At 36.4% G+C, this 71,280-nt stretch overlaps 7 protein-coding genes and 2 long non-coding RNA genes across 19 annotated transcripts in view; 4 read left to right on the forward strand and 5 right to left on the reverse strand.

Annotated features, from left to right (window-relative positions):
• Positions 1 to 4,402: 4,402 nt before the first annotated feature.
• Positions 4,403 to 24,220, reverse strand: LOC120777728. Of its 10 annotated transcripts, XR_005705537.1 has the most exons (7): positions 24,087 to 24,220; positions 23,852 to 23,999; positions 12,608 to 12,627; positions 9,975 to 10,111; positions 5,203 to 5,328; positions 4,825 to 5,134; positions 4,403 to 4,766 (listed from the first exon to the last, which is right to left on the reverse strand). It is a non-coding gene; the product is annotated as an uncharacterized LOC120777728 (long non-coding RNA). The 10 variants fall into 10 exon arrangements; XR_005705539.1 differs by lacking the exon at positions 23,852 to 23,999; XR_005705532.1 differs by lacking the exon at positions 23,852 to 23,999 and having other exon boundaries at positions 9,975 to 11,108.
• A 311-nt stretch (positions 24,221 to 24,531) lies between these two features.
• LOC120778298 (charged multivesicular body protein 1b) lies at positions 24,532 to 25,634 on the forward strand. Its single transcript, XM_040110085.1, has 3 exons — positions 24,532 to 24,749; positions 24,826 to 25,291; positions 25,354 to 25,634. The coding sequence occupies exons 1-3, from the start codon at positions 24,728 to 24,730 to the stop codon at positions 25,475 to 25,477; spliced, it is 612 nt and encodes a 203-aa protein (XP_039966019.1). The 5' UTR covers positions 24,532 to 24,727; the 3' UTR covers positions 25,478 to 25,634.
• LOC120778299 lies at positions 25,568 to 26,342 on the reverse strand. Its single transcript, XM_040110086.1, has 2 exons — positions 26,134 to 26,342; positions 25,568 to 26,068 (listed from the first exon to the last, which is right to left on the reverse strand). The coding sequence occupies exons 1-2, from the start codon at positions 26,232 to 26,234 to the stop codon at positions 25,720 to 25,722; spliced, it is 450 nt and encodes a 149-aa protein (XP_039966020.1). The 5' UTR covers positions 26,235 to 26,342; the 3' UTR covers positions 25,568 to 25,719.
• A 774-nt stretch (positions 26,343 to 27,116) lies between these two features.
• LOC120778225 (SAGA-associated factor 11 homolog) lies at positions 27,117 to 28,153 on the forward strand. The gene has a single exon (XM_040109982.1). The coding sequence runs from the start codon at positions 27,199 to 27,201 to the stop codon at positions 27,853 to 27,855; it is 657 nt and encodes a 218-aa protein (XP_039965916.1). The 5' UTR covers positions 27,117 to 27,198; the 3' UTR covers positions 27,856 to 28,153.
• Positions 28,154 to 28,155: 2 nt separating this feature from the next.
• LOC120778223 (cilia- and flagella-associated protein 45) lies at positions 28,156 to 30,312 on the reverse strand. The gene has a single exon (XM_040109981.1). The coding sequence runs from the start codon at positions 30,164 to 30,166 to the stop codon at positions 28,505 to 28,507; it is 1,662 nt and encodes a 553-aa protein (XP_039965915.1). The 5' UTR covers positions 30,167 to 30,312; the 3' UTR covers positions 28,156 to 28,504.
• Positions 30,313 to 39,240: 8,928 nt separating this feature from the next.
• Positions 39,241 to 51,990, forward strand: LOC120776475 (gram-negative bacteria-binding protein 1). Of its 2 annotated transcripts, none has more exons than XM_040107151.1 (5): positions 39,241 to 39,657; positions 48,372 to 48,948; positions 50,985 to 51,172; positions 51,240 to 51,538; positions 51,656 to 51,990. In XM_040107151.1, exons 1-5 carry the CDS (start codon positions 39,528 to 39,530, stop codon positions 51,896 to 51,898), a joined length of 1,437 nt encoding a protein of 478 aa, XP_039963085.1. In that variant the 5' UTR covers positions 39,241 to 39,527; the 3' UTR covers positions 51,899 to 51,990. The 2 variants fall into 2 exon arrangements, with proteins under 2 accessions (XP_039963085.1, XP_039963084.1); XM_040107150.1 differs by lacking the exons at positions 48,372 to 48,948; positions 50,985 to 51,172; positions 51,240 to 51,538; positions 51,656 to 51,990 and adding exons at positions 43,794 to 44,388; positions 44,451 to 44,620; positions 44,690 to 45,066; positions 46,840 to 47,064 and having other exon boundaries at positions 39,246 to 39,657.
• Positions 39,892 to 41,277, reverse strand: LOC120776477. Its single transcript, XR_005705428.1, has 3 exons — positions 40,733 to 41,277; positions 40,517 to 40,602; positions 39,892 to 40,341 (listed from the first exon to the last, which is right to left on the reverse strand). It is a non-coding gene; the product is annotated as an uncharacterized LOC120776477 (long non-coding RNA).
• A 12,515-nt stretch (positions 51,991 to 64,505) lies between the features above and the next one.
• LOC120776476 (zinc finger protein 706-like) lies at positions 64,506 to 66,760 on the reverse strand. The gene is made up of 3 exons (XM_040107152.1): positions 66,568 to 66,760; positions 65,325 to 65,506; positions 64,506 to 65,262 (listed from the first exon to the last, which is right to left on the reverse strand). Exons 2-3 carry the CDS (start codon positions 65,466 to 65,468, stop codon positions 65,173 to 65,175), a joined length of 234 nt encoding a protein of 77 aa, XP_039963086.1. The 5' UTR covers positions 65,469 to 65,506; positions 66,568 to 66,760; the 3' UTR covers positions 64,506 to 65,172.
• Positions 66,761 to 67,756: 996 nt separating this feature from the next.
• The window catches only part of LOC120776722, an 8,274-nt gene continuing 4,750 nt past the window's right edge, over positions 67,757 to 71,280 (forward strand). Inside the window, exons 1-5 of the mRNA XM_040107636.1 lie at positions 67,757 to 67,903; positions 68,101 to 68,350; positions 68,431 to 68,528; positions 69,103 to 69,173; positions 70,288 to 71,280. The exon at positions 70,288 to 71,280 is cut by the window's right edge and continues 1,749 nt beyond it. Of these exons, the coding sequence (XP_039963570.1) occupies positions 68,304 to 68,350; positions 68,431 to 68,528; positions 69,103 to 69,173; positions 70,288 to 71,280 (1,209 nt within the window). The 5' untranslated portion in view covers positions 67,757 to 67,903; positions 68,101 to 68,303. The remainder of the gene's footprint in view (positions 67,904 to 68,100; positions 68,351 to 68,430; positions 68,529 to 69,102; positions 69,174 to 70,287) is intronic.

Below are 71,280 nucleotides of genomic sequence, written 5' to 3' on the forward strand. Positions count from 1 at the left end.
TATGAACAAATTCGTACTCTGAACACTTGAAAACAACAACTGTTGTTGTAAAAATCTGAAATGCTTTAACTCTCAAATTAATAACCTCTATTAAGACTATTTAAGTGATTAAATCTAGCCAAAAAAATCATAACTGCACTAGTATTACATTAGAATATTGCTAAGAATAATAGTACATCACAAAAAAGCCCACTTACGCAAGCCAAGTGCTTGAATGAGCCAAAAGCACCACCGCCGGCAGATGACAGCTGCAATGATGAGCAAATGAAGCAGCGCTTTCTTATGCTTTTGATATGAAGATGCTGCCCACAGCCAAAATGTTTGCGGCTCTGATTTTGGATACCTGCCAACTGCCAACATATAAGCAAAAACAAAAGCAAAGGGAAGCAAAAACAATGAAAATGCAAAAACGAAAAGAAAAGACGCAAAACCAAAGTGAAGCTAAAAACAGACCAAGCACAACTGCTTTGGAAGGACACAGCGGCATGTCCAGCAGGGCAACGCAAAAAGCCCGCAAAATGCGTGAGCAGTTACTAAGCTGCATTCACACCGAGTCTAAGCCGATCAGCGGTGTGTGTAAGAATGAATTCCACACTAAAAAGAAGCACACTCGCATCTGCAGCGCAAGTCGAAACTGCCTTCTGTGCTATTCAAGCGAGGTGTGGACAATCGTTCAACACTTCTGCTAAATTCTGGCAACAGGCAACTGCAAAACAACGGCGTATAGAAGAACGAACGAAAAAAAATGAAATGCATATTGGGTTTCCAAGAAGTGAATACTTAGTATACCGTAAACAAGCAGCAAGTGTAAGTGGAAGCTAAAAAAATTTGGTAAAGGCGGCGGTGGAATTGCAAGGCACTGTGAATGAACAGTTTGCTCTTACTTTTGCTATTTACAGCACTTTTTTCGCTGACTTTGATGTGGCGCGTGTTTGGCTGCCAACTGCGGTTGCTCGCACACACACACATACAGGCAAATGCTGTGAAAACTACATGCACACATGTCTATGGTTGCCGCATGGCACAGCTATGTGCACGTTGCGCTTTAAATGCACACTATCTAAGGGCGCAACGTTGCGAATGATTGCTTTGATGGCGTTGAAAATAGTGTGCTAAATGAAAATGGTGTCGCTGCTGTTAGCGATGGCGACAATCTTACTGCTTCTGGCATTCCAGCATATTTGGTGTGCTGCTGACGGTGACACTGATTGTGTGAAACAATGTATAGAAAAGTAACTATGTGCATGGAAAACGTTTAACTTGTTGTATTTGCATATTTCGGTTAAGGTTTTTCCGCTGCTTTATCTTTTTTTGTTTGTGATTTTGGGGGTTTGATTGTTTTGTTTTATAATTTTTATGGGATAAAATTGGAGTTTCCAAATAATATAGTTTTCCATACAAGTACTTAATTTTGATCTTATATTGGTTCGATCTGAGCAATATGTTTCAAAATTTTATCACCACCTTTCGAGAAGATATCTAATAAAAGAGATTTGCGTACATGAGCTTAATTTATATAATGGGTTGTCAAAAAAGTCTTGCGGTATTTTTATTGAATTTTTTTTTTTTTTATTGAAATTGAAATGAATTTTTGATGACTCATGCCCAGCTCTTGACCGATGCTACGGCTGCTACTATGCCGGTCTCTTTCGACCAATTCAGCGATTTTATCGCAATTTTCGACGACAGGTCTTCCGGGGCGTGGCGCATCTTCGACCACCTCTACACCAGCACGAAAACGTTGAAACAATCGTTGTGCGGTGGAAATGGAAACTGTATCGGGTCCATAAACTGCACAAATTTTATTGGCGGCTTGAGATGCATTTTTGCCTTTATCGTAGTAGTACTGTAAAATATGCCGTATTTTCTCATTATTTTGCTCCATGTTTGCAACGCTATAACTAACACGTGTTAGCGCGTGAAATGAGCTTTCCCAAAAGATATAGCGACGATGCGATGCGACGAATAAAACTAGAACTACTCGCTTTCAGCGCCAACTAGCGGAAATACCACAAGACTTTTTTGATAACCATTATTTGTACCGGTCAATTTGTATGGCAGCTATACGTTTTACTATTTCAATATCGCCCATTCCGACCAATTAGCAACTTCTTGGGGAAAAAACCAGGTGTTCAAAATTAAAGATCTACATATATCTCAAATCTCGTTTATACACACAAATGGGCAGTCGCCTATGACTAAATCGTTCCAACTCAGTACTTAACAGGCTCTCCGACGTGTCTTTCTCGGTTTTACAAACTTCGTAGCAAACTTAATGCGCCTTGTTCAGGGTATAACTACTAAAGCAAGGAAATACTACATGAACAACTTTGTACTGTGTGACATTGAAAAAACTTTAACCATCGTTGTGATCTGACCGCGTGTAAGGACTGGCATGTTTGCGATCGACAAACGTTTGCGTGGTAGCTGAGACAGTAGGTTAGTATTAAAACCAGCATGACCACCTGCAAAAAATATTTGGCATAACAAACATGTCAGCAACATGGGGGCCGTATTTGTTCCCTCCATATACCAAGTGCAACAGTAAGACCACTTCACAGCAGTGTTTGAAACTGAATCCATACCAAAACAAAGCAATCGTCGTCCTAGATATACAAAGACTGTCCTATCAACGTCTTCTAGGATTCACAAGATTTAATCGGCATCGGCTACCATGAGGAAGTCAAAACCGTTACATGACTTTAGAATGCCGAATCCGCCAGATCAGATGCCGATATGAAAGAGCAACAGCTCGTTTTGCAGGGAAAAAAGTACGCTTCCACCAGGACAACGCAACGTCTCACACCTTCTAAAATCAACAATTGGCATCTATGACTTCTTTTTGTTTCCTAACTTAAAAATAATAATCATCAAGTAAAACAAGTAAGGAAGGGTAAGTTCGGGTGTCACCGAACATTTTATACTCTCGCATGATAAAGTGATAATCGAGATTTCATTATCAGTTATTTACATATTTTTTAAATACCATATTTGTGTAAAGTTTTATTCCGCTATCATCATTGGTTCCTAATGTATATATTATACAGAGAAGGCATCAGATGGAATTCAAAATAGCGTTATATTGGAAGAAGTCGTGGTTGTGAACCGATTTCACCCATATTTCGTACATGTTATCAGGGTGTTAAGAAAATATTATATACCGAATTTCATTGGAATCGGTCTAGTAGTTCCCGAGATATGGTTTTTGGTCCATAAGTGGGCGAGGCCACGCAAATTTTCAATTTTTAAAAAAAGCCTGGGTGCAGCTTCTTTTTGCAATTTCTTCCGTAAAATTTAGTGTTTCTGACGTTTTTTGTTAGTCGATTAACGCACTTTTAGTGATTTTCAACATAACCTTTGTATGGGAGGTGGGCGTGGTTATTATCCGATTTCTTCCATTTTTAAACCGTATATGGAAGTGCCTGAAGGAAACGACTCTGTAGAGTTTGGTTGACATAGCTATAGTAGTTTACAAAAAAGTATGTACAAAAAACTTAGTAGGGGGCGGGGCCACGCCCACTTTTCCAAAAAAATTGCGTCCAAATATGCCCCTCCCTAATGCGATCCTTTGTGCCAAAATTTCACTTTAATATCTTTGTTTATGGCTTAGTTATAACACTTTATAGGTTTTCTGTTTCCGCCATTTGTGGGCGTGGCAGTGGGCCGATTTTGCCCATCTTCGAACTTAACCTTCTTATGGAGCCAAGAAATAGGTGTACCAATTTTCATCATGATATCTCAATTTTTACTCAAGTTACAGCTTGCACGGGCGGACAGACGGACAGACAGACATCCGGATTTCAACATTCCTCGTCACCCTGATCACTTTGGTATATGTATATAACCCTATATCTGACTCTTTTAGTTTTAGGACTTACAAACAACCGTTATGTGAACAAAACTATAATACTCTCCTTAGCAACTTTGTTGCGAGAGTATAAAAACTTGAGTCGAATAAGAAGGTTGTCGCACCCCACTTTAGGACATCCTGATAACATATTTTTCAGACTCTGGGTCGCTATACTGAGAAATATATAGTAAATGCTATATTTCACCATTTTTATAGCTATCAAGAAACCATGCAGCACAGACAAGTCGTGTCTATTTAGGAACTAACGAATAGAGAAAAGAATTGAATGCAAATTACGAAAATATCTAACGTTCTGGCAAGAGTTATCTCAAACTGGTCAAGGAATGTCTCTAGATGATTTTATAATTTATACCTGTGACAAGACGTTACTTAACTTCTGCTAAGTATCCAGTAGATAAAGGCTGAGAGTACAAAGATTCCTCAAAGGTATAGTTTAACATTTGTAAATTCTGATTTTTGCCCGATTATCTATAATTTTATAAACTTGTTAAAAATGTTTCACTACAAAAGAGTTTTTTACAATTAGGCTTCATAACTCGTTTTATTCTTGTGAGAAAATCTTAAAAATAATATGCCAGATACAAAAGGAAGTAACAACATTAATAAGTAACTTTGGTTATAATGATTTTACATTGGTATACCATCACTTTTTCAACACGTGTATCGTGTGCCATCACAGATCTTCACCCTCCACCCATCTATATTTCATAATCCATCTTCCGGCATGGCTGCCAAAAATTATATCACGTACCGGAAGGCTGAGCTACGAAGATGATGGCTTGCAAGTAAATGCGTAGGCTTGTTTGTGTATTATAATATGTGGAAGTGTAAGTACTTGCATGTGTGAAGCACACATAATTGCCTGTCGTCTTGCGAGAGACGCCAATAAATTTACCTGCAAATGACAGTTGATTTTCAAATTGTTTACATACTTAACCATATGGTGCACACACACTAAGCTAAGTACGAACATAAGCCATCACTTGATCTTGACAGCAACCCATCTGTTTAACGGTACCTGTTACGATTACGCACATTAAATGTCGGACAGATGTCAATGCCACAGCTTGTAGCTGGCGCCGAAAGTAGCTAACGGAGCGCTGCCAGGAGTTGACTGCAGGCAGAAGTTGCTGCAATACGCTCAACAGTCCACTTGCTGTGGCTTTTATTGCGCTGCCATCTTATACCTAGGGATGTGTTGTTGTTGTATTTAAGTCAAAGGTGACCATCGATGCCTCCGTCAGTAAGTTGACGTTTAATTTTCTGGTTAAATAAGATTTACGAAAGTTCAAACACGTACATATGTATATAATACACGCATATATACGTACATATAGATGGAATTGTGTTATATTAAATCAGAAGTGCTTGTGTTGGTTATCAGCGTTCCGTGCAGCGGTGCTTACGCTAAAGTGGTCAATAACATTGTTCATCATTCTCATGTGTAGTAGCTGATACTTAAAACAAATTATGGTAAAATATATGCATTAGCGTGTATATAAGTATGTATGGAAAATTATTAGCTTCGAGAGTTGTTAGTTTTAATGAAAAATACAGCTAAACGGCGAGTGATACCAGCATAATTTAAAGATGATATAGATAATTACATAGTTTCAGCGACTACGAGGGAGTAGTTGTTTTGTAAAAAAGGAAGGTAGATTTTGGTTTCCTAAGATGACTTTTATGAACTTATTTCTAGGAAATATACCTTTATTATTGTCTTTAAAATAGGCTTACAAGAAAAACAAAACATGCCAAAGCTTAATACAATAATCCACGAGTAGACTCTTCAAAACACTCTCGAAAAGTTTTCAATGCCATCATAGAAGTGATTCCATTGGAAATACAAATTTTAAGCAAAATCGTTGTTAGTTTGTTCTTAGATATGTATATACAAGTACTTTACTTAAAACGAATGATATTCGGAAGAAACTTGTGGACTTGAAAGAATATTAATCAAAACCCTCGATGAAACTTCAGTGCTGTGGAACCACTAATTAATATTACATCACTGGCCATCAACGGCATGTGCTGTAACTGAATAAGCAATTTTGACGGATTTTGCTGACAAATTTTGACGAATAAGAATGGAAAGACTAACATGGTATAAAGGGAAAATATACCATAAAAATTATGTTAGATTGAACAACCGTTAAAAAAAAAAATTAAAATTACTGTGACCAAATTTTGAGCCCATAGCCCACAAGTCACTAATTCAAAACATTACTAAAAGCACTTGAAATGTCTGTAATTTTTCCACTTATCATAAATCAATAAACGACTTTTTAGAAATTTTGTTTTTAGCTTTTCCGATGCTCTTCTCCTCATTGAAATTCAAATAACGTTTTAAAAACTTTTGACAGGTTCATTTACATTGTATGTAGAAGTTTTCTGCAAGCGAAATATACCGTTATTTACGTTTTTTGTTATCATTCGATCAGCCTTTGTACAACAACAGCATACTCATTTGTTGAATTATGTGAGTCTATTGTTTTGAAGGGTAATTAGTATCGGAGACTTTTGGCGAATACTCATACCTTACCACTTGGAAGTAATGAAAACAATTTTACAGAATGAAAAAATCATTAAATTTGCATAGGTTCATTATTTGTACAAGGCAAAAGGCAAAAGTTAAATGCAGCAAATGACTGACGAAAAGTAGCGAATACAAACAAAGTTTTAATGGTAAATTTGTAGCAAATAAATTAAAAATAATTTGTGAACAAAAAAGTTTCGCGTATTTTTTGAAGTATGATTGCAAATTGAATTTATAGCCGGAAAAAGTGAGTTTGGTGAAAATGCAAAGCAGGATGAGTTTGTTCACCCACCGTTTGCTGGTGACGGTATGAAATAAATCGAGAAGAGTATGGGGAATAATAAAGCAAAAAGAGTTTGTGTTGTCTACTCGCCAGATCACACGAATATACCAGAGAAACTTCGGTAATTGTAAATATTAAGGATTGTTAAAAAAAAGAAAATAATTATATATAGCATATGGTCGAATCGACCCGATTTTATCTAGTAACTATTATCATGCCACATACTAAAAAATTTTTCCCAGGGTTTCAATAAGGTTCCTCACATACGATCGTCAATACTATGGAGTAAAGTCAGTCGGATGTTCGAAAATCCTGATATTAGTTATGTGGGGGCTGGACCAATTTTTTTCATTTTATGCACAAGGATAAATTTATGAGCAGAACACGCTCTGTCATTTTCATTGAGATAACTAAAATATTGGCTGATGTATGCGGTACAAAGTCACGTGGAAGTTCGAAAATCTTTAAGTTAGGCATATGGGGGCTAAGGGAAGTATTGACCTTATTCAACCCATTTCTGGCACACAGATAAGCTGTCATCAGGAAAGGATTATCTTTGCATTTCAATTATGTACATACATATCTCACACATTGGACGATATTTTCTATCATAGTCAACTATAAGTAGTGGGGTTCGCATATTCGGTACATAGGGTTCGATTAGGACAGTTTTTGGTCATAAAATCATACTTCAAAGAAAATTTTCGTGCAAAATTTTATCTCGTTATATTAATTGCGTCTTAACTTATATACTGGAAAGAGAAGGAATCAAATGACATTTCAGTCATATTGCCTATCCTCAATTGATAGGATTGAACGCGTTCAAAAGATTTTTCTTAAATGTGTACTCCACTCACTAAAGTTTGATGTATGCATTCCCGTTTATTGCTATTACACCTTATTCTTCTGTACTGGCGTAGACACCGTTAAAGCGATTATAGCCGAGTTAACAGCAGCGCGCCAGTCGTTTCTTCTTTTCGCTACGTGGCGCCAATTGGACATTCCAAGCGAAGCCAGGTCCTTCTCCACCTGGTCCTTCCAACGGAGTGGAGGTCTTCCTCTTCCTCTGCTTCCCCCGGCGGCTACTGCGTCGAATACTTTCACAGCTGGAGTGTTTTCGTCCATTTGGACAACAATACCTAGCCAGCGTAGCCGCTGTCTTTTAAATCGCTGAACTATGTCAATGTCGTCCTATATTTCATACAGCTCAGATCGAATGCGATATTCGCAGTGGCCAATGCGCAAAGGACCATAAATTTTTCGAAGAACTTTTCTCTCGAAAACTCGCAACGTCGACTCATTAGTTGTTGTCATCGTCCAAGCCTCTGCACCATATAACAGGACGGGAATAATTAATCACTTATGGAGTTTGGTTTTGTTCGACGAGAGAGGATTTTACTTCCCAATTGCCTACTTAGTCCAAAGTAGCACCTGTTGGTAAGCGTTATCCCGCGTTGGATTTCCAGGCTGACATTGTTGGTGGTGTTTATACTGGTTCCTAAATAGACGAAATTATCTCCAACTTCAAAATTATGACTGTCAACAGTGACGTGAGAGCCAAGTTGCGAGTGCGACGACTGCTTGTTTGATGGCAGGAGATATTTCGTCTTGCCCTCGTTGACTGGCAATATCAATATCATCGGCATACGCCAGCAGCTATACACTCTTATAAAAGATTGTACCTGCTCGATTAAGTTCTGCAAGTCGAATTATTTTTTCCAGCAGCAGATTGAAGAAGTCGCACGATAGGGAATCGCCTTGTCTGAAACCTCGTTTGGTATCGAACGGCTCGGAGAGGTCCTTCTCGATTCTGACGGAGCTTTTGGTGTTGCTCAAGGTCAGTTTACACAGCCATATTAGCTTTGCGGGTATACCAAATTCAGACATCGCGGCATAAAGGCAGCACCTTTTCGTGCTTTCGAAAGCAGCTTTGAAATCGACGAAGAGGTAGTGTGTGTCGATTCTCCTTTCCCGGGTGTTTTCCAAGATTTGATCCATGGTCGATTTGCCAGGTCTAAAGCCACACTGCTAAGGTCCAAATAGTTTGTTGACGGTGGGCTTTAATCTTTCACACAATACGCTGATAGAACCTTATACGCGATGTTGAGGATGCTTATCCCTCGGTAGTTGGCGCAGATTATGGGGTCTCCCTTTTTGTGGATTGGGCAGAGCACACTTAAATTCCAATCGTTGGGCATGCTTTCGTCCGACCATATTTTACAAAGAAGCTGAAGCATGCTCCTTATCAGTTCTTCGCCGTCGTGTTTGAATAGCTCGGCCGGCAATCCATCGGGCCCCTCTGCTTTGTTGTTCTCAGGCGGGTAATTGCTATTACACCTTAAATCACTTGAAAATCGACGGTCCGTTCTCTGCCCTTCATTTGTTTTCAATGTAATTAATGGAGGTATTGACTGTCCCTATTTGTTAGGCAAAATTAATTTCAATATTCCTCAGCGTTGCCTCAGATCTATTTCCCCATTTTATTGCAAGAAAACTGAATTTACGGATTATGCCCCTCTCAAGCGTGTTGTTCGTGAGTTTAACTCGATTCGAGAAAGAAGATTCTTCGAGAAAGTTCTACTTCATTTTTCTCAGTCTAAGGCTTCCTTCATTAACACCCTTAATTCTGTTTTTTAGCTAAGTTAACTATTTGTTTGATTATAATATTATTATTTTATAATTCTAATTTAAATAATAATTTTTTAATAGTCTGTAAGAATTAATAGACTTAAGTAACTAAATAAAATTGTGTTATATGTAATATAAGAATGTCAGATGTATGTTACATGTCTAATTTGATTGAAATGCAGTGAGTGTAGCCAAGGGTGCTTAAGTATCAGTTTCATACTTTTTCAACATGCTGACAGATGTCACTAACAATACTACTACTTGATGAACTTTGGTACACATATTTCCCTGCAAAATATGCACATACCTTCAGACCACTAAAGTTACCGAAAATATCGGTAGGTGTGTGACATATAGAATTAAAATTCAGGGATCGTCTTTTCCTGACAATGGTATGTCTGTGTGAAAAGTGCGTTGAATCGAGTCAATCCCTTCAGTCCCATTAGGTATCAATTACTTTATGTATATGCATCGCCCAATATGTGAATTAGCTCTATGAAAATGAGAGAGCGTGTTTTACTGACACATACATATGTATTATGATTTTCGATGCCATACTGTTTCCACCATATATCGTGTTTTTTTTTTTTTTTTTTGGCTTGTGCCACTTATGGAGACCCAATATCGTGGGAATGAGCAATTTTCACGATGCTTACTATTTTAACTGTATGTCACTTCGTTTCAATGGATGCGATGCAGGTTTTATTAGGTACATCTTCCCTTGTTCTGATTAAGTGTATTATTGATGCAGAATTGCCGGATTTCCGATGATCATATGGAGATGCGGGGATACCTAGGGAGTAAAATTCTTCTAGATGACAGCAATTAGAAAACGAAAACAAATGTTAATACTTAAGTGAAAAAATTGTTTATCAAAATCTTCATTAAGATCTATACACTTTTACATGGGCTTAAGCCAACTGTTGAAGCATTTTTACCACTCTTCAGGAGTCGAAAAACGTCGGCCACTTAGTTCAAAATAAGTCATTCGGTGCCAAGTCAAGACTATACGGTAGATGACTTATCAAATCGATGTTTTGAGTGATCTATGCCCATCGCTAAACATTGAATCAAGTTCATCATTGCACTATTGCTGAGTTAACAAACGTCGAAAACTTTACAATTTTCGCCATTGAATTGCATTTTTTGAGTGCATGTGATCACGGAGTGTCCAAAGTGCTCAGTCATTACCGATCTCCGAAGAATTAGACTGGTGCGTGAGTAGTTTAGACAGCGAAGGCGCTTAACTAAGAATTAGGGCTATCTTCTTGTGGAAATGGTGTGTTCGTGCAATGTAACTGTTGGTACAACCCCTAATCATCACTCCAGAGAAGTATGAAATTTCAACTGGCAGTAGTTTCGGCTACGAGATCTGACCGGAGACTTAATTCTGGTAACACGGGAGGCTCCTGCTTCCTGTTTAGAGCTCGTTTCAACCTGCTCATGCAGCACGGCATTTCGGAGAGTATCGTGATAGTTGTGGTTTAATAACCGAATGCGGAGGAACTGACCTCGTGTTAGTTCAACGTGGAGTTGCATTGCAACTGGGTGCCAAACCCAAAGTACGGAAGAAGTTTCAGATGGACCTCAAATCCTTCCAAAGTGGTTAGTGTATCCATTCCACACTTGCAATTGGCTCCGTATTCTCGGGGCGCTGAGGAAGGCATTGATTTGATCCACTCGATTATTAAGCGCCATGGGGTAAGACTATCGTCAGCCCACGTTAAACACACCGGTTATTGTCTCATCATATATATGTACCGCTGTATATGTAAATGGATATTTTTGAGCTAGAAGAAGAGTTTATTATTGAAATACTTGAATATTTGTATACTGTCTCGATATATGTACATATGTGTGTAAATAAAGTATAACCAATAACCTATCGCACCTCGCTCCTTACTTCATACAGGCGTACCTCCATATTGAGCTTAGGAAGAACTCACTGTTATGTTTACTAAATCATATGCAAAAACAACTAAGAAGATTAATGCAAGGCATCGGGATAATACAATAGAAGCTGAGTACTGCAACTCATCATTCACATTGGAAAGGAATATTTGTTTCTTTTGACTTTCAAATTGCTACTTTTGCTTTTGCAAGTGCTTTGTGAATCACACAACTGTGACGATGATAAGAAATGTGGATGTATGCCTGTTCCAAATCGACCGATGAACTTCCTTTGAACGTGAAAATACGATTATTTTGCAATTATAGCAATTCCTTTTGCCTTAGTATGTGACAGCCATTTGAGTTGGAAGCGAAGTTGTTAGATATCTAATCACGGAAAAACGAAATTTGAGTTATCTTACAAAGTAATGGGTTGTCAAAAAAGTCTTGCGGTATTTTTATTGAAATTGAAATGAATTTTTGATGACTCATGCCCAGCTCTTGACCGATGCTACGGCTGCTACTATGCCGGTCTCTTTCGACCAATTCAGCGATTTTATCGCAATTTTCGACGACAGGCCTTCCGGAGCGTGGCGCATCTTCGACCACCTCTACACCAGGTCGAAAACGTTGAAACCATCGTTGTGCGGTGGAAATGGAAACTGTATCGGGTCCATAAACTGCACAAATTTTATTGGCGGCTTGAGATGCATTTTTGCCTTTATCGTAGTAGTACTGTAAAATATGCCGTATTTTCTCTTTATTTTGCTCCATGCTTGCGACGCTATAACTCACGAACGACTTAAAAGAAACGACAATCAATCAAATACGTGTTAGCGCGTGAAATGAGCTTTTCAAAAAGGTATAGTATGACGACGTATGCGACGAATAAAACTGGAACTACGCGCTTTCAGCGCCAACAAGCGAAAATACCGCAAGACTTTTTTGACAACCTATTATAATACTAGAACTTATAGTTATATAATAGGAGAACAAATTTTTAAGGCTCAATATTTTCTTAATTGAACTTGTCTTTCTAGACAAGTCGCAATGCCTTTGCCTTATGGGTTAGGGTTAATTTGGAGAATATGCAAGTTTTCACTCTTCTTTTTAGAAGGAGTTCACATTTCAAATTAATAGTTTAGTTTTAGTAGTTATCGAATGGCTTTTTTGTTGATGCCTGGATATAAAAACCGTACCCCTCTCTCAGTAATGCATAAACGAATTTAGTAGATTTTTCTCCAACAATTTCTTCAATTTGTACTATCTTATACAATACATCTGACTATGATATTTTGTAGAAATTGATTAATCTGGAACAAGACCGTCAGTTTCAGTAATGAATATATTTTTGTTATGATCAAGTAAATATTATATATTACCTTACTACTGAGCTTACCTTTATTCGCAGGTATCCTTCTGAATTCCATTAAGTTTCGATTTTTACCAACCGGGAAACAGTTTAAGGGTAGTATAAAATGATAAATAGAAAAAAATACTTCAATACAATTTTGTTTTACTGAATATGTTCGCAATCTAATCTAAGTTTTTGCGAGTGATTTATGTTTCCAATCCTTTTTATGTAGAATTTTTTGTGTTGGGATGGATGCCACTCTTGGACTTGTTCTTCAGTGGAAACTAATAGATATACATATTTGAACAAAGCTGGTAGTGCCTTTTGAGGTAACTGTGAGTACTGCAGAGATTCTAAACGATACTTCCTAAGTGATACCAGAATATAAGATATAATTCTGAATAATTCGTACATTTGTAGAATGGCGCACTATGTCAGATAAGCCACGAAACCATTGATCGTTTGCTTGACAAATTTCGTGTCCGTGTCTACCACATCACCGATATTAATTGGTTGGCTTTTTTATATGTAGAGCCGTAAGGAACAGATTCTTTGCAAACAATCTTTGAGTAGCATTTCTACCTCTTACTTCGAGCGTTAACGATCTATAATGAATTTAAAGCGAAAATGAAGATTAAGATCATGCAAAACTGTGCCCAAAAAAAAGCTGACATTGTATTTATTTTGAAAATTCTTTATTTATTCTTCCAAATCAATTTCATCCCCTTCAAAGTAATCCCCTCCCAACGCAATGCACTTATGCCAACGGATTTTCCAATCTTCGAAACACTGGTTGTAGTCACTTTCCGGGATGGCCTTCAGTTCCGTCTTCGCTGCGGCTTGAATCTCCTCTATCGTATAAAAACGGTGTCCCCGGAGCGGTCTTTTGAGCTTGGTGAACAGCCAGAAGTCGCACGGCGCCAGATCAGGTGAATACGGTGGTTGCGGAACGATATGGGTTGAGTTTTTGGCGAAATGATCACGAATTACGAGGGCAGTATGGGATGGTGCATTATCGTGGTGTAAAAACCAAGAATTGTCTTTTCACAATTCCGGCCTTTTTAGGCGGATAGCGTTACGCAAACGACGCATAACGTTCAAATAATATTCCTTGTTGACTGTTTGACCGGTTGGAAGGAATTCATAATGCACAACACCACGATAATCGAAGAAAACAGTCAACATGACCTTGATTTTTGAGCGACTTTGGCGCGATTTTTTTGGTCTCGGCTCTCTTTTGGCACGATATTCGCTCGATTGATCGGTTGTTTCGGGGTCGTAAGCATAGATCCAAGTCTCATCGCCAGTTATAATGCGTTGCATGACACCCTGGTTGTCGGAAAGCATCGTTTCACACACTTCAATGCGACGCCTTTTTTCCAAAAAATTCAATGTTTTCGGTACCAGTCGAAATTTGACGCGCTTGAGGTCCAAAACATCCTTCAAAATGATATTGGCTGAGCCTTTCGATATGCCAACTTCATCAGCAAGGTCTCTATTTGTTAATCGACGGTTTTTCAACACCAAATCTTTGATTTGTTGAACATGAGCTTCCTCGGTTCAGGTTGATGGTCGCCCTGGACGCTCTCCGTCTTCGACACGTTCACGGCCGGCTTGGAACTCTCTTTACCACTTGTAAACATTTTTTTTAGACATAGCCTCATCACCAAAGGCTTTCTGCACCATCCTCAACGCATCCGCAGCAGAAAATTCATTCCGTAAACAAAATTTAATGAAATTCTTTGCTCAACAAATTTCGACATTGCAAAAAACGAAAAACTCACTTTTAGCAGCTCACAAAACGACACGTATCTCAAACACTAATGAATATTTTGACATGAAATTTGACATAAATGTGACTGACAGTACTACCAACCTAAAAAAAAATAATTCTCCAAAACCTTCGACCTTTGGGCACAGTAGCATACCCGAACTCGTCGTTCTTTTCTCTTCAAGAAACTGCTCATTTCTCGGAAACGTCGATATCGGCTATGCATATAGCAACAAAAACGAAAAAGTCCCTTCCCTCTCTGCAATGATTTCAAACTCAGCAAGTACCTTATATGCTCACATATGACTGCTTAATCCTAAGCATATTAAGTCCTTTATGCTTTCATGCATATATAATGTACTGATGGATGCGAATATACTTATATATAAATATATGTACCTGCAACAGAGTATTAAGAAATTGTCAACTTATTATAGACACACTCATATCTAATATGTACTTACACACCCACTCACACAAGTACACATATTTGAGAGTTGATATTTTATGTCTTCATGAGGAACGTCAAGTTTGAGAGCAATGGAACAAAGGATTGACATAAAGGAGACATTCCTTTGTCCTATTGCACTCAAACTTGACGTTCCTCATCGCTGCCTTGTAATTGTCTCTTGTTTTTGTTGTTATTCCAATATCAATCATTCACTATGTCCTTGTTTGTTGCATTGTCACGACTAGAACTCCTTCAAGTTTTCGCCTCACTGCATTATTATGGTTTGCACATACATATATAGACACACGAAGTCACACACACTTATGCACAAGTTCACTTCATATTGTGATTAAAATTTAAAGTGAATTTGCTTTTGTGTATTCAGCTTTTTTAGTTGTGTTCTTTGTTCTTCTTTATTCCTCGGCTGATATTATATTTGGTTTTGTTTTGCATGGCATGTCAGGCGGAAGTAATCTGGCAGTATGTTATGTGTGAAAGCATAACAAAAAGTGTAAAATATCAGAGATTTCTAGCATGGATAAGGCAACTTGTTGAGAGAACACGTTGTAGGATTTGTAAGAAAGGTGCGTAAGAGGAAAGTGAAGAAACTAGTTAATTGAAAGTATTGCGGAAGCGAATTTTTGCTTTGGTTGTAATTTTAACAAACTTTTCAGGGAAGACATTCTACTTTATGAAAGCTAACAAACAGCTTTCATTTAAAAGATGTTTAGGCAGGATAATAAATAAAGAAGAGGGAGATTCGTACCACCTTAGACGTTGATTCTGACCCATCTTCGTTTAAGTCATTTTGGTATAGTATTTGCTGATCATTTTGCAGTGATAACATTATGAAAGCGATCTGTCAACGAAGCTTTATAAAGACTTTAAATGCCACAAAGCTTTCACTAGTAAGTATGCAATAAACATTGCTCATCACTCATTTCTAAGAGAAAATGGTAGGCTCAAAGCCTTCTCTTAACGAAATCAATTGACAAACACATAAAGAGACAGTACTCTAACCTAATATATAAATAGATTCGTTTTAGAAATCCAGAAGGTTACCTAGTTCTAGAAACACGCACAAGTTTATTGACCATAAATTTCATGAAACTCAGTTCCAGTGCAATTCTTATTCAGAAGAAAAATGTGTGAAACGTTTATTCAATAGATTTATGGAAATAGCATAGAAGAGCAGTTCTCAGTTTGCCAATATATGGTGGATTAAAAAGAGATTTGCACGGATCAAGTATTTGACTGGTGATAAGTTTAATGAATTTGAGCCAGGAAATTTCTTTAATAAATTTAGAAATGGATTTACGCATGACTATGGGTGTATGTATGTGATTTTATGAATAAGTCATCAGGATAATACTCAGGAAGCCGCTTTCTCAACATTAAAAGCCTCTTAAAAAATTGGGTTTTAGTGACATTGTCGAACAGTTTTAAATATCACTTTCTACTCTCCAAATAATAACGCTTTGTTTAACGGTTTATCTTATATTGTTACCAATCCTCCCTGTTTTATTTTCGCCAACATCAGGTTCCCTTCTAAAAAAGCTTTAAAGCTTGATTACTGTAGCTAAATATTCGAATTTCGTACATCCAGAAGTCCTTTATTTGTCGAGGTGTGAAAATTCTGTCATGTCTCACTGCTTAATATTTCGGTCATACTATAGATTTCAGCACTCCATCATAAAAGCGATTTCCTCTCTCAACTTTATTCTTCTTCTTCTTAATTGGCGTAGACACCGCTTACGCGATTATAGCCGAGTTAACAACAGCGCGCCAGTCGTTTCTTCTTTTCGCTACGTGGCGCCAATTGGATATTCCAAGCGAAGCCAGGTCCTTCTCCACTTGGTCCTTCCAACGGAGTGGAGGTCTTCCTCTTCCTCTGCTTCCCCCGGCGGGTACTGCGTCGAATACTTTCTGAGCTGGAGTGTTTTCATCCATCCGGACAACATGACCTAACCAGCGTAGCCGCTGTCTTTTAATGGAGGATGGAGTCATGTGTAGAAGTTCACGCAAGTGAGGAAAGTTCTCTGATCGCCATTCACTTGGGGGTGGCCAGAAACGATTCTTTTACACATGGCTCAAGCAGCTCACTACTTCCGGTCTTTGACCAAGTATCCTCTGGGTAGCCTAAGAACATCCGTTCGAAGGTGAGCTAATGTGAGAAGGCGAAACATTCCCTACATAGGGTTGTGCGCTGGGCTTGGGACCCGCCACGTAAAAAACAATACCAATGAAAAGGAAAATACAGCCTCGGATGAGAGACCCCCCTTTTGATGACTTTATTGGACAATACTAAAAAAACATGTATGAATATGTCCACTAAAAAATACGAATTTATAGAAAACAGGATTGCTACACCTAGCAGTTTTTTTTTTGTTACCGTTACTTGTACAGCAAAGATAAATTTTTTGAACTCGTCAAAACTAAAACAAGTGTCAAAATAAAAAAGCGAAACACATTTACAAATTTTTGATGCAACTTGGAAATTTTATGTAAAGCAGAAGTTTTTTTTTAAGTATTATTTTTCTTTAAAGTTATCAATCTAATTAATTCCTTCTTTTATAATACTTCTAAAAACAATTTCCGCGCACTGCAAACATTTGCAAGCGCCGAATAACTACGTAGTTGCCTTAATAGAAGCGGCTCTATTAGTCTGTTGGAAAATAATTAGTTCACTTCTAAGTTTGCCACACGCCTTTAGCAACATATGGCGCTAATGTGCTCATATAGTTTGGCCTTAGCGATTTTATTCCCATTAGAGTTGTTATAAGCGCTTTGATTGCGATTTATGTTATCGATACCTTCCATGCGATGGGCTTTCCTGAGAATAACAATTTAATTAACACAAAAGGTTAACAATAAAGCGCTAACTAAATTGGTCTTGCTAATCAGAGTGAACTGAATAAAAATGAACATGATAGTGTAGTCCCAGTGAAGCATGTCGCACATTAACATATGTTGAACTTGGCACGTGGATTTTTGTACCGACAGTCGTGGAGCGTTTTTGATACGCAAGAGATAGTTTGAATGATGCCCAACATTTTTATACTCTTGCAACCAGTTGATACAAAGCATTATAGTTTTGTGCACCTAATGGTTGTACGTATCACCTAAAAATAATCGAGATGGATATAAGGTTATACAATAGACCGTTAGAATATGCTATCTTTATCGATTGTCCAGTGAGAATTTCATGACATTTCATCGATTGGATGTGAAATTATTGTGTTTTAAGTGTCTGTATATTTGTGTTATCGGTGCGAAAATGAGCTTCGAACAAAGAGCCAACATTAAATTTTGTTTTAAAATTGGTAAAACTTCTACCGAAACGTTTCAATTGAAGAAACAAGTTTATGGCGATGATTGCCTATCCCTTAGCAGAGTGCAAAAGTGGTTTCAACGTTTTAAAGTGGTCGTAAGGACATAAATGACGATTAACAAATGGGCCAATCAAAATCCGTGATCATCGGAAATTTCATCGAAATTGTGCGTGAATTCATCAAAAATCAGCCGAAATCATGATTGAAATTCAGGGAAATGGAATTGAACATCTCCAAAACATCGATTTATCGCATTTTGATCGAACATTTAGGCTTACAAAAGGTGGGTGCACGGTGTGTTCCGCACAAATCGACTGACGACCAAAAATTGCTCAGAATCCAACATTCGAGGGACATCATTAAAGAGGTCAAAAAGGACAAAAACTTCCTTTACAATATTGTGACGCCAGAGTGCTGAATGGAAGGCACCGGACGAGCCAAAACCCAAAAAATCGCGCTTGGAGAAGTCAAAAGTGAAGACAATGCTGATTTGTTTTTATGATTCCAAGGGTATTGTCCACATAGAATTTTTTCCACCCGGCCAAAACGTTAATGCGGTATTCTGCCTTGGAGTTTTGAAGCGTTTGGTGCGCCGTATTCGACGTGTTCGGCCCGTGTTGCACGATCATGCGCCGTCCCATCGATCGACTGTTGTGACCAATTATTTGACCAAAAATCACATTTGAACCATTAACTACTCCCCGTATTCAGCCGAAAAAACCATTTGTCCTTTTTTTTTAAGTCCTGTTTACTTTGGAATGAACTGTATATACATACATATATAAATGATCAGGATGACGAGAAAAGTTGAAATTCGGGTGAATGTCTGTCCGTCCGTGCAAGCTGTAACTTAAGCAAAAAGTGAAATATCTTGATGAAACTGGATTCCTTAGTTTAAAAAAAAAAATTGGAGTTCGTGGATAGGTGTAATCGGACGACTGCCACGCCCACAGAGCGCTATTAACCAAAAACATACAAAGAGCTAAACTTCTTCATCTTCTTAATTGGCTTAGACACCGCTTACGCGATTATAGCCGAGTTAACAACAGCGCGCCAGTCGTTTCTTCTTTTCGCTGCGTAGCGCCAATTGGATATTCCAAGCGAAGCCAGGTCCTTCTCCACTTGGTCCTTCCAACGGAGTGGAGGTCTTCCTCTTCCTCTGCTTCCCCCGGCGGGTACTGCGTCGAATACTTTCAGAGCTGGAGTGTTTTCATCCATCCGGACAACATGACCTAGCCAGCGTAGCCGCTGTCTTTTAATTCGCTGAACTATGTCAATGTCGTCGTATATCTCGCACAGCTCATCGTTCCATCGGATGCGCTATTCGCCGTGGCCAATGCGCAAAGGACCATAAATCTTTCGCAGAATTTTTCTCTCGAAAACTCGTAACGTCGACTCATCGGTTGCTGTCATCGCCCAAGCCTCTGCACCATATAGCAGGACGGGAATTATGAGCGACTTATATAGTTTAGCTTTTGTTCGTCGAGAGAGGACTTTACTTTTCAATTGCCTACTCAGTCCGAAGTAGCACCTGTTGGCAAGAGCAATCCTGCGTTGGATTTCCAGGCTGATTTATTAGTGGTGTTAATGCTGGTTCCTAAATAGACGAAATTATCTACAACTTCAAAGTTATGACTGTCAACAGTGACGTGAGAGCCAAGTCGCGAGTGCGACGACTGTTTGTTTGATGACAGGAGATATTTCGTTTTGCCATCGTTCACTACCAGACCCATTTTCTGTCCAGCCTAGAGAAAGCAGAACTAACAGCGCGGGTGTTGAGGCCGATGATATCAAAGAGCTAAACACTTAATTAAAATATTAAACTGTAATTTGGTACAGGGAATTGCAGTAGCAAGGGGCACATGTGGGCAAAATTTTTTTATAAAGTAGCCCCGCCCTCTAACAAGTTTAATGTACATATCTCCTAAACCACTTATGCTACAAAAACCAAATTTCTTGAGTACAAATCTTATTGGAGCTTCTGACAGTGTGAAAATTAATGAAATCGGAGGATAATGCGCGCGAATAATGTCTTTAATAAGTACCACTTTATAATCAAAAATTGTTTAAATCCAATAAAAACTGTTCAAGCCTCTAGGTACCGAATATATTGACCGCGGTACATATAGTTGACTTTTTATCGAAAATGTCGGTCAAACTGTGAAATACTAGTATATAACTGAAATTAAGGGATAATATTTATTTTATTATGTTATGACTGTATGTCAAAAATGAATCGGAACAATACTTCCCTTAGCCCCCATGTACCTAATAAAAAGATTTTCGAACATCGGGGTGACTTTGTACCGCATATATCAGCCAATATATGAGTTATCCCAATGAAAATAAGAGAGCGTGTTTTATTCATAACAGTGTATCTTTGTGCCTAAAATAAATAAATTTGAACGAAAACTTGGCCTAACCTCTATATAACTAATATTAGGACCTTAAGTATTTGCCTGGCTTTGATTCTTGCAAGTTGCAAGAGTATTAAATGTTTGGTTGCACCCGAAAAAAGCCCTTCCTTATTTGTTTTGATTTACTCTTAATATTCGTAATGGCGCTAAGGCGGACAGATAAATGCTCAGCTTTACTTAAATTTACGATCCTGTAGTCCGATCGGTAAAAAGAGACCACAGTTTGCTAGGATTCACAAGGTGTGATCCCCATCGACAACCTTAAGAAGAGAAAACGATCACATACTATATATTGAGCTGAATTATTTAGACCGTCTGTTATTGACGAAGAAAAAAATACACTTCCACCATGGCAACAGATCAGCTCACGGCTACGCCTTCACCACGGTCAAATTATTCGAATTTTGCTAAAAACATGCTAAGGATCATATGTATTCTTCTAATTCAGGACCGCAAGGCTTCTTTTTATTTCCAAATTAAAAAACAAAAAATCACTCGTCGTACAGCAATTAGGGTTAAAAGAGGCGTTAATCACACCCACGGAGGTTAACTTTGTAAGCCTCTACAAAGTGTATTGAGCAATAGAAGATTTTCGAAACTTTCATTTTTCTTTTAGTGTCTAAGTACTTTTAAAACCGCCCTTGTTAAACTTTGCAAACTGCAGAAACACTTTTCAACGTATAATTGCAGTGCTGCTTAGTAAAGAGCGTTAACAATAGTTGTAAACTGGAACGACGAGTCATAAGTGTTAAGTTGCTTGGAGATAACTATGTAGCCATTAAATCGGGACTTTTATTTAACATTCCAGTGATCGAACTCAAGAGTGAATTACAAGGTAGATGATTTTTCGAGAAAATTCGTGAAATTGGTGTCAAAAGTGGAATTGTTGAATAAATTCCCAAGGAAATACCATCATTATTTGAAAAAGGCCAAGTTTAACGATTTGAAGATTCCACAATTAAAAAAGGAGCTGGAGCAACGTGATTTGGCGAAAAATTTATTAAAATTTGAATTATAGTCATGGTCGCGAGAGGTCATAGAAGCGGAACGTTAAGATTGAAGAATATGTCTTTCAATTAGAATTAGAGGAAGAAATAACGAAGATAGAAGAAATGGAAGAGGTTCAATGCTCGTCAAAGATTAAGAATTTGAACATGCCAACAAATGACAACTAAACTGTCGCAGATGTCAATGCAAATATCGACATAGGGTAGGAGCAGGATCCAGGTATATCGCAGTTGAACTTACAAATAGCAGAGCTTTTATAACAAATGTTGGCATAACAATCTCAATTGTGCTGTTATTAGGACAGTTCGCGGCACAAAATACACGCAGGATGCAAGAAAATCGCAGGTGACCTCACAAAAGTGGTTTAGTTGAAAGATCGTGTCCGCGAACTATCTACAATACAGCGGGCAATTATGTCAACGGCCTCTCTATGAATCATCCATCTATTGATGGCACAGTTCCGTTCTATGTTTTTAAACTTCAATTCGAAAAGACAGTATCGGAGTAATAGAAAGGTTGAAGATAAAGTAGCTGAATTGTTCGAAAGTTAGAATTCTCGAAATTCGCAACGAGCTACATAACGTTTCAAGCTGTCGACTAAAACCTTGGAGAAATTAAAACAAAGATTTCATGGGGTCGGTTGTCGTCAATCAGTTACGGATCACCAATTATGCCGACTGCATTGCAGCTAAAGAGGGGATGTCCAGGGGTCATGGTCATGGTGATAAGACACTACAATTCGGTTGCGTTTGAGCGAATTGACAGTACCAAGTCCATTTCCTACCAGTAAATTAGAAAGCAAATATGTTTTGGTAGTCAAGAACTATTTCTGCAAATGGCCAGAGGTAAAGTCAATTATTTGGTAATAACCTTCGGTTACCAATTGATTTGAAGTTTCAAACCAACGCAACTGAAAGAAGGAAGTTAACAGCATCCTAGAGACGAGATGAGGGATATACATGCATGCTATGGTAAGACAGCGCACCAACATTATGTGCGATAAACTGAAATGAAGAAACATACACAAGGCAATGAACTCTAAGGGTTTTAGAGAAAGATAATGGGTATTGTAATATAACCCACAACGAAAGAAGGGTTATCTCCGAAATTACAGAGTAGTTGGGAAGGAACATTATTTAATGACTCAACGATACACTACGCATACAGGCCAAAGCGAAGACCAGGAATAAAATGAAGGTAGTTCATCGTTTCGGAAATTGTTCGGAGATATGAGTATAATTTTAAGAGGTCTTTAACTTATATTAATTGGCAACACGTTTTCTATCTAAACACTGTTATTAGACCCAGGGAGGAAATTTTCTCCGAAATGCTTATCCGATTGACTTGAAATTTTCCAATGAATTTTTTAAATATATATAGATCCAAGGAATAATCTTTTTAAATACAATTTCAATATTTTAATTTATTTTTCTTTTCAGTAAAAAAGACACCTTTGAAAAGCCGCCACATGGTCAATGGTTTCTGGATTTGTGATACTTTTAAGCAGAAAAATATTCCTCGCCATAAGGCACCGTTTTTTAAGGTCATGGGAATCCAAAAGTTTTCAAAACAAATCATCGATTATTAAAATTCATACAATTGTGTAAATGTGTATTCTTTTTTACTTATTTATTAAATATTGTGCGTCTTCAAAAAATTCATATAAAATGTTTTTTTTTTTTAACTTGCAAGTGGGTATAACTAGTTAAGGAGTTCGGCGTAGTAATAAATATCAAAGAGTTAAGAGTAACTATACTATATACATCATTACTTATATGGTAGTTGTAAAGTTCCCCAGAATAATATGAGATTTGTTGGCAAATTGAAAGTTCTTGGGCCGATATAAATGTGGGTACATTCCGGTTCATAGACTTGTTTGACTTAGAGATTGAAGCTTACGTTTGAATTTGGAGGCAAGGCTGCACTGTTAAAACCATTACACAAGAAGGCCTTTTGGCCGAGAACCGATCCGAAGTAGCATACGAAACAACTCAAACTAATTGCAATCTTTCAAATCTCGACTGAGATCTGCTCATAATCACATAATTAAAAATTTATGAATAACAGAATATTCTGATAAAGCCCCTTAAGACTAATGAACTTATGAAGTGATAAACCGGAGATAGGTATTATTGAAAGAACTCAGTAATCTTTAGGCTAACCAATTGTATATAATAGAAACTATTCCCGGGTCAGAAGGCGGATTTAATAGAAAAATTGTGAAGTCTCTGAAACTAATAAACATTTATAAATATTAAGATTTTTTGAACGCCAATTAAGAAGTGTTTAAAGAAAAATCAAATCCTTTACCTTTATTTATATTTATATAAGCAGAGATTTACATATTTCATGTTGTCAGCAGCCTCTTATGTCGTACAAAGTTCAAATTCAATATTTTTACCAACTAAAATAAATATTTTCTTACACAACATCGGAAATAAAGAGAGCGAAATTAATCCTAAAGAAATTACATTAGCACTAAATATAATAATTTTTATATAAGGCATTAACACATTCAGATGTTTATGGAATGTTTCAATCATACCCTCTTTATTGTACTATAGAGTTTTCTTAATCTCAACAGTTCACCCAAAACCTCTTAAACTCCTATTATTATCAACAAATATGTATACAATGCAACAAAATTGCTTAAATTCACTTGAAAATTGTACGAAAACAGTAGAGGGAAGTGAATACAGAGAACGTATAATACGTACGTTCTCTGGTGAATATATAACGGAACTAACAAAGACAGCATAACACAGGGTGTTTCAGCTGAGACATATGTGTTCATATATTTCTTTACACAAATAAGTATAGTAATATCCTGAAATCATTATGAACACAAAATATGCTAAATAACTAAAAATTATTGCTTTATTGCTTTTTTACATTTTGAAATATACATTTTTTACTACATATTTTGCTGTTATACAACACTACTGTCCCTATTTGATATGAGCAGAGAACGTATACGTTCTCTGATATGAGCTCACAGCTGTCAAACAAAACAATGATTCATAACATAAAGTTAGAAACTACAATATTATCAAAACTGTGAAATTAAACAAATTTTGTGCTAAATTTTAATAAATACTACTTGAACCACGGCAAAAACACTTTCATTAACTAAGTTTACTTGTGCAGTTTTTCATTTGTATAAAGGCCATCAAACTGGGTAACGAAATGTCAACTTCGTCCATGGAAAGTAAGAACAGTTCTCCTATAAAGCAAAAAATATGTTTATCTGTAATACCACAATTTATATTTTTAAACAATTACAGAACACCTTTTTAATTTAAAATTTGCCGTTAAGGAGTTGGAGCGCAATTCGAAAAAATGTGAAAAAGAGGAGAAGCTTGAAAAGGTAAAAGCCAAGAAGGCTATACAGAAGGGTAACATGGATGTAGCACGTATACATGCGGAAAATGCAATAAGACAAAAAAACCAAGCAGTAAATTATTTGCGTATGAGTGCGCGTGTAGATGCAGTTGCAAGCCGTGTGCAATCGGCATTAACCACACGTAAGGTAACCAGTTCAATGGCTGGTGTTGTTAAGGCAATGGATGCGGCCATGAAAGGTATGAATTTAGAGAAAATCTCCTCATTGATGGAGAAATTCGAATCCCAATTTGAAGACTTGGATGTACAAAGTTCAGTTATGGAAAATACCATGTCCGACACAACTACAACTTCAGTACCTCAAGGAGATGTTGATAATCTCCTACAACAGGTAGCAGATGAGGCTGGGTAAGAATATATATTAAACAAAATGAACAAGTAATGTAATTTATCATATTTATGTTATGCAGCTTGGAGTTGAATATGGAGTTACCCAGTGGTGTACAGAGTTCTACTATTGGGGCATCAACACAGGTTTCCCAAGAACAAGACGAGTTGACTCAACGATTAGCACGTTTAAGACAAGCCGAATAGATAACCTGCATTTGGAATGAATAAATCATTATGATTTTGCAGTTTTGATAGCCTTTGGTATTATTATAAATATGTTAATAAAAGCGAATCTTTTTAATTGAATTAAAATGCTAACTGTATTATCACCAGCTCTAAATATAACTCGTGTCACTTTTTATGTGTTGTTGACAATGAATATTTGCACGTTACACACGTACGCTTGGGAAAATCACATTAAAATAATCAAATATATAAATATCGATTCAAATATCTTGTTTGTATTGTACAAATTGTTGTTGTAGTAATAATTGTTTTTCCTGCTGATCGCTGAAATGTGGTAAGGGCTGTATAATTCCATCAACATTGTTTTGTGGCGGAGCAGGATTCTTCTTCATGCGTTGTTTGCGTACCTTCTTGACTTTGTCTTCGGTTGGTTCTTCAGTAGGATTCTTTGGTTTGGGCTTGGGTCCTCGTTTTTGTTCGATTTTACGTTTTGGATGTGGTGCGACCATGGGCAATTGTCGCCAAATATCATTATGCTTATCAAGTCGACGCTTCAATAGCTCCACATCGCGGGTTCGTCTACGCAAAAGTTTTTTAACTGTGTTTATGCTTTGAAATTGAATTTTACATTTTATTAATGGATGATAATAAATACAATTTGTTTTTATTAGTACCGTAGCACACAACGCTCATTCTCTATCTGTAGCTCCTGGCATCGCTCATAGATTTTCTCAGCAAGTAGTTTATACTTTTGGACCTTTTCATCAAGTAACATATTTGGTTTTTAATTTATATCGAAGCTAACATGCCAATAATTTTATTGAAACTAATTTTTATTTTCCATTTGCGGAACTCACGTTATGTTTATACTTTTACGAATGTAAACAATTAAAAAAATTCATTCTTCTTCTTAATTTAGCTTCATATTCATTCACCATGATGAAAGTGTTAATATGAAATTGTTTTAAATATTTATTTATCATTAACATATTATTTTTAAATATAAAATTATAATTGAATCTGCAAAATTATTTAAGTAATGCATTTAAAACATATTATTAACAACACATAGAGCGCGACAGACTGCAAGCGACATCTGTCAAATATTAAAATACACACGTTCTTAAGGACACAGTTATTTAGACAGCTGCACGACTACATGACTACAGGCCGTCAGTTGTCGCTCTCGCTATTTTGAATATATTCTTATATTTTGCGACGACAGTAGAGTTGACAGTAGAGAGGAGTGATGCCACTAATATGTAAAATTATTTAAAACTCTAACAAACCTGACATTATTTTAAAAATAATAGCTTAAAATATCTCTGTTATATCATTTGTATTAAGAATTGATAGTTTAAAACAAATAAATTTACCTATTTACTTATTTTGTGGATAAAACTTTTTACTTTGAACAAAATATTAAAATTTCATTGAAGTGAAAGGTATTAGTATGGCCACAACGAAATTGTGTACATGCAAAATGTTCATATAGAAGGATTCACGACACCATCTACAGTTCACTGTCGTGCTGCCATGTTCCGTCGCGATCTATGTGTTCAGCACTTGAGTTACATGTTAGATGATTTATCGAGAACGTTTTATCGATATATTTTAGTGTTCTGACAGGTGATTTTATGATTGTTCATTGTTTTGATTAACAGATGAAGACATAAAAAGCCGACATTGTCAACAAAAAAATTAGAGATACGTTTTACTGTTTTAGAGTATAAGGCGTTATGGCCTCATCTTCAGACTCGACACTAGCTGCAGCGAACATTGATGCAAAAAACGAAAAAAACTCAAATATTACAGTCTCGGGGAAAACGTCTGCCAATAACACCAAAATGACTATAGGAACTATACAAAAGGCTTACCACGACATCCTCAAAGATCCCACTAGTCTGGATGAGGCTGCACATTATTTATATCAATCGCTGCTGGACGATGCTGTTGTGGGTGTTTTTCTAGAAATACACCATTTACAAAGGACTGGTAATTTAGACGCACTAGATGGTGTACCAGAAGAAGGGACTGATGCTTCCTATCGCATTGTAGATATGCCAAACTATGATATTTTTGGTATTTCATCAGTTAAAAAACTAATGGATTGCACTTGCCCCAACTGTGATAGACCCGTGTCGGCGTCACGTTTCGCACCACATCTGGAAAAGTGCATGGGAATGGGACGTAATTCGTCACGTATTGCAAGCCGTCGTTTAGCTACCAAGGAAGGTACTAGCGCAAGCTCTTCATCATCGTCATCATATCTCCAAACCACTGTCGGCACAGATGATGAGGATGATATTGACTGGTCATCGGAGAAACGACGAAAGAAGACTAATCAAGGAAATCGTAATAACGGATCAAAAAAGAATAATGGCAAATCATTTTAAACTCAGTGTGAATAACATTTAAAAGTATACAAAATAACAATTAATTTCAACTTCATTCTAAGTGCAGAGAATTATACCTACATTTGTATAGGTATTCATGCTACTTATTAATATAATTTTCGAATATTAATACTGGTTATGAGTGCATGCCTGCATGTGCATATACAATTTCAAGTATGTGCTAAACGATTCCATATATAGTGTAAAATACATGTTTTTTCAACAAATGCTTTGTATACATTCTACTAAATTATTCAAATTATTTAATAAAATATGAGTAACGGAACTGCCGATAAAATAAAAATATGTGTTTTGAGAAAATGGGCTTTTCTATATACATATGTATCTCTTGGCGTCTTTAATTTCTTTGGCCAGTTATTCAAATCTAGCTTTAATAGAAACAAAAAATCCCAGGAAGAAAAGTTATTTTATTGAATATAGCAAAAACTTACAATAATTTTATAAGCGATCTGTGTTTGAATATGTAAGTATTATTATAAATACGTATGCATGTACATTAAAAAAATCTTTGAAAGGCATATTCCTAGCAAAGTGCGTATCATTTAAGTAACTTACATTATGGGAGTCAATTTAATAATTATTATCGTAAATTATTATTTTTATACCAAAAAAAAACAGCTCCCTACACTTATTTGTTCTTAGTCAGAAAAGCTTTCTGGCTTTTAATTTTTGTTAGTTGCATTTCAACTTCTTTGACGTACTTTTCCGGCAAACAGGCGTCGCGCATTGCTGCCAATTTCGCGTCAATTACCGCGCGTATATTGCGATCCCGTTGGCGCTCGCCTTCACGCCAGTCCATGGCCTGTGCGCGATCTAGTTCTAAAAGACGACGTCGTTCCAGCTCCTTATCATTCATTTGCTTTATAATGGCTTGACGATAGCATTCGTTTTGGCGCTCACGCTGCACTTCCTGCTGTTTCTGTTTCTCCTCATCGACTTTCACTTGTGCCATTAGATTGTCGAAGTCCTGTTCGGCGCGTGCAATTTGCAACGCTTGTCGCTGTTTGGTTTGACGCAATTGGCTTTCGCGTGCTTCGGCCAAATCTTTCTCGATTTGTTTCTTGCGCAAGGCCGCTTCCTTCTCCTTGCGACGGTATTCACGTTCGATACGCTCCTGTTCACGCATATAGCTCAGCTCTTCGCTAGCTGATTTCGCCTCCAGCACTTTTTGAGCTAGTATAAATATGCGCTGCCGCTTACTTTCGGCCGCCTCTTGTGCCAATTTCTTCTCCATTGCCAATTCGCGCTCCTTTTTCTGCTTTTCACGCATATATGCGGCAGCGCGCATATCAGCTTCACGCTCTTGCTCACAAAGCATCCTCTTGAAAAGTGCTGCCATTTCGGCAATACGATTTAGTTCTTCACGGAATTTCAATTTACGCTCTCGTTGCAACTGTGCTTGTCGCTCATCTTCAGCACGTATCAATTCATTGGCTTTGCGTATACGTTTGGCTTCTTGCTCCAAACGTTCGGCTTCCAAAAAGCGCAACGTCTCGCGTTCACTCAATTGATTACGTATCTCACAAGCGTATTTCAACTTCTCCTCTTTCTTCTTCTCCTCGTCGGCATCCTCTTTTTTGAGCGCGCTTGTGGCTCGCTCCAATACCATTCGATCCATACGCATCTCCTCACTGCGTAAGTCACGTTGAAAATCTTCTTTCTCCTGTATCTGCGCATCGCGGACTGCCTGACATTTGGCATTTAATATGATGCGATTGACCCGACGCACTTCCTCTTCCTGTTCATGTTTGGCTAGAAAAGCACGCTCTAAAACCTTCACTTTTTCGCCCGCACCAAAGAGATCTTCTTTTACAGCATTTTCCTCTAAAGCTTTCTGTCGGGCATCGTCAATCTTCTTGAAGCGCATGCGCAGCTCTTCGGTCTCTTTTTCCATGCGTTTTCGTTCCTCCTCTTGTCGCTTTAACACTTCTAAACGATCTTCTAGTGTTACCACCTTGGATGCATTCTTAAGCCGGTCCAACTCCTTTTGTGTTAGTGTTGTCTGATTTTTAGTTCTGCCCGATTTCGGTCCCACCGGTCGTTTATTCAACGTTTGGGGCGTGTAGCCCATTACTTTCAGAAATTCGGTGCATTCCTTGGCCCCTTTCTTATTGTTTTGTGCGATAATGGCTGCTTTCAAGGACGCATTCAGATCTGCGGTAGTGCCAGCTGGTACATTTGTGCTGCTCCCGTGGGAACGATGTGTGGTCGATGTTTTGGTCCGCCTCTTGGCAGCGTTTTCCAGTTGGTCTCGTACAAGCCGTATGTTCGAGGCCGTGAAACATGGCATGATTCCAAATATGTTTATATTAGCACTTCTATATGTATATTGATTATTTTACTAGAATTATATGTAGTTAAATTCAGTTTAAATATGGTATTAAAAAAATAAATTTCTTATTTTTCCAAAGAAAAATTTTGAAAGTTGTGTGAGTGAAAGTTTGATCTGTTTTGATATACAACAAAACGACTTGGAATCTGAAATGCTTATTAGTGTTTAGTAACGATTATTTTAATAAACAGGAAGTTGTCATAGAGATTTGCGAGTAGCTCAGGTCAACGCATAATCGATTCCATAGTTTCAAACTGCAAGACAAAAGATTTGTATTTGCCCCTTCTAATTTCAAGTGACGATCTCACAGAGGCAAATATAACGAGTTTAATGGGTTTATTTTTGCTTTAATAAACAACAAAATTAACAAATAATAAACGCGTTTTGGGCTTTTTTCGAAGAGGTACTTCATTTAATATTTGACCTTCAGTTTAGAGTTTGAGGAAACAAATACTTTCTGACCTGCAAAACTATTTCTAGAATCAACTTTTTCAAATATATATACGTTTCTTATTCTCAAATATATTTACGTTTGATATATGGTATAGCTAGCTCAATTTTTCAATCATAAATAGTATTAACCCCGTAAGGACATGGGGTGAAAATTGCTTTATGAAGTTATGAAGAAGAGATTTAACATCTCAATTATTAACACTTATGGAAGGCATACACGCAACAATTAGTTGGTTGATTGAGTTGGGCTAGAAATTGACCTTTGAACACAACTTTGAGGCCAACTTCATTTTGAATATTCACTTCGTTGCTTAAACATGAGTTCGGAAGTTGTTGCTTTACTTATTATACAAGGTTTGTGCAAAAGAAAGAGGACTGTTTAAAAAAACAGCAAAAAATTAATATTTTTCAAAAGTTATATTTTTTTATTCAAGGTAGTTTCCTTGTGCTTCGATACAGCGTTTAGCCCAAACAATTAGCATTTCAAATGAGTGTTTAAGGTCATTTTTCGGAATGCTCTTGAGAATATCGGTCGTCGCCCTTTGGATAGCTGTAATGTCCTGAAACCAGTGTCCTTTCATGGGCAAATGAAGTTTTCCAAATAGGTAAAAATCACAGGGTGCCAGATCAGGTGAGTAGGGTGAGTGATTAATGGTTAATATGGAGTTTTTTGTCAAAAAATCAGTGACAAGCGACGACCGATGACACGGCGCATTATCGTGCAACAGGCGCCAGGACCCTGCCTCACGGTATTGTGGTCGAGCACGACGAATGCGCGACAAAACACGCTTCATAATACCAAGGTAAAACACAGCATTAATCGTTTGGACAGGTGGGACGAACTCTCGGTGTACAATACCCTCGGAATCGTAAAAACAAATCAGCATTTTTGGGTAATCACTGATTTTAGCCGGCCCGACTTCTGATCGTTACAGAGGTCCTCACGACCTTCTTGGGATCGCTTAAACTACTCACGCACATTGCTACGGGATAGGCACTGATCACCATAAACTTTTTTCATCATTTGAAATGTTTTCGTAAACGTTTTCCCAAGTTTAAAACAAAATTTAATATTTGCTCTTTGTTCAAAATGCATTTTACGACCGATGACCAAAAGCTGCTGTCACTTTTTGATCGATAACATCGATTGTAGTTATCCAATTGTCTTAAAATTTTTACGAAATGTTAACAAGAGATCAAACTTTTTATTTCATATACCCATCAATAGGTCCGGTGGCGCCACAGTTATATTTAAAAAGTTCTGTTTCTTTTGCGACAGACCTTGTATATGACGCGCTCTCTTCGACAGCCGAAATAAAATGGCGAAATCGTTTGAAATCGCACGACCAACGCAAACACGATCCTACTAACACAACCAACTTGACAAAATTTCAAAAAATTATGATTTTCATCCAATCAGTTGGTACAACTCAAACAACTGCCTCATATACGTAACAATCAGTTGTACAATTCGATGAAATTGGTACAATAATTGGTGAGTGTATGCCTTCCATTACAAAACACATTTCGCGATTAGACATTACCTGTATAAAACGAAGCGCGGACTCTTAAAAGGTAAGATCAATCAGGGTTTCGGCAATTACACAGCGATAGGGCAAGGCAACAGCCTCAAAGAAACTTTTCGTTGGTGATACAAACTAAAATGGAATCGCTTTCATATAAGAAATGCAATAATGAATTATTTTATTACCTGATAATACAACTGTTTTCAGATATGCATACATATACTTATGCTATGTATAGGCATCGAAGGTCTAAATATAAGGTATTTATTTATTGAATAAAACATATTGTTTTCTTCAAGTATTATACTTACATATTTATATAAAATAATAATTTTTTCCTCGTTTTCCAGCGATTCTTCCAAATATTTTTGCATCGCACTTACTCAACCTTTATCAGTTCAAAAAAGCGATCATCGGCATGTTTGCGTTCTTTTGGTCCTGCGCAAATAACTATTTTGGATGGTTCATCAGGCGATTGCTCGTCAAACCGTATTTCTTCGAACGATGTTCCTGGTGCTTTCTTAAGCGCATTTCACCTGATTCGGAATGATACATTCTCTTAAATAATGAGTAAATTTGATTTACCGTAAATTAAGCTTTCGTCCATTATTTCAATCAAATTATTTGATTTGAAACTGTCCTACACTTTATAAATGTCGATAGAGCATCTACTTTGACGGAGAACCAATTTTTCGTTTTTTTTACTTGCAAATACAGTGGAACTTCCCTAACTCGAATGTCCAAGGGACAGAAAGTAGAGTTCGAGTTACGGAAAATTCGAATTAAGGAAAATACACTAAGTTGAGTTCAAATTTATTTACATATGTATGTATGTACATGTTTATTTTAAAAGACAGTTTGTAATTTTGTGTTGTGTTTCCCAAAATATTCATAACATCACGAACATAATTACAAAATATGAAATCATTATCTTGTGAAAAAAGCTTTTTTAACTCTTCATCTCGATGCCGAAAAAAAAAGTTATTTTGTGTGTTTGATTTGCAATAAATTCCATCCTTTGAATCGAGATCCTAAAAGTTCTCCTTGTTTGTTTTAGCATTAAGTGTAAATCACGAACTAAATCATTAAAGATCTCATTGAAGGATAGTTTGGTGTAGCGTTTCTTCCTGGAGACAGATAGATGAAGAAGAAGCAACTGGAAAATCAAGGATCATTGTATATATTATCTGTTTCCTCTGATTCGAGTTGAAAGATCAAGAACAACTGAATTGGTTTTGGTGTAGGTAGTTCTTCACTGCCAGAAGGTGGTTTTTAGATGACACATCAAAGATACTTAATTCTGTTTTTAGTTTTAATTGTAATGTGCTTTTTGTATTAGTCAGGGCAAAAATAACAATGTAGTTGAATGGTCTGTCGGCTCCATCCAAATCATCGGAATTCCGAAAGGCATAGATCGAGATCTTTTTCCCCAACCCGTAAGAAGTCCTACACCTAACACAACAGATGTGTGAACCCACACTTTATCTTGCTGTCCAACAGGAAAACCGAAATAACTTTCATACAATTTTTTTTTTATTAAAGGTGTTAAATTTCTTCGTTGAGATACATGAAGTTATCTCACCACAAATGTAACAGAACTTGTCAGGATCATTTTTACACTTTCTTGACATTTTTTAAGAATCACTCCACTCAGCAAACACAAAATACGGCTACTTTTCTAAAAACTGAAGCACTGAATTAGAAAATAATAAAGAAAAGAGACGATTAATATTAAACTTTACTGATAAAAGTACCGGAACACGGAAAATAGTCCCTAATCAAATCAATATGCGTATGATTTTTGTAGAGAAGGTTAGGTAGATGTTTCGAAAGTACTGCTTACTTTTCTTGTTGCAAAATTTTGTTGATCAGTTCTGCTATACTTACATATTTATATAAAATATTAATTTTGTCCTCGTTTTCCAGCGATTTTTCCAAATACTTTTGCATCATCACTTGCTCATTCTTTATCAGTTCAAAAAGGCGATCATCGGCATGTTTTCGTTCTTTTGGTGCTGCGCACATAAATATTTTGGATGGTTCACTAGGCGATTGCTCGTCAAACCATATTTCTTCGAACGATGTACCTGGTGCTTTCTTAAGAGCATTTCACCTGATTCGGAATGATACATTTTCTTAAATAATGAGTAAATTTCATTTACCGTAAATTAAGCTTTCGTCCATTATTTCAATCAAATTATTTGATTTGAAACTGTCCTACACTTTATAAATGTCGATAGAGCATCTACTTTGACGGAGAACCAATTTTTCGTTTTTTTTACTTGCAAATATTACATTTACAAAAATTGCATGTGGATTTTTTTACACTCTTGCAACATGTGACTACAGAGTATTATAGTTCTGTTCAGCTAGCGGTTTACGTATCACCTAAAACTAAGCGGGAAAGATATAGGGTTATATGTATATAAGTATATAAATGAAGTATGTAAAGTATATAAAGTTGAAATCCGAGGGTATGTCTATCTGTCCGTTCATCTGTCCGTGCAACTGTAACTTTAGTAAAACTTGAGATGTACAAACAAAATGACGAGTTCGTAGACGGGCGTAATCGGACCACTGCCACGAACACAAACGGCCATTAACCGAAAACCTATAAAGTGCCTTAACTAAGGACTAAATTAAGGTATAAAACTTAATTTGGTATAGGGGATGGTAGTAGCAAGGGTCACCTGTGGGTAAAAATTTTTACACAAATCAAGAAGCAATTAATGACCAAAAATTGTTTAAATCCAACAAAAACTGTTCAAGCCCTTAGGTACCGAATATTTAGACCCCGGTACGTATATTTGACTTTTTATCGAAAATGTCGGTCAATGTGTGAGATATACAATTGAAATTCAGGCAGAACTCTTTCCTAACATCAGTATTTCTTTGTATCAAAAATGGATTGAATCGGGTCAATACTTCCCTGAGCCACTATATACCTAATATAAAGATTTCCGAACTTCTCGGTGAGTTTATATCGCATATATTGGTCATTATTTGAGTTATCTTAATGAAATTACTCATGTATGTCTTTGTGCTTAAAATAGATACAGTTGGGTAGAGTTACCATATCGGTCTCAGTCAAAATCAGTCCCGTTGCATATGTAAACTGAGAGGCGGTTACGCTCGTTACCCCACTGTGTATTGATTAAGGAAAAAATACGCTCGCAATTTGCGTTTTGACCAGGGATAGACAACAAATACTGAATTATTATCAAGATTTCGGAAAAAGACTCAGCGTTCTTATTAGCTTTGAAGAATTGACACAGCTGGTCATTAACAGATTGCGCAAAAACTCGTCTGATATTTCTCGGTCCTCTTTTTTCGATTTCAAGAACGCATTAAAATTTGGCAACTGATCGATCAATTTTTTGTCGTCAATATGAACACTTTTCGCGTCTAATAACTGAATCGGCTGAACAACTTGTTCATATTTCACTTTTGAATCAGGCTCAGATGAAAATTTCAACAACCAAAATGTTTTGAGTTCGGAAAGTGATGCAGTCCACTTCAGTAAATATGTAGCCCAACGATCCTCGATTAACCATGAAAACATTTTCTTGAAAGTTCGCACATTCTTCACGTTTTCCCTTAACATTCAAAGCATTGAGTTTGGTGGTTAAAGTGAAACGAATGGAATTTTGTTCAATTCTCTTTTGCAAAGCGTTGACAACTTCATGCATTTTTAATAAATATAAGTGATCTAGTAGGAATCCAAAAAAACTATTATTTATATTCGTCAATTCGTGAAATAAACAAAATATTGCTGGAAAATAATAATTTCAGATCAGCAAAGCCTTCCTTAGTTGCAAAAAATAGGATAAATATAAAATATTCTTTTACCGAAACTGAAAATAAATTTTTGTTAATATAAGGTGCGTTCCAAAGTAAACAAGACTTAAAAAATACAGAACAAATGATTTTTTCGGCAAAATCAATTTATTTATTCAAAACAGTATTCCGGTGCAAGCCTTTTGCATGGCTTCTACGTCTGCATAACGCTTTCCTTTCATGGGCAAAAGCATTTTTCCGAAAAGGCAGAAGTCGCACGGTGCCATATCAGGTGAATACGGGGAGTTTTTCCCCCCATATAACTATTATATATTATACTACAAAAAGTCTTTTCGTATTTTGCCAATAAATGTCGTTGCAGTCGTATATCTCCAGTGCTACCAATCACATTGTGTCATACTATATAGTGGTGGAAAGGTGAGATTTTAAGCCTCATTTTATATTATATTATATTTTGAAATTTTTGTATAAAAAAGGGAAGAATGGCACGCAAGTCACCATTGAAATTTGTGAAGTTTACGGAGACGATGCTGTATCAGTTCTCGTAGTACAATAATGGTTCGCTCGCTTCCGTTCTGGAAACTACGAAATTTCGATTTACACTGATGGAATAATGGCAAAAAATTGGTCACCAAAATGGTATATAGTTGTTTATTAGTATAAATATAACAAAAAAAATGAGGGAGGTCTAAGTTCGGGTACAACCGCACATTTTATACTCTTGCAACTTCAAGGAATCAAAGGAAGGAAAATATCTTAAGATGTAAAACGTCAACCTAAGGATCGAAATTCAAGCAATTTTACGCATGTACATACATACGGAGGCTGCTATATTTTTGGCCAAGGCAACACTAAGTGTTGCCAGGTGCAATCTGACATTTCCATTGGAAAGTTTGACATTTTTTAGCATAACATCACTCAGAACGTTTTGACATTTAATCGTGAATTGTTTTATTTACAGGGAATTAAAAAATCATCTCGGCCAAAAAATGGAATTAACTCGTGAATATTTTCGTGCGATCTTTTTTCACAACTTTCGACGTGGATTATCACGACAAGAGTGCATCGATGAACTAAAATCTTTGTATGGCTATGAAGCACCATCCTATAGCACTGTGAAAAACTGGTACAATGAATTCAATCGTGGCCGACGCTCGCTCAAAGACGAACTCCGTGAAGGTCGTCCAAAAACAGCCGTTGTGCCAGAAAACATCGATGCCGTACGTGAACTGATAATGCAAGACCGTCATGTAACATACCTTCAGATAGAGGCATGCCTATGCATTTCTCCCACTAGCATACATTCGATATTGCATGAACACCTGGCCGTAAAAAAGGTTTGTTCTCGTTGGATCCCGCACAATTTGACAATTGCTCAAAAAAGGCTCGTGTGGATTGGTGTAAAGAAATGCTGAAAAAATACGATCGCGGTGCTTCAAAAGACGTTTATAAGATCGCCATAGGTGACGAATCATGGATCTACATATGCGTATGAGCCCGAAATAAAATAGCAATCGACCGTGTGGGTCTTCCAAGACGAGCCAAATCCAACGAAAGTTGTTCGTGGAAGAAGCCCTTCGAAGCAAATGGTCGCTTGTTTCTTCGGCAAAACTGGTCATGTGGCGACTGTTCCGCTTGAGCAACGTAGGACAGTCAATTCTAAGTGGTACACAACCATTTGTTTGCCTGAAGTCTTCGGAGAAATTCGAAAAACGAACAAGAGAAGACGAATCATTGTGCACCATGACAATGCGAGCTCTCACACATCGGCTCAAACCAGCGCCTTTTTGACCGGCCAAAACGTCGAATTGATGGGTCATCCGCCGTACAGCCCTGACTTGGCACCCAATGACTTCTTTTTATTCCCACACATCAAGAAAATAATGCGTGGTCAACGATTTTCGTCGCCAGAAGATGCTGTTGAAGAATTCAAAAACCATGTTTTGGAGGTGTCTTAATCGGAGTGGAAAAAGTGCTTCGAAAATTGGTTTGAGCGCATGCAAAAGTGTATAAATCTTGATGGAGAATATTTTTAAAAACAATAAAACCATTTTCGTTGATAAATATTCCTATTTTCATTATTAGGCCAGAAATATACATATGTATATAGCCAGCCCTCGTATACATTAGTTTGATTCAAAAAAATTTTTTTTTTTCCTTTGGTACTCGGAAAAATAGGTTCCTAGACACCTTTAAGAAAGCCTATAAGTTTCATCATTCATAATAATTTTTTTTCATTAAGTTATAAAATTCATATTCTCGGTGGTGAAACTTAATTTCTCTGGCATATTTAGTTATTGATTAATCGCGCCTTTAGTAGTTTTAAACAGTACACGCTGAGTGAATTTGGTTGTTGTAGCTTAAGCAGTTTAGGAGATATGAACATTAAACTTATTAGAAGGCGGGGCCACGACCACTTTTCCAGCAGTATATATTGACTGGGATGAATAAAAATAAATAAACTGTTTATCGCTATTACTCAAATTCCTTGATCTTTCAGACTGCTTTGAAATTAAATCGGTTTGATGTTAAGGCTTGAGTTATTTTAACGAGCATATTCGAGATTCAAGTTTAAGTTTCAGCGTAAACAATAATTAGGAATCAGAACTTCAAATTGTAATAAAATCGAGAAAAGATATTCAGAAATGGAAATCACTATTTCATACTCTGAATCTGGTTCAGCGGCTGTTCTCAAATCTCAAGAGAATGTGCTTTTTTCACGCAAATATTTTGAACTTTGTGCCTGAAAAAGTGTTTTTGCAGGGAGTTCTCCTGCATTGGTGGTCATTTTATTGGAAGTTTATTGTGAACATACTCTAGCTATGCGAACATGCTAAAAGTGACTTGAACAATTTAAAAGTGGTGGTTTCGCTTGAAATGCAATTACGCGATAATTTATTAGAATGATAAAACCATTAACAGGGAATGCAACCGACACCAACTCATAACATTCAAGTGAGCGAATGCCGAAAATCTGCCGGAATTTGCGACTAAGCACACGGAAATAACTTACTAAGCCCGGAAAAATATGCGTGTGTATGTCGTTGCTTAACACGCGAGACTGATTGATTTCAGTGAGTATTGTTTTACATTTGTCAAGCGTACACACGCGTCATAGGTCAGTAAATAAAGCAAAACTGCAGTATTGAAGTCTGTTACTTAAACTTTTTTTCAGTTTTGTATTACTTATCTCCCTTATCAATTACAAAGCGCAGCACATAGCTAACTCGGTATTTCCCGCAACCGAAGTGAGAAGAGAGATCTTGTGAATAATTCTCACTGAGCTATCGATCATTAGCTTGAATCTATTGAATTCTCACCGGTTTTACTCAAAACTTGTAGTGGCTAGAATTTCAGCTGTCCTCTCCGCTTCCGATTAAGTTCATCTGTGTTGTGAATCGTCTTTTAGTCAGAAAGTATATCTCGCAATCAGTATGAAAACAAGCTTTGCTTGAACGTGTGCCATAAATTCTACCGGCAATTCGTCGTGTTTCATTTAATAATTTTTTTATTGTGTTTCGTGATATTCCAAGAAAATAAAGATGCGCTTATGCCTATGGTGCATATCCTTCGTATTTCTGTGCTGTTATGGTATTCAAAATGGGTTTGCTTACAAAATACCACCAGTTCAACTGGAGCTGAAAGAAGAAGGATTTCTAGTTTCGATACCGCGTGAGTGATATACTATACATACCCTATACTCTGTATGCACATACGTATAAATACTGTTTAGTTGGTTTTGGTTTTTACATGTATTTTTCTTTAAACGGGGGAACACTTTAGGTGCTGGTGCTGTTTGTGGCTAACAATAAAGCTTCATATAAACATTAAAAGCTAAAAATAATTAGTAATTGTTGGTATGCAGACATACAATGTACATATATGTATGTATATATTATTTATATGTTTAAATAAGGTATAAATCGAATAATATGTATATACCTTTATACATATAGGTATATATATATGTTTGTAAATATGCTCTCTGCCTGTAATGTATACCTTATTATTAATTTGCTGGTGAACAGAGCATACGTTCGATCATTCATTTCATCCGAAATCAAATTTTGAGTGATAACCTTTTCCATATATGAAATTGCACTTGAGTCTACATATGTATGTGCATTTGTGAAACTCTTGGTAATACCGATATTGCTTAATTATAGCGAATTTATTTTATGTCAATTTTTGGAATGCAGGATTCCGCAGCGTGTACGCAGTTTCAACAAAATATTCCAATAAAATTATACACCATAAACATTTTTGTCGCAATTTTTTAAATAGCATAAGTCGGTTTAAGCCAAAATCCTGTGCCCCAGTCGATCTCTAATGTTTTTGCGCTTAATTTTTTGAAATCTGAAAGCAAAAAAAAAATTATTGCTACAGATGAGTACAGGTAATGATCGAAGGACTAGTCAAAATTTTGATTCAGGACAAAATCATGGCTTTATCAAAAAAAAAAATAATTTTTTCAAGAAAGCCAACACTCACTGGCTTAAAAATTATTGTCAGAATCGAATTCGTTAATTACCTGATAAATATAAATATCTAAGATGGCCGTGTGAAAACTTCAAGCTAATTGGTCTAGCCGTTACGGAGTAATTTGACTCACCGATTCTGAAAACAGGGTTTCGAGAAAATGCGTTTAAAGTATTGGGGACCGTTTATACTGAGTTAAGAACTACACATAGAATATTCTTAAATATACATATGTACATTTGATATATATATTACGACAAAAAAGTACCCAGTTGTAAATAAAACGCAGAATATTTAATTATTCATCGATATTTTTTTTGCTGCCTTCAGAGTAGTCCCCACCAGTTATAATACACCTATGCCAACGATTTTCCAGTTCTCGAAACACTTTTCATAAGCTTATTGCGTTTTTGTCTATAAATTCGGTCACAATCGCACTCTTTTTGAAAAAAATCAGCTTTATCGTAACGTATTTCATAACCAAAATATCCACGAAAACCATTCGAACGAACCCGCGAGAGATGTCGACTCTTGCCATCTTTCTGTCACTTGCCTGACGATTTTCTAGCACTATATCCTTCACTGTTTTAATACTTTCATCAGTTGAAGAAGTCGAAAGTCGTCCAGAACGAAACATGTCTTTAACGATCTCTCGACCGTCAGTGAAGGTCTTGTACCACTTGTTGGCTTGTGTTTGTGAATCACCGTAAGCCTTTTCCAATATTCGCAACGATTTCACGCACGAAATTTGCTTAGAAATACAAAATTTGAGACAAATTCTTTGTTCAATATTTTTATCCATTCTAAAAACCGCAACGACTACTGAGGTGTACCGACTCAGGGCAGGGGGTATTCTAGTCTAGAAATGCTGTTTAACGGCATTTTTTAAAGTCCAATAAAAAAAAAAAACTAAGAACATTTTTACCATCCAATTTTTTATCGGATATTTATTGATATTTTAAGAACAAAAAAAAAATGTTTGCGATAATTTGATTAATTGCGGCGTGGTGGCGTGGTGGGGGTTGAAAATGAGGGTGCGCTCTTCCTGACACGATTCCAACACTTTGGGTGATCTGAAAAAAAAAAACAAATTTTAATCAGTACAAATGCCGCTATCGTCTGAACTAGGATAAATAAAAAAAAAATTTCAGTAAATGGCGACTGTTTGAATTTTTTACCCGTTTTTTGGCAAAGATCAAAATTTTTTAAAAACAGTAAAAATCAAAATTTTTTAATAATCCTAGTTCCAACCATAGAGAGATATATAAAAAAGATCCACACCAAATTAATCGGTTCATTAGAAGTTGAGAAATCATGTCAGAAGTGTCGAAAATAGTAGTTTCGCGAAAAACGCGATTAAAGATTTACGTTATACGATATTCGCTCAACCGGTATAGTTGCCACTTCACTAAAATGGCTATAACTTTGAAATTAATTTGAGTTTTGAAAAATCGTTTTAGGGAGATATTTTTGAATATCAAAACTATCGAATTATGAAAAAAATAAAATTTCGATTTTTTCAAATTTCTATACTAGAATACCCCCTTAAGCAGCTGCTGTAAACAAACTGACTGACATATAATGACAGCCCTACCAACTTCGCAAAACACATTTTTTTGAAATATCATTTACCTGGGGAACGTGAATTACAACTTCCGGGTGCTTTTTTGTCCCAATGTAAATACCATATATTTCAAAAATATCGTTTTTTTCACAAGTGAATATAACCACGTAAAGTGCGCAAACTTGATCTCTCAAACAGGTCTTAAAATTAAATTTTCAAGGATATGTTTTCCTATCAAATAATGAGCACATTATAAACCGTTACCGGTATGTCCGTTCGCATCGAATTTGTCTGTTTGTTATGGAATGTTCAGCATATAATTGTTCTCAGCTCTCTATAGCTTATCGTTAAGAGCTCGTAAAGAGTAATAAATCAGCTTAAAAGGCATTAGTATTATCTTATTAATATTTGAAAAGTATGTATTTGCTTCACTGGTTTGTTTGTGTTAAATGTATAAAAATATTGTTTTGATGATCTTAAGATTCTTATTATTTTTAAGACGCCAACACCTATGATTACTTTCTGGGATAGAGATACCTACCAGTCTTTAATTGATTTTGATCGATTTTATTGGAAGATTTTTTATGCCCTAATATTTAAATTCATAAATCAGACACTGCAGCACAGCAGACATCACTTTAGACTCAAAAAATCTTAGAATCTCAAAGTCAACGAAAAATTCTCTATGGTATGGTATACTATTATACTTCTTTGATATTTGAGATCGTATCGTTTGGACCACTTAGCCATAAAATAAGCTTAGCTCTTCGCTGACCTGGTAGCCTTGATTCTATAATACCGTACTTTCAACTGGTTATATAGTTTTAGTATTGTATTGTACATATGTATGTATATGTTAAAATTCACAAAACTATATTGACTTTAAAATCAGCTATTTGAGTACGAATTTTATAACGTATTTTTCTATGTTTAATATTCAATTTGGTATTAGAAAACATTAATCGCATCTAAGTTAAGATTTTCAGTTCTCAACATACTGTTTTGGTATGGGTGGCTATGACATGGGTCCACATTGTTCTTTGGTATTTAACACAATTAAGTAGCTTTATTCAAATGCTATATATTTATTAAGCTAACGCGAATGGTAACTTAAGAGGATTAATTGTGCATTATATATGTAAACTGTAACTAAACTATTTTATCCTAACACAAGTAAAAATATTAACTTCGGTTGCACCAAAGCTAGAATACCCTGCACAAATAAAACGGCTTTCCGTACAAGACGTTGACTTTGATCGTACAGTGTTTGTGGCCGCAATATGGTGGTCCGTCTGATATCGACCGTTCCGACTAATAAGCAGATTCTTGGAGAGAAAGCGACATGTGCAAAGTTTCCGATCGATAACTAAAAAACTAAGAGACTAGTTCGCGCATATGCAGACAGATCGCGCGTAGGCGAAACGGGGTGGCAAACTTAATATACCTCGTTCAGGATATAAAAACCCTTTGTATTCTATCGAGGTTTCATTACAAAATTAATGCCTCAGAAATCTGAGGGCTTATCTCAGCACTGGTGGTTAATCCCGTACTTCAACTAATAAAATACTCCACCATGTTTCAAACTGAATCTCACTACTTTACTAACTTCTATCAACTATTGCTCAAGAAACCCGCGTCAACACACTCTAAATTATACTTTAGCACTTTAAAATAGTTATGTGCACTGAATTGTATTACTAATATCTTGCAACAGTAATTGGAGAAGATGCAAACTCACAATATTGAAATACTATTATTAAAACAGATGAGGCGGGCATCGAAAATGTGGCATTCAATGTAAATCGTAATCGGCCATTCAAAGCTTTCGAGCAAGGCGAGTTTTCCGGTCGCGTTAGTACGGAAACCAATAATCGATGGATCTTTGAGATCAAACGTCGTCTACGCGAAGACGATACCATTTATATATGGACTGACGTACAATTTAATAAGAACCGTTTTCGTAGTATGTCCTCGCCGATCATGGTAAGTGAGGTGCCGTCAGGGGTCATAGCTATAAACGAAATAGTTAATGATAAAAAACCGACAGTGATAACAACCGAAACTCCACCGGCCATAGATCCACGAAATGACAATTGTGAGCCAACATTGACGATAATACGTAATCGTAACGCATGTCGTGGTGAACTTATATTTGAGGAAAATTTTAACGGCAACGAATTAAATGCAACACGCTGGCGTTACGAAGTGCGTATGCCGCTCGATATTGCCGATGCAGAATTCGTTTTATACGATACGAATGCAGAAATTACAAATGGCATGCTAAAGATAGAACCGCGCATTTGGGGTAATGATAACCCGGATGCTGACATACGTAGGGGAAATTTAAATTTAGGTGTAAGGTGAGTGTGACCGCTTACAAAAGTATATTTTTATTAGCTATAATCGTATCAATTTTCCGCAGATGTACCGCCTATCAGAATTCTGATATCGAATGTAGGCGCCAAGCCTTCGGACGTGTTGTGCTACCACCCATACTCACCGCCCGTATCAACACCAAACACGCATTCAGCTTCAAATACGGACGCGTCGAAGTGCGAGCCAAACTGCCACAAGGCGACTGGCTATTCCCGCGTAGGTTTCTGACAGTGAAAACTGATTGACATTAAACTATATTTTTATTAAACTTTGTTTTTCATTAAGTTCTGCTGTTGGAACCGCTCGCCAATTTGTATGGCCAACAAGCATATGCCTCAGGTCAAATGCGTATAGCATTCATACGCAGCAATCTGAATCTACAAACTAGTGGTGGCATTGAAATGGGCGGTCGTGTACTCTATGGCGGCGTCGTACTACGCCCCGAAGCGAGTTATCGCAATACATTCATGGTGAATACTAGCCGTGATGCCCATTTTGGTGCAACATTTCATATTTACTCGCTAACATGGGACGATCAACGTTTAAGCTTTGAAGTGGATGGACAAAAATATGGCAGTATAGATGGCGGATTCGCGCAACACGAAATGGGTCATAATTATGCATGGACAAATGGAAATCATATGGCACCATTCGACCAAGAGGTTTGCTTTTAATTGTTTTATTACTAAACGTTTAAGTAATGTAAATACACCAGTTGCGGGCAGCAGGGGAGAGTGGATACGTATCGAATTATATAAAGTGCTTTCAAAATGTGTTAATATATTAACATGTTTACTTTTTATAGGCCTCGGCGGAGTTAATATTTAGCTCATTCAGCAAATTTATTTTTTCAATCATGAGACGGATTTCCTGAAGCAAATAACTGAGCTTCGATAGTACTTTTCTCGCAGATAGTTCGCGTGTCACTTGTCTTTTATTACATTTTTCACATAACGGTTGTTTGTAAGTCCTAAAACTAAAAGAGTCAGATATAGGGTTATATATACCAAAGTGATCCGGGTGACGAGTAGAGTTGAAATCCGGATGTCTGTCTGTTCGTCCGTCCGTCTGTCCGTCCGTCCCTCCGTGCAAGCTGTAACTTGAGTAAAAATTGAGATATCATGATGAAACTTGGTACACGTACATATTTCTTATAATAATCGGCCCACTGCCACGCCCACAAAATGGCGAAAACCGAAACCTATAAAGTGTCATAACTAAGCCATAAATAGAGATATTAAAATGAAATTTGGCACAAAGGATCGCATTAGGGAGGGGCATATTTGGACATAATTTTTTTGGAAAAGTGGGCGTGGCTCCGCCCCCTACTAAGTTTTTTGTACATATCTCGGAAACTACTATAACTATGTCAACCAAACTATATAGAGTCGTTTCCTTCAGGCATTTCCATATACAGTTCAAAAATGGAAGAAATCGGATAGTAACCACGCCCACCTCCCATACAAAGGTTATGTTGAAAATCACTAAAAGTGCGTGAACCGACTAACAAAAAACGTCAGAAACACTAAATTTTACGGAAGAAATGGCAGAAGGAAGATGCACCCAGGCTTTTTCTAAAAATTGAAAATGGGCGTGGCGTCGCCCACTTATGGACCAAAAACTCTTCACTAATATCTCAGGAACTACTCCACCGATTTCAATGAAATTCGGTATATAATATTTTTTTAACACCCTGATGATATGTACGAAATATGGGTGAAATCGGTTTACAACCACGCCTTCTTCCTATATAACGCTATTTTGAATTCCATCTGATGCCTTGTCTGTATAATATATACATTAGGAACCAATGATGATAGCGGAATAAAACTTTACACAAATACGATATTTGAGCTGAGGTATCCCTTGTGGAAAAATTGTCCTGATCGGACTATAACTTTTCAAGGTCCCTGATATCGAACACGAAGAACTCAGTGCCTAACCTAATCTAACCTAATTTTTCACCGAAAATATCGGTAAATCTCTCAGATATTTTCATGTAATTCAGAGGGCATCATTTTTATACTCTTGCAATAAAGTTGCTAATAACGGTATCTCGATTATCACTTTATGATGCGAGAGTATAAAATGTTCGGTGACACCCGAACTTAGCCCTTCCTTACTTCTTGATCTTATAAAAGATTGGAAAGGTTTGTTCAAAATTTTTTAAAAGCTGTCGTTCTGTCTCAGATGCGATCGTATAGTTATTACGTTCTCAATTTTCTTTACTATAGCAACCGCTTTTTGAATGAGGCTTTATATGAAAGGCAAATTTGATGCTAGTATATTTTAATAGACCTTACGAACTACGGAGTACTCTATATACTGCTAAAACTACTTATTATTCCGCTCCACAAATACTAAAACCTTTCTTATATGAATATTTATAGTTAATCGTTTTTTTTTTCGTCTTCCAATTCGTTTCTCTATTGAAGTTCTTCATTACACTTGGTGTCGCTGCTGGTGGACATGGTGATTTTTCGGATGATAGCTTATCAAAGCCCTGGGCAAATACGTCGCCCAAAGCAGCACTGAATTTTTGGCGCGATCGAGGCAATTGGAAATCAACTTGGACCAACCCATCACTGATTGTTGATTATGTCCGTGTCTATGCAATATAAATACATAACAAAAATTCTCCATACTATGTACATACATATCCGGCATTTATTGAAATAAATTTGTTAACATTTTTCATAATTAATTTATAATTTTTTTTTTTTTGATTAAATTACGCGTGAACGACTGCTCAGAAATACTGTTCAAGTATTAGTACCAAAAAATAATTTGAGTCTTCGAAGAAAATTACCCTAATTCATATTTACCAAGCAGGAGATCGCGTTGAAGAGAACAAAAGCAAACTCTGCGCTATTTATTTAGATCGACGTATTACCGTAGAGAGTTCTCTCTGTTTTTCTACTTCGTTAGTTGGAAATCAGCATTTGGAACTATAATGTTATTTCGTACCTTAAGGGGGTATTCTCATGTAATCACTTCGAAAAATCGATTTTTTTTATATTTTGACAGTAAAACCTATTGAAAACATGCTGTGAAAAATTCAGACCGAAAATCATAGTATTTGATAAGTTACAGCTCATAGTCGCCAACGTGTCGTAAGCGACTGTCTACAAGGCGCCATGACAAGTCTGCAGCTGCTACGTTTCTAAACGCATTTTTCTCGAATCATCATTTTCTGAAACTGTCATGGTCTTAAACAAAAAGTATTCAACCGATTGCTTTAAAATTTACACTCTTTCTTCTACTCATTTATAGTTATCGTCTCTACCAGAATAGTTTATTTTCGAAAATATTTTCATATTTTTTTAAACGATTTTTAACGAAAAAAACACACAAGATTTTCATGACTTTTTTTTGAAGTTCGATATTTTTTTAATGAAATTGCTTATATTTGGTAGGGACGATAGCCGCAGAACTACTGAATAATAATCCATTCGTTTTTTTTTTATTTCAGACAACATGAACAGCCAGTGAACTACATTTTTTGTTGGGGACTACTTTGATTAAAAAAAAAATTAAAAATGTAAAAAACGAAAAAAAAAAATTTTTCTACATTTCAAAATACAAAAAAAATATATTTAAAAATTAAAATGACTTAATTTTGTTGTCGCATAAAAAAAAAAAATTTCCTAAAAAGTGGTAAAATGTATGCGTTCACATGAGAGTACTCCCATAATATTTCCTAATGACTAAAAGAACCTAAAGTATCAATATTATCGATACGGATACCCAATCTGTTGCAAATTGATAGATCAAAACGAATCAACATGACCAATTTACTCTCAAAATCATACATAAAGTAAGGACCAATAACGGCGTTCTTCTTCCGCCTCAAATAAGCTGTTTACGGCAAAAAGCCAGCGTCTATCGTTGAAACTTTTTCTCATATTATACTCTAATATTTTTTTGTAATTTAAACTAAACTAATTTCCTATTTCAATTTAAATAGATGACGATGGAATCACTATGGCAATATATAACATTGAGATTAATGAACAATGCCCGTTATTATTGGATTTGTTAACTAAACCAATGAACAATCGTTGGACAACTAAACAAGTCGCTCGTAAATTGCAAAATAATGCTAAAGTGAAAATAAATCTACTAATAATGCATAAGGAGGGTATATATTCACGAACCGATAGCGTAAGACTCTTGGACAATAATATCATTCATGAAACTATTAAGGAAGCCGACAAACCGATCGATCCATGTACCGCAGCTAAACCACAACTAAATGCCGATGGTGTTATTAAAAATAGCGAAACTAAAGTTTTTATAAACCAAAAACCTTCTAGAAGAATATTCAAACCAAATGACTTGATTTTTGAAGAGCTTTTCAAATCACCAAAACTATCCAACTGGAATCGTGGAAATTATCTTCACTCAAATGCAATAGGTGATCGATCTGAAGACTTTACAGCTGTAAGGGATGATAATTCGTGTATGACTGTAAGCCGTGAAACTTTACTAATAACACCTATAATATCGCAAGCGAAAAATAAAGCAACCATTGAACTCAAAAAGTAAGAACTTTTAAAGCGATTATACTGAAAATCGCTTAAAATTATGTGGATTTCAGTTCCATATCTTTCAGTGTGCTCTTACTTATTGTAATAGCGTAGTAGATATTTTTTTCAGCTCTTTCCATAGAACTTAAGTTTCAGGCTAGCCCAGTATTCAGCCATCAAACAAATCCTAATTTTGACTAATTATTCTAGATGAAAGAAAAGGAATCGAATTTTTCTCCTTTAGTTTATAGTAAACATCTTAGTTTATAAAAAAAACAAGAAAAAACGTTACCCTTCACAAATACAAAAGATTCCTTACAATTATTTAATTCTTCTCGTTCAGTTTGTTTGGCAGATGTATGCTATATATGTAGTGCTCCGATCTGACTAATTTCTTCGGATATTGCATTTTTGCCTTAAACAGTAAATAACCTACGCCAAATGTGAAGATATCTTGTCAGATTAGAAATTCTTGGGGAGAAAATAACGTGAGACTAGTTCGCGTATATACAAACAGACGAGTGGACGAACGGAAACACAGACAGACGGACATTGCTAAATCGACTCAACTCGCCACGCCTATTATTATTTAGATATTGGATAGTCGAAAAAGTATTTACGTATTTTGTCAATAGATGTCGTTGCAGTCGTATATTTCCAGCGCTACCAATACCGTATAGTGTTGAAAAGGTGAGATTTGAAGATTCATAATAAATTCAAGGAAGTTGAAAAGAAGTTACAGCTGTTCAAAAAGGAATGAAAATAATAAAGAAATTCGCTATATTTTGAGATAAAAAAGGGAAGAATGGCACGCAAGCCACTAATGAAAATTGTAAAGTTTACGGAGACATTGCTGTATCGCGTAGCACAACAATGGTTCGCTCGCTTCCGTTCTAAAAATTTCGATTTACACTGATGGAATAATGGCTCTAGCAGAAAAATGGCAAAAAGTGGTCGACCAAAATAGTACATATTTGTCAATTTATTTATTAGTATAAATATAAAAAGGTTCTGCGCCAACTACCGTGGGATAAGCCTCCTCAACATCGCTTATAAGGTTCTATCGAGCCGACAACTGATGAGTCAACGTTACGAGTTTTCGAGAGAAAAGTTCTGCGAAATATTTATGGTCCTTTGCGCGTTGGCCACGGCGAATCTCGCATTCGATGGATCGATGAGCTGTACAAGATATATGACGACATTGACATAGTTCAACGAATTAAAAGACAGCGGCTACGCTGGCTAGGTCAAGTTGTCCGAATGGACGAAAGCACAACAGCTCTGAAAGTATTCGAAGCTGTACCCACCGGGGGAAGCAGAGGAAGAGGAAGACCTCAGCTCCGTTGGAAGGACCAAGGGGAGAAGGACCTGGCTACGCTTGGAATATCCAATTGGCGCCAAGTAGCGAAAATTAGAAATGAATGGCGCGCTGTTGTTAACTCGGCTATAATCGCGTAAGCGGTGTCTACGCTATAGAAAAAATAATTTGAAGTTTGATTAGAAATACGAAAAGACTTTTTCGACTATCCATATATATATTTTATAGAACCTCCGTCGATTCCTTCTAGGTTCGCGCTACTTAAAAGCGGATTTTTAGTCTGCTTAGACCTTACTAAGTGGATACTTGTAATAGTCTTCGAGTACGATCGACTGCTGATTGAAAAAATACTTAAAAATTGGACAGGATTTTTAATAATGTTTTGTGTCATGTTTTAGAACCTTAAAGAGTACATTAGGTAAAAACCAAATATATATATTTTAAAAAACTTGAACTGGTCTAGTCCAGGACTAGAGAAATTACAATACTTGTACTTTCTTGACGATAGTAAAGATGAGAAGTGAAGAAATCCACTTGAAAAAAATTTGGTTTCGTGCTACGCTTCACAAGAAAAATAAAATTCGAACATAACATAAGTTAAATTGTAGTATCTACATTTTTATAGGAACTATGTATTTCTATTCGTTTAAGTCTGTAAAGAAACAAAAACAATTGAATTGTCAAAAAGCACCATTCTTATTTTAAAAGTTTACATCTTTGTCTGTCTTTATAGTTGTAAACAGCCTGTTTGCTATGAAAACAATACTTTTACTTGCGCATATGTACAACATAAAAACAGGTCATATGCATATCCCCCACCAGTAAACACGTCGAGAATCGACACAAATGGAAAATTCAGTTTTACATATGGACGTATTGAAATATATGCAACCTTGCCCTACGGTGATTGGCTATTCCCCTGTAAGTGGGAAAATAGTTCTAATATTTGAAATATGAATTATGTGCTTCTTTATACATATGTATATAGATATGATGCTTGTGCCTGACAATCTCAGTTGTACTACGCGAAAACAACTCCGAATAGCTTTCGCCACGTCAGTAGATATTGAAAATAACCGAATACGTGGTGGCCCAGTAATATTAAATGGCCTACCTAATAAAGGTAAATTATATTTCGTTCGTACAAGTCATATGGCCGCCGGAATGGATTTCAACGCAAATGGCTATCACAACTTCACACTAGTATGGACTTCAACCGAAATACATATGTACGCCGACAATAAGAAGTACGGTTGTTACATTAATAACGGCGAATATGCGGAACCTGTAAGTGTTTGCAAATATGTATTATATACATATGTATGTACATATATATATATACTTATATATATTTAATATTCATTATATTATGGATCTATTTTCTCTGTTTATTATCGTATCTAGTATCATATCGTTTTGGGCGTTGGAGCTGGGGGACACCTTGAATTCGAGGATACGAGAGCGAAGCCATGGAAAAATACACTAGATAACGCATTTGCTTTATTCCATCGAAGTTTCACAGGTTGTTGCGAAAATGCGACTGTTAAAAAGGAATGCCGTGATTCAAAGAGAAAAAGAACATGCAGCAGGGAGTGGGGTTCGCAGGCTGCCATGGCTGTGAAATATGTGAGAGTGTACGCTGTGTAACATTATCTATATATATGTATATCTAGATTTTTTTGAATTCTTGTAAATGCGCTACCACCCGATTTCTAAAAATAAAGAAATAATTCAATTTATTTGCACAAGATGTGTTCAATGCGCCAAGGCTTAGGAAGTAGTGAATCGAACTAACAACTCATATCAAATAAAAAATTTAATTACCAAAGTTATAGTTGTTTGTGTTGATCCATTTCCAAAAACAGGCACTTGCACCCAACTCTTTTTTACACGGTAGATACGTTCCTCAGAAATCCGTGTAAAAAAAGAGGCGTTTCCTATAGTAAAATGGGGGATTCGTTCTATGTCATCTGAAAACCGTGTAAGATGAAATAAAGAACTATATTTACTTTGAAAAACCGTGTAAAAAATGTTGAAAACTATAAAATTTCATTATCCATTGTAACGAAGCTTTTTGCTGCCCCTGCTTTTACAAGTATAATTTGCTGAGGTATACTCGCCGTGTAAAGGGTTCGTTACAATAAATTTGTAAACATTGGGGCTCTTCTGCGAATCGTACTCTATTTTACTTTTATTATAATTTTAATTAAATTTACAAAATTTGTCTCCCGCGTTGTAATGTCGTCGCCCTAGGAAAGTGCTTTCAGGATAACGGTTCAGTGTGGTCCGTTAGGGCAATACCATTTCCCACTCTGCTGCGTTCCTGGTTGCTAGACGACTGGCTGCTCTCTATCGCGACGATCACGCTCGGTTACTTCTGCCGGCGCTCGCGTAGGCTGCAATGACGATGTCCTGCGACCTGAGTTGACGCTCCCGTGCTACGACGACTACGCTCAGCTATTTCTGCCGGCGCTCGTGTAGGCTTCAATGACGGTGTCATGGCGTACACGTTGACGCTCGCGTGCTACGACGACTACGCTCGGCTACTTCTGCCGACGCTTGTGTAGGCTTCAATACGCTGTCCTGGTATACACGTTGACGCTCCTCTGCTACGCTGGTGATGTCCTGTTCAAACACTTTGCCGCGTAAATATACCGGACCACGGAAGACTGCGTTAGCGACCGCAATGTTAATGGTTGAGTTGGTCAGAAGATAAACTCACTACCAGGCTCGCCCTTAACAGACGGCGTTCACAAGTCAGGGTACCAAGCAGAGATAAAGAGATGTCCAACTCCTCTCTCACTGGAAGTGAGAGAACAATTGCCAAACGTCAAAACCACCTAAACTTTGACAGTTGACTGGATTGGGAGGTTTTGACGTTTTGTAATTGGAATGACTGGAATGACCAGATTGAAATTATATCAAAAATATATGTGAACGGAGGAATTTGTTGCCGCCGTTCAAGATCGCTAATAAAAATTTAAAACAATGAAAATCCAAGAAAATGTGAAATTTAAATATATTTTATGAAACGTTTTGTAATTTGATGCATAATAGAATTAATTTTCAATTACAAACAATTAAAAACATTTATTAATTTAGAACTAATAGGCCCAATTCACCTTATTAGGTGTTGAAAGATCAAATGTTAGTTGTTTTAATGTACCATAAAATCACGAAAAAGGATTTAAGTAGTTTCGCTATATATTAAAAGTCCAATATATAACAATTTGCAATCGTAATAAAGTATTTTAATTTAAAATGCCCAAAAATTCTTATTTTGTTCAATCTGGCCATAATGGAAAATGTTATAAAAAACGCTTATTTTGAGGCGCTCTCACACTGGAATAAGTTGGGCATCCCATTATTCCTGGTACCAAGACTAGCTAGAGGCTAAACTCACTGCGTAGTCTGATGCTGAACGTGTGTACGTTGTCACAGTTCCGTGCTGATTGCCTGATCATCGGTCACCTAACCAGTGCTGCCAACTTTTGACCAGGAAAAAAAGCTGTTTTTGACGGGAAGAATGGAGAAAAAAGCTAAAAAAAATGATAAGATATTCCAAAAAAAATCTAAAAACAAATGTATCAAAAATAAGAAAAAATGTCTAAAAAAAATAACAAATTATTAAGTTCATTTTTGTTTAAAAGATTTCCATTAATTTTTCTATATCGTCTTGGTCTGTCTCATTTTCGTATGACATATTCGTGCCTATCATTCTTCGTAATCCGTTTCTGTATATGAAAATAAAAATGAATAGAGTATATCTTTTGCTTGAAATAACACTTTACCTTATGCTTAGAATGCTGTTAGTCGTGGCGAGGCCTATTGAATTTCTTAATTTTGATTTAATTAGGTTAACCTGGCTAAAAACCCTTTCTATCTCCGCGTTTGACCAGGGTAAACACAATATTTGAATGGACTCATCGAGGAGGAGGCTGCATTTTGATTCTCCGATATCTTGGCGTAAGTCTTCAGAAAAGTGTGGTCCTAATACATTTTTTAAAATGTTTGTGCATTTGGTCCGGTGCTCCGTCGAACCGTTTTTTGCATAGGCTCCCCAAGTGGTCAATTTGCGCCATTGCTGTATCCTGTACAATAAAAAGGCGCAGCGATGCTTCCTTAATTTGCACATTATAATTTTCAGATGCTCTTGCAAAGTTGAGCTTGTTCGCCTGGGTAAAGCCACTCATGGCACTTGTGTGCTTCTTTGTTGCAGCGTGAGCTCGCAGATCACTCAGTTTCTCTGTGATAGTGCTCTTGCAATAGTTGCAGTAAACCCTCTGCTGGCCTGTATCATCCCTGCGAATCCATGCCTTGAATTCATCACTTTTAAGCCACACATCGCGGCATTTTTGCTTGCATTGTTCCGGCATTTCACAACCTTTAAGAATTTACGCGCACTTTTTAAATAGAGATGGAACCACTAAATAGAGATGACATTCGCGTATATCGAGAAAAAAAATCGATCCGCCACCACATTTTCTTGTTTGTTTGTAAGTGACTATCGTAAAGCTGCCACTTTTTCATATTTTTTGTACTTAAGTGTTAACAACACAGAAAAAAGTCAGAAAAAGCCAACTGAATTTCTAAACAAGCCAGAATTCCCGCTTTTCCCAATTCCCGCAATTCTCAAAATTTTCCCGCAGTTAGCCTACGAAAAAAGCCAGTTTTGACGGGAAAAAATCCAAATTGGCAGCACTGCACCTAACTCCCCAGCAAGCCTGTGCTGCGTGCTAACACATTCGCAACATGTTGCGTTGGGAAGGTGTGTGTTGCTGGGATGGCGTATGTTGCTGGCAGTGGCGTGGTTTTACCGCTGCGTATGCATGCTTGTTGTTGTTTCGTCTGCATGTCTGGTTCCTCAATCTTCTTGTATTTCTAGAAGTGGCGTGGGTTTCCCCATTGTGTTGTAAACATTAGGGTGTGCCTTTATGGGTTGTGTGGGCTAATATCTGTATAGATATTTAGTTCTCACAGCATACAAATTGTATGTTCAAATGGCATTTTTATTTTGAAACCGTACTAGATTAAAAGTTTTTTACAAAAATAATTTTTTCCACGGTGTAACTTCAAATCCGTGTAAAAAGAAACCGTGTAAAAAAAGAGTTGGGTGATAAATTTAATTAAAATCTACTGAGCGGTTTTCGAGTTACAGTTATCACCAGTTCAAAAAACAAAGTTTTGAGAAAACGCATTTAAAATTTCACACTAGCGCTTTGAAGTGCCCGAGCTCTCTTTGTTATTTGTCGAATAACTCAAAAACTAATTATCGGATCAACGTGAATTTTTCAGAGAATATTTTTAAGATATTACACTTAACGAAAATGCAAAAAAAATAATTCTTTGAAAATTCTGACTAACCCTAATCCCTTAATTAAATGGGTAAGCTAAAATTTTACTGTGGGCAAAAAATAGTAAGTCTTTTTAATTAAAATTTTGCGCGAAAACCCATTCGTCGACATATTTTTTGCTAGGTTCGTTTGACTGTCAGTGACAGAATGTTGGAAAAGGCCTTCGGTGATAATTGTTTTTGCAATTGTTGTTGATTGGTACAAATTATTCAAAGAGAGTCGAGAATGCGTTGACCACGAACCACGTCCAGGACAGCCATCAACATCAACTGCTGATGAACACGTCAATAAAATAAAATAATTGATGCTTGAGAATCGATGCTTGAGAATCCGGAAAAACCATTTTAAAATATCATTTGGGTCTAAGATAATTAAAAGCAGGATTGGTTCCAAAATCACTTAATTTTTTTCGAAAAACAGTGTTGCGTTAACATCTGTGGAACAATGCCTTCCGACTACCAGAATGTCATGAAACTGGCGATGAGTCTTGGATTATTGCTTACGACCCGAAAACAGGCGTTAAATCGACCGAGTATTGTGGCAAAAGTGAGATGCAGCTAAAAAAGCCATGTCGAAGCGGGTCAAAAATCAGGGTTCTAGATAGTTTTTTTTAATTATCAGATGTGATGCACTCCGAATTCCTTCCAACTGGCCAAACGGTCAATAAGGAATACTAATTGAGTCTTAAAAATAGGTCGGAATTATGAGCGATAATTATTGCATTTTGCTCCACGATAATGCACCGTCGCATAGTGCATTGATTCTTCGTGAGTTTTTCGCCAAATTTTCAACCAATATCGTGGCGCAACCACCGTATTGACTATTCAGCAAACTCAAACGACCGCTCCGAGGAAACCGTTTTGAATGAATTACAGGAATTGACTTTAACGACTGGTTGGTGGTATTCATATCCATGGATTCTTGCCAAAGAAGGCTTCTTCCTCATGCGACATCTGCTTCTTACTCACAGATTGGGCTCGCTCTATCGTTGTTGTAACTATTATATAGTCCCGTCAAGGTCATCGAACGGTAGTCACCGAAAACGAGGTGTTTAAATGGGTTCGGAACGACAGGGACTACTTGCATGCTGGACATATATTTGTTATGTCGGGTGTTAAAGTATCCGGAACGAAATACGCAAGGGTCACTCTCGATTCTCGCGGCAACTCGAGCTTGTCGTTTACAATGGGTAGTGTGGTGGTCTTGTTTTATGTCGTCGACTTATTTAAGAAAAGACCTCTTGATTGCGGCGACTGTAGGGATGGTTTCTACGAAAACACCCCAGCAGAAACTGCTTGGAGAGGAGTTCATTGTTTTTTCCGACACTGTACTTTGGCAATAATCGCGGTCGTATAAGAAGTGAAAGAGCAAAGCTCAGGTGGTGAGTAAATGGCGGGAGTAGCAAGGCCTCAAGTGTGTTTACTATTGGGGAAAAAAGAGTTATCGGGCGATAAGACTCCCCTTTGTTGACGGCTTTCCCAGGATTCATTAGTCGGACCACTCTTCCGATTTTCCACACATCGGCTATTGGAAAAGTAGTCAGCGACAGGTTAAGGACCTTGGTGAAGTAGCTTACTAACGTCGAGTCTTGGTGCTTTAACATAACATGTTTATTCCATCAGGACCAATAGATTTAGCGGATTTTGCTTTATTGATGACACTTCGAATCTTCTCTTCGGTATTAAAGGGTCCGCAGTCTTTTGGCATTTTCTACAGCCGTCGAGTAACACATCGTTTGTCTACCGAAGGGTGTGTAGTAATTGTCGGCTAAAATATCTCGCGCACTTTTTCGGGTTCGGAGAGGCATAGTCATTGATTTGAATTCGGGTTAGACAAACCTTTCACAGTAGTCCAAAGCATACTCACGCCGGTGAAAAGGTTCCATGACTTAAGATGCTCTATCCATTTTGTCCGCTTATGTTGATTTACCAATTAACAAATATCTAAATGGAAATCTTTTATTCGGACATCACAGCAATTGGCATGGCGTAAGGTGTCTCGCTCATTCGCTAAAACAGCTGCTTCGACTGGAAAATTGAGGCGGAGTTCCACGATTCCAACAGGTATAAAGTGAGCGGTAGCAACTGCGACCCCCTTACGGAATTGACATTCGTCAAAGGTAAATTCTGTGAAGCTGACCGAGTTAGCTTTATTAAAGTTAACGAAGGTACGATTGTCCACAGAAAAAAAGTCGGGAGGTATTACAATCGAAATCATTATGTTCAGATGGTCTGATGCGAGAGTTATCATAGGCCAGGTTATGCTATTTATCAGACCACCACTAGCGATGGTAATATCGGGCGAGGTATTACAGGTGCACATAATTTTCTTCATCCCCCTACGATCATTTGACGGTTGTGGCACCGTGGTGTTGGTTGGCGATGTCACTATAAGGTGTTGCGTGGTCAAACTCTTGGAGCATGGGACAACGTACGACATATTCCACTCAATGACACCAACCAGTACAAGAGTCGCACTTGACTGATATAACGCTCCAACGTATGCCGGTCTGACACACGGAACAGATAGTGCTAGAAACGAAGAGTTGCTGAGTAGTAACGCACAAGGAATGGAATTGGGTCTAGAAAAGAAGACGGTACATGTTGTCGCCTACACTGACGAGGTGGTGCTTTCGGTTAGAGGTAAATTCCGGAATACCCTCGCTAACCTTAATCAAACAATTATTGATGGTTGGGCAAACTTAAATGCTAGCAAGACGGAGCTTGGAAACTAACTTAGACGCTAAGGTGAAGAAAGGATGGTGGAGCCCAAATAGGGTTTAACGTCTCGGATATGTTTTACACAGTGGTTATTAGACCAATAATGACATACGGTATATTGGTATGGTGGCCAATAATGAAAAATAAATACGCGGTAAGGCATAAGGAAGGCACACAAAGAGCAGCTAGTGTATACATTAGTGGAGCTCTTAGAACAACGCCAAGTCAGGCACTAAACGTTATTTTACATTTACTAGTAACAGACATGCTCCCGAATAATCGCCTGTAATAAGCGGCATTCAGAGATACTTATTAAGTTCCTGCTACCACGGGTTTTCGAAATCCTATAGAATTGAATTCAAATTCGGCCCGCAATATTGTCTAAACTTCCAGAGAATACTGTGGAAGAGCGAGGTAGGCAGGGACGCAGGGATAAACATCTTTACGGATGGGTCCAAACTAAATAATCGAGTGGATATTTTGAAGAATTTGAACAAAATCTAAAGAGTGTTGTAGAAAACAATTACTAAAAAAATTTATAAAATATTAAAATTTTTAGTTTATTCTCATGCAGAATTATTTGTTTATTTCTGGTTATTGGCTTAATCCTTTCTTGTCAAATAAATTCCTATCCTCAGCCATCATAAAATCAAATCGCTGTATGCAGTGAAAGCAAGAAACAAAGAAGCGAAATTTGGAAATGAACGAATGAAAATATTGAAAAACATTTTTAAAGTGAACTTAATATAAAATGATAATAATAGTTCTATATTTTATATTACGAAGTTCTCAAAACTTCAGTGTAAACAATAATTTTCGAAAAATAACGGCAACATCGGTTCGAGTTGCATCATTATACATTCGTATATCTGTATCACGATTCAAGGTAATTACCATATAAATCTCTTTCTGTGCATTGCATACTCTATCACAATGTTGCTTTATTGTACGAAAAAAACGAACAAATCGATTATTTTTATCCAAATTCAATTGAAATTTGTCTCATTATAACAGCATCGCAAAAATACAACTGGGCATAACTTAGAGCACGACCATATGCTGTAACTATGGGTCCTGTTCTGTGATAAAATGTGTCGTGAATTTTGGAATGAGTTCCTCTTAAAACTATATCAGAATTATTGGCTTCCGAACTGATCAAAGCATGTGCCGAATTGTAGCTTCGGATATTGTCGAAATAATTTGTGGACTTTTTCTTTATATTTCTATCCCGGTCCCATATACCGTCAAATAATGTATTAAAATAAGTAAGCAAGGGCTAAGTTTGGGTGCAACCGAATATTTTATACTCTTGCAACTTGCAAGAATCAAAGCCAGGGAAATAATTTAAGGTGTAAAACCAATCATATAGAACAAAGTCAAAGTATATTGGAGCTAGGCCAAGTTTTCTCTCAAATGTATCTATTTTGTTCACAAAGATACACTGTTATGAGTAAAACACGCGCTCTCATTTTCTTTGAAATAACTCACATATTGGCTGATACTTGTGCCCAAAAAATAAGGTGACGTTGTATTTATTTTGAAAATTCTTTATTTATTCTTCCATATCAATTTCATCCCCTTCAAAGTAATCCCCTCCCGACGCAATGCACTTATGCCAACGGATTTTCCAATCTTCGAAACACTGGTTGTAGTCACTTTCCGGGATGGCCTTCAGTTCTGTCTTCGCTGCGGCTTGAATCTCCTCTATCGTATAAAAACGGTGTCCCCGGAGCGGTCTTTTGAGCTTGGTGCACAGCCAGAAGTCGCACGGCGCCAGATCAAATGAATACGGTGGTTGCGGAACGATATGGGTTTAGTTTTTGGCGAAATGATCACGAATTACGAGGGCAGTATGGGATGGTGCATTATCGTGATGTAAAAACCAGGAATTGTCTTTCCACAATTCTGGCCTTTTTAGGCGGATAGCGTTACGCAAACGACGCATAACGTTCAAATAATACTCCTTGTTGACTGTTTGACCGGTTGGAAGGAACTCATAATCCACAATAGCAGGATAATCAAAGAAAACAGTCAACATGACCTTGATTTTTGAGCGACTTTGGCGCGATTTTTTTGGTTTCGGCTCTCTTTTGGCACGATATTCGCTCGATTAATCGGTTGTTTCGGGGTCGTAAGCATAGATTCAAGTCTCATCGCCAGTTATAATGCGTTTCATGGCACCCTGGTAGTGGGAAAGCATCGTTTCATACACTTCAACGCGACGCCTTTTTTCCAAAAAATTCAATGTTTTCGGTACCAGTCGGAATTTGACGCGCTTGAGGCCCAAAATATCCTTCAAAATGGTATTGGCTGAGCCTTTCGATATGCCAACTTCATCAGCAAGGTCTCTAATTGTTAATCGACGGGTTTTCAACACCAAAACTTTGATTTGTTGAACGTGAGCTCCATCGGTTGAGGTTAATGGTCGCCCTGGACGCTCTTCGTCTTCGACACGTTCACGGCCGGCTTGGAACTCACTATACCACTTGTAAACATTTTTTTTAGACATAGCCTCATCACCAAAGGCTTTCTGGACCATCCTCAACGTATCCGCAACAGAAAATTGATTCCGTAAACAAAATTTAATGCAAATTCTTTGCTCAACAAATTTCGATTTCGCAAAAAACGAAAAACTCACTTTTAGCAGCTCACAAAACGGCACGTATCTCAAACACTAATGAATATTTTGACATGAAATTTGATATAAATGTGACTGACAGTACTACCAACCTAAAAAAAAAAAATTCTCCAAATCCTTCGACGCGCGCAGATTAAATTCAAATTATTTTTTGGGCACAGTATATGAGGTGCAAAGTCACCTAGAAGTTCGAAAATCTTTATATTAAGTACATATATGGGGGCTAAGAGAAGTATTAGTCCAATTCAACCTATTTTTGACATATGTACCTACATATGTACATAGCATTGTCAGAAAATTATCATCCCTGAATTTTAATTATATATTTCATGCATTTACCGACATTTTCGATCAAAATTCAACTATAGGTACCGTAGTTCAAAAGTTCGTTACCCAGGGGCTTGAATAGTTTTTCTTGGATTTAGACAAGTTTTGGTCAGAAAGACATTATTCGTGCAAAGTTTTATCACGTTATATTAATTTTTTTTTGATTTGCGTACTGGAAACTGAACGCATTTCTGCTATAAGGAAAATAAGCGTGGTTGTTGTCCGATTTCATCTATTTTCACAATATGACATAAGAATGTAAGAAGAATGTCACGTACTAAATTTTGTCGAAATCGTTTGGTTGGGTCCCAATGCAAATTTGGTTGTGGTAGTTTAAGTGGTTTAGGAGATATCTATAATACATTAAACACATTAGAGGGCGTGGCCACGCCCACTTTTTTAAAACTTGTTATTCACAGGAGACCTTTGCTCCGGCGATGCCCTGTGCCAAATTACAACTTTATCTTTTAATTTAGTGCTTAGTTATTGCACTTTATATGTTTTCGGTTAATGGCGATTTGTGGGCGTGGCAGTGGTCCGATTACGCCCATCTACGAACTCGAAATTTGTTTTGTACCGAGGAATCCAATCTCAATCTCAATATCTCAATTTTTACTCAAGTTACAGCTTGCATGGACGAACAGACAGACGGTCAGCCGGATTTCAACTTTTCTCGCCATCCTAATCATTTATATATGGGACAAACCACGTCAAGTGGTCCACGAAAATTTTGAAATATCACCGATTTTGAAAATTAGCAGTTCATTAGGAAGTGGACCAGACGCATACCCAGTGATATAAATATTTCGTCAAAATTCTTTTTTTTTTGTTAAAGTTATTGAACGTTGAAATTTAGAGCATGATAAAATTGTAAAATGTTTTTCTCATAAACTACGAGATAAATCGATGAAGTTTTGTGAAGTCAAAGAAAAATTGTCGTGCTATAATAAAGATTTTTTTTCACAATCCATTAGTTTAAATAAAAATATTTTACATAATTTTTTGTTAAACAATTCAAATTTTTAAAGTGTTCTTCACGGTAAAAAAAAAATCGAAAGTATGTGACACAACGCAGAAAATATTCACCTTTAATAACACAGCCCGACAAAATTAAAAAAAATGTTTGCTTCTTTGAATTTATCAACTGATTCTAGTTAATTTGGGTGCGCGGAGTTCAAATCTGTAATCAGTTTGTCTCTATCAGCTTTAGTTTTCATGATATAGCTTTTTATTTTTTTTAATTTATTTTTCAGGTCATAAGTTAAGTGGAGGGTATAATTCGCACTCGCGACTAGACTCCCACGTCTCTGTTGACAGTCATAACTTCGAAGTTGTAAATAATTTCGTCTATCTTGCAACCAGCATTAACAGCAACAACAATGTCAGCCTCGAAATCCAACGCAGAATAACTCTTGTCAACAGGTGCTACTTTGGACTGAGTAGGCAATGAAGAAGTAAAGTCCTCTCTCGACGATTTCCTGTTCTGCTATAACAACATCTGATGAGTCGACGTTACGAGGGAAGATAAGAAAGATGAAGACCTTCACTCCATTGGAAAGATCAGTTGGAGAAGGACCTGGCTTCGCTTGGAATTTCCAATTAGCGCCATGTTGCGAAAAGAAGAAACGAGTGGCGCGCTGTTGTTAACTAGGCTATAATCGCGTAAGCGGTGTCTACGCTAGTAAAAAACAAGAAGAACCTAAAAACCAGGAAGGACAGTACATGGCGATATCACCAATTTTATCCGATGAGGGACTGTCAAACTTTAGAATTTTTTTTTTTGCCGCTACAGCAGCAACAAGTGTTATTAGAAAGAGATTATTTCTGAAATTTATTAAGATAACCTACATATTGACCGATATAAGCGGTCAATATCTTCCGATTTCAATATAGATACTATAAATGCACTATTTAAACGCTCATTTTCATCGTGAAGCATATAAACGTCGGTATAACTTATTGCACCAAAATTGGGTAAAATTGATCTAATACTTCTTGAGATATAGTATTCCACCTAAAGGTGGCAGTACAACTCGCATATGTGTGTTATTTGGAGCCCCGGCCCGGATTATCATAAAATGTTCACCATTTTCAGACTATCGAGTGAGCGTGAGTCTTGTGAGCGGAGTTCTGTACTGTGTCTGCGGGATATAATTAGGAAATGTTCTACTATTATAATACTCTTGGTTTTGTTCCCTAACGGTTCTATATTTAGCCCAAAACTAGTCGAATTAGATATAGTTATATTGGGTAGTCGAAAAAGACTTCATATATATTGTACTTGTAACATACAGTGTTGGAAAGGTAAGATTTTAAGAATTTCGCGAAAGACTAAAATGGTACATCTTTGTTTATTTATTTATTAGTATAAATATAAAAAATAAGTTAAAGTTTTTTTAGAAATACGAAAAGACTTTTTTGAATACCCAATATATAATGAAATGATCAGACTGTCTGTTTGTCGTTCCGTAGATTTAATATATATTACATATCTCTCAAACCGTTACAAAATATGGTAGATAGAAATCGAGTCAATACTACTCCCAACTACTATATGGTACTTATAATTATTTTCGTTATTCTAACAAGTCTTGTGCAGAGTATGTCGATCAATGAGTATTATTTATAAATATATAAAATTACTTCAAATTAAGTTACCGAGTGTAAAAATCTCACCAATGTGATGTACATATGTATAATGATTTCCGTCATTCCATCTATATTTAAAGCGTTCAGGTTGGACACAATTTGTTACACTTTAATGAAACTAAATCGACAAGTTTTCTTAAAAATTACGTGGTTTAGCGCTAAATTAGAATGGAATGGATATCCCGAATGTAATAAATTCCGATTCCCTGGTTGACGTTTTCCACATCAACTCAATATTTATCTGCGGTTCAGTTGATATCACATGCACATATCACATTTGAAAAGGTTTTTAATATAATTTTAGCTGACGCTAACCAAAATATGGCAATAAAACTGAGTCTAAGTTTATGACCTTCAATAAAAGTGAAGAAGCAATTTATTCACGAATTCACCGAATAAGCTTGAAACTGCTTTTTTAGGTATTCTCACTAAGTTTTGTATTATATGGCACTGACCATAGCATTTAATACAACGGAAAATTTTTAAAATGAGCATTTCGACAAAATTTTCTTTTAAATAATATTTATTGAATTTCCTCATAAATCAATTACAACATAATTTTTCTACGTTAAAATACAAAGGCAAATTTACACAGGAGAAAAATATGAGCCAATGCGGGGAGTAATTGCTTATATTATATCAATATGCAATTTATATAGTACAAAATTGTGTATGTATATATGCATGCTTGTGTGACACAATACTAAATATATTTTTTGCCTTTTGCTATTATTAATCTTAGATGTATATATCTACGAATATAATGATGCAATTTTAAAAAATCGTAATTCTGTGTAATATGTTTCTATTTATATATATATGAAAAAAATACAATCAAACAGCTTTATCAATGTTAAGAATTATTAATTTGAGTTAACCACATTGAAGTTAACTGAAGCGAAGCAGTACGGCAGTAGTAAATAACTTCGTATTGTTTGGTATGCAGACCGCTACAAAATTTACACATCATAATTGATACGTCTGGGTTACATTTTTTATTAATTATTTAACATAAAAAAGAAAATATAGTTTGAGTGTTTTTTACAACTCTACAAAACAAATACAAAAAAATTAGCTATGTTATCGTAAAAGCAGACCTTCTAGTTGCTTTATCAATAATACACATGTTCGTCAATTATGGGTAGCTGCTGGCTTCGTTTCTACAATATTTATTCAAAAGTTTCAATATCGATTATATTAACTGCAGCCAGAATGATTAAAACATAGCAAATTTTACACATCTTTTAATTCAGGTGGCATTTCATTTTTGGGGTGCTTATTCTCAAAATGTTGTTTGTACGTTTTTGGATCGGGCATTTGAGACTGTAATTATATATTATTAATAAGTATTTATGTTATGTGTAATCAAAAAGTATTTACTGTACCTTGCAAACAGCGCACACATGAACGAGCGCCTTTTGTGCTGCCTTCTTCTGATCGTTGGCACTGTGGCCTTGTTGTTTTTTCATTTTTGCTTGCTTTTCTTGAGCCTTAGCTTGAGACTGAAGCTTTTGATGTCCTCGAGCCATATTGTTTATAATTTATTTTTAATCTAGATGATCACCAACTGCAAAAAGTACATTTAATGTATTATATTGTCGAGTTATATTTTTACAGTATATGATTAATAAGTACATTTTCAAAAAGTGATTATTTCCAAAATTATTTGTGTGTGTTTTAATTATACGAAGTACAACTATTTCACAAGAAAATTTACACAATATATTTTCAGTATACACTGTTTACAATTTTTGGCGGACCACCTTTGCTTTGGAATCGCTTTGGAAAAACGGAAGCGGTATTTTTCCAGGCCATAAATGCAAATTTTATTCAACTTAAATTTCGGTATGTTGTAAATGCCGTTAAAGAAAATAGGATGAAAACAAATTGTGAGGCAACAGGTTTTGTAAACTTTCTCTGTTTCATATGTAACTGCGTTTTGATGCAATCAAAGCACACTTATGCACATATTTGCAACTCAGTAATTTTAACGTGGCATCACAGCGAAGATGATACGTAAAAAACCCCCTTCTAACATCATCTCATAAACAAAGACTGTCGTCAATCACAAACTGAGTAATTTTTGCATTGAAGAAACTAGAATAAAAAGCTTTTAACTCGTTATTTCGAAGCACACAATTAACATAATATATGTACATATATCTGTAAGTATTTTTAATCAATATATCATTGCACTTTTTTTAAGCCATTCTAAAAATTTGTTTTCTATACTTTTTGCGAATTTCATTTGGTATTATTTTACCTAACATATTATACATATATGTAGGAAAACACGCGCAACAGCCACGTTCTTGATAGCAGCGGTAGTCACATTTTTTTTAATTTTCCGTCGTCAAGAGCATTTACACCTTTAATGTACATCTATTCACACTATTTTTACTCAATGTAGAAAATTATTGTGGTAATTTTCTAACACTACCGCAACTTTGTGCTTTACATTTTACTTACGTTATAGTTCAAACATTTAAACCTAATTTAAACGTGTAGTTCCAAAAAAGAACCACTACCTCTCGAACAATTTACTTATTGCAATCAAGGCAGCGACGCTAACTTGCACACAGCTACTTATACACGCAGTAACCCACTTCCATTATGTTGGCAACTTACTTAATTTCTACAACGTGGTTGATCCTTTAAATTATTATTTTTATAAAAACCAAGTACTGAATACACCGAGTAATCAATAAATTCACAAATACTATGATTTTTTATTATTATATCCGAAATTAGCGGCTTTTAAATTTTTGTAATCAACTTGTCCCGTAATACTTTTGAGTTCAGCTACTTTCAATTAATAAAAGGTGAATATGTGGATTTTGGAACCATTCGCGTTGTCAAAAGATCTCTAAAAAAAAACAAAGACAAGGACCAATAGAAACGCTATAGCCTACAAAAATTGAAACAGTAAATAAATACAGCCTTATCAATGAAGTACGTTTCCGACTTCTAACAAGAGTGAAAGGGATGGCACTATTATTTATTTGTGGAATGTAAAGAAAGTAAATGTATAAGGGGTGTTCATGCGCTACAAATAATTCAGATACAAATATTGCCTGTGTAAGAAAAAACTAAAACTTAAATTATTTTTTTTTTTTTTTATTTATTATTACTAATTTCGAACATAACCAAAATTATTCAGTACAAAATATAAAAACGAATTATTGTTGAACTGAAGGGGGATTAGAGTTCGTTTTTATTAATACATAACATCTCGCGAATGTTGTGCCAAAATTCTAAATCGATTGGTGCAAAATATACGAGTTAATTTATACCTGTCTTATGCACGTTTTATATCGAATTTAAAAACTTTAAATCGTTTTTCCCACAACTCACATAAATAGATTTTTTGGCTCAAACCTATCTAATTAAAGAATTTTAATTTTTTGATTTAAGATGACCCATTATCGAGTTTTGAGGGGACCAAAACTTAACTTTTTCCGGAGTAATTGCTGCCATTGCCATATTTTTTTAATATTTCTTCATAAAAAAGTAACATTATATCATTCAAATATCATACTAAAATCACAAACAAATAAACAAAGAATTGTCTGTTATTTTAGAAATTTAACAGTTAATTTAATTTTTAGGCATTCATAATTTTTTTATTTATTAGATTCCATCAAACACAAAAAAACATATTGTTAACATTAACAGTTTGTCTTAATACTCCAAATTCTGACCTTATATAAAAAAATGGTGTCATAAAATTGTTAGATTTACGTTTGTATAATACTTGTGCATTTGTAATAAAGGCTTTACAACAAATAATTATTTGCAAGGCGTATTTAATATTGGATGACAGGGAGCATTGCAATCGATAAATTTCTAGGCAACATATTATCAGTTTAAGCTCACCACTAGTCAGTTCTTTGTCATCGCCCAACAAGCAGCTGGATAAAACTTTTGGGGAGAGCTGCATATTTTCAGTTGATGAAAGAAAAAGGTGAATAATTAGTTTGAAATAAAATAATCACTGCCTGAAATAGGCAAAAGTGCCATTGGGATTGAAAATTGCATAATATTTGCATAAATTGTGTAAAAATTCTGTAAACAAACGTTTTGAAAATGAATGAGTAACCAAATTTTTTTCTCACCTATTTGAGAAAGGGAATAATAACCATAGTCTTTTTTTCGTCGTAGCTTTCTATTTTTTCTTTTAAGATTGTGCGATTTCGTTTGGTTTTTTAAAATATACGTTAGGAAGTAAATAAACCGAAACAATATACACGGCAGTAGCAAAAACCCTCTACTGAAAATTGTAACGGGTGGATGTGACGTTAAAGTGGCGACACATAAAAAAAATATTAAACAAACATAAGCATTTCAAATTAAATATTGTAGCGATGGATATTTTGGACATCGATGAAGCGCTAAAAGATGATTCTTTTATGTACGTATACGACAAAATCAGCTCTTAGGCAATTAACTTCATATTTGTTTTGTTTTCTCTTTATTGATTGGTGTGCACAGTTGTTTAGAAGATAAAACACACGATGACGTTTCGAATATTTTGCAGCAATGGAAAAGCAACAATTGTCTTCTACCAGCACAGTATCAGCAAGAGCAAGGTATGAAACTGGTAAAGCTTCATTTAAATAGCAACGGTCTATTGCTTCTGTGTGGTATTTGTGTATATGCAATAATGCGTAATGATAATATTGTTTGCAGCCACAGATGTTTCAGATTCTGCGTGCAAAACAAATACGCCGTCACTACAATAATTATTACCAACAATTTTAAAATTGAAAGCAATGACGCATTCGTAATTTCTTCAAATATATTGTAATTGTTTTTTGCCGTATAATTTTTCTATTTGGCCTTGAAGCCCACTGTGTTTTACAGTTCACTCAATTACATATTGCTATAAAATATTTTTTTTTATTTCTTGCATTAATTCAAACCGGCGATCCATTAATGCATATACACGGAACACCTACATAAGCTTGCACACACGACATTGATCAAAATAGTGTACCGTTGTGTTTCCCTTTTGCAGAAGTTGTACTACTCCTTATATGGTGGGTCTTAATAATTTTCTTTTTGTTTTTTTTTTTTGCACACGCTTGGTGCTGGTGGTACTAAATATTTCCGACATACGCTAATGGCATGGATATACCGTACTTCATGGTGAAAATTTATTAGCCTACAAACTCAATTCAAGAACGTTTACTCGACCCCGCAGGAAGTCAACGCAAAATCTAGAGCAACATTTCGTAAGTATTTCTTAGATATATGATGGAAATGAACCCTAAACCACCAAATGAATATTAAGTTTGCTACGTATTTTCTGACATTCGGAAGAAAATGTCGAGACCCTGGCATGCCGTGCTGAGTCGATTTAGCCATGTCTGCGTCTTTGTCCGTCTGTTTGTGTATTTGCGAGCTAGATCATCGGAGATGTTTTTGCATACGTATTTTTCTCCCCAGGAAGCTTTGTTGGGACCATCCATATCGGACCACTATAGCTGATCAGACATTAAATATATGTCCCGCATGACTCTTACCACCTCTTGTGTATAGTTACATCTGGCGGTCCTCTCCCTATGGTCCGACTCCGTCGAAACAGCTCGTTTCCAGGGCCTACCGTTGGATGACCTCGATGAAAACTTAAGATCCTAACGAAGACTAGATAGCCGTTACAAAAACAACAATCACTATAGCATATACATACATATGTATGTAGCTGCCATATAAACTGAACGACCATAACTGTGGGCTTGCATAAATGACTAATTAACTTAGATTAACACTTAACCGTTAGAACCACAACAACAACATAAATGACATGTATTATTTTCCAAGGAAACCGGAAGAAATCGTTCAGATCGGATCACTATAGCATATGGCTCTCATACAAACTGATTGATTGAAATCCTGTGTTTTGACATGATATCTTGCCAAAATTTGGATCTTTAGTTTTCGTTATTGTAGCCACAGCACTTTCCTGAAGTAATTTCAGGGAATGGTGCCGATTTTACAATCCTTGTCCGGATAAAAATCGGGGTCCATTCCGGTTATTTAGATCCGACTGTCGTGGGAACGGTTTGGAATATTGCGTAAGGTAATGGTACAATATCCGAAGATATTGCTCGGATCGAACCATTATCGAAAATAGCTGCCCTACACACTGACCGATCTAAATTTGTACGCTCCAAACAGCATAAATCAATTTTATTCAATAACAATAATTCCTGTCGATATCCGCAAATTTTAAAAACTAAAATTCAGAACTTGCGTCTATTGTTCGGCATAACGCCTTTAATTACTTTTACATATAATCTTGTTAGTTAACATAATTGTAACTTCTTTTTATATATCGTTTTTAAGTCTCACAGTTCCGGAAACAATGGCGGACAGACAGTGCTTCCCACACACCATGAACAGCTGCAACAAAAGTTCACAATCGCAACTCCACAGCCCGCATTTAATTTAGAAATAGGTGGTCTTGTTACAACAATGCATAAGTCGTTTTTGCAAGACACCTCACCGCCATCATCCATTTGTTCCTCCATGGAGATGTCAATGGAACGCATGAATAACTCATTAATCACATCTGCCGACTTCACGAACATTAACTTCTTACAATCGACTCAAAGCCTTGATTTCAACGAACCGACATTTAATGGCAGCGAATTATTTAACTTAGCGAATAAGGCTACCAGCGATGGTTATACTTTAAGTGACATGATACGCGACCGTAAAGCATTAGAATCGTTAACACTGTCGGGTGATGGAACACTAATAAAAGATTCACATATTTGCCAGATCGATGATATATCGCTCGCTTTTAGTAAAACTGCGTCAGGTTCCAGTACAATGGATAATTCCACTGAGAGCATGCAAGAGGACAATCAGCAACAGCAACAACGTAACGGTATAATAGCAACACCAAATGTACACACAGTGGGCGTGTTTGACAACAGTGCGCCGGAAAGCAAAAGCAACATTATGCATCGTACAATGTTGCTTAGCGATGAGGTGATCAGTGATACAACTTTCCAACTGGTTGAGAGTAGTCTATGTGAGAACAATATTAAAGGTAATGATAACGCAGCACCAGCCATGCCAACAAAACCAGCTAATGAAACCTTCAAAAGACCCTGGAACATGGATGAAACTGTTTGTATACCGAATAGAGCAAATGCAACATACGAATTCAAACAGTTAACACCAGATGCCCGTTTAGCTGGGGAAACGCGTTGTGAGACACCGGAAAATATGGCGGAAGCTTTAACTTCACGCAAATTCTATGAATCAACACCACATGCTGCGGGTCTGAACGCAGGCGCACAACCAAATACACCAACAACGTCGAAATTG

The sequence above is a fragment of the Bactrocera tryoni genome, chromosome 5 (genome assembly GCF_016617805.1).
Source record: "Bactrocera tryoni isolate S06 chromosome 5, CSIRO_BtryS06_freeze2, whole genome shotgun sequence".
Lineage (NCBI taxonomy): Eukaryota > Metazoa > Arthropoda > Insecta > Diptera > Tephritidae > Bactrocera > Bactrocera tryoni.

Excerpts from the sequence above, each read along its gene's own strand:
- LOC120778298 (XM_040110085.1), top strand. The coding sequence starts at position 24,728 with ATGTCAACTTCGTCCATGGAAA. Across the intron at positions 24,750-24,825 it reads GTCAACTTCGTCCATGGAAA|AACACCTTTTTAATTTAAAA; the intron begins GTAAGAACAGTT and ends AAACAATTACAG. Across the intron at positions 25,292-25,353 it reads CAGGTAGCAGATGAGGCTGG|CTTGGAGTTGAATATGGAGT; the intron begins GTAAGAATATAT and ends TATGTTATGCAG.
- LOC120778299 (XM_040110086.1), bottom strand. The coding sequence starts at position 26,234 with ATGTTACTTGATGAAAAGGTCCAAAAGTATAAACTACTTGCTGAGAAA. Across the intron at positions 26,069-26,133 it reads AATGAGCGTTGTGTGCTACG|CATAAACACAGTTAAAAAAC; the intron begins GTACTAATAAAA and ends TCAATTTCAAAG.
- LOC120778225 (XM_040109982.1), top strand. The coding sequence starts at position 27,199 with ATGGCCTCATCTTCAGACTCGACACTAGCTGCAGCGAACATTGATGCA.
- LOC120778223 (XM_040109981.1), bottom strand. The coding sequence starts at position 30,166 with ATGCCATGTTTCACGGCCTCGAACATACGGCTTGTACGAGACCAACTG.
- LOC120776475 (XM_040107150.1), top strand. The coding sequence starts at position 39,528 with ATGCGCTTATGCCTATGGTGCATATCCTTCGTATTTCTGTGCTGTTAT. Across the intron at positions 39,658-43,793 it reads ATTTCTAGTTTCGATACCGC|ATGAGGCGGGCATCGAAAAT; the intron begins GTGAGTGATATA and ends TTATTAAAACAG. Across the intron at positions 44,389-44,450 it reads AATTTAAATTTAGGTGTAAG|ATGTACCGCCTATCAGAATT; the intron begins GTGAGTGTGACC and ends AATTTTCCGCAG.
- LOC120776476 (XM_040107152.1), bottom strand. The coding sequence starts at position 65,468 with ATGGCTCGAGGACATCAAAAGCTTCAGTCTCAAGCTAAGGCTCAAGAA. Across the intron at positions 65,263-65,324 it reads ATGTGTGCGCTGTTTGCAAG|TCTCAAATGCCCGATCCAAA; the intron begins GTACAGTAAATA and ends ATATAATTACAG.